The 72,089-nt window shown below is 41.0% G+C and overlaps 2 protein-coding genes across 2 annotated transcripts in view; both read left to right on the forward strand.

Moving 5' to 3' along the window:
* Positions 1-2,786: 2,786 nt before the first annotated feature.
* On the forward strand, positions 2,787-44,324 carry LOC137656697 (low-density lipoprotein receptor class A domain-containing protein 3-like). The gene is made up of 8 exons (XM_068390903.1): positions 2,787-2,881; positions 20,289-20,439; positions 29,373-29,524; positions 29,893-30,021; positions 31,568-31,711; positions 31,887-31,973; positions 32,126-32,529; positions 34,783-44,324. The coding sequence occupies exons 1-8, from the start codon at positions 2,824-2,826 to the stop codon at positions 35,029-35,031; spliced, it is 1,374 nt and encodes a 457-aa protein (XP_068247004.1). The 5' UTR covers positions 2,787-2,823; the 3' UTR covers positions 35,032-44,324.
* Positions 44,325-51,185: 6,861 nt separating this feature from the next.
* The window catches only part of Ype (yippee zinc finger protein), a 23,094-nt gene continuing 2,190 nt past the window's right edge, over positions 51,186-72,089 (forward strand). Inside the window, exons 1-3 of the mRNA XM_068390904.1 lie at positions 51,186-51,305; positions 59,356-59,536; positions 59,861-59,977. Coding sequence (XP_068247005.1) covers positions 59,376-59,536; positions 59,861-59,977 — 278 coding nt within the window. The 5' untranslated portion in view covers positions 51,186-51,305; positions 59,356-59,375. The remainder of the gene's footprint in view (positions 51,306-59,355; positions 59,537-59,860; positions 59,978-72,089) is intronic.

Raw genomic sequence — 72,089 nt, forward strand, 5'->3', positions numbered from 1 at the left:
CATTATTAAAACGATGGGTAAAATACAGAATACAGAAGAAGTGGTCTTATCAGTAAAAATAGAAAATAAAAATCATATTTAGCTTCGTTTTCTTCTCAGTGTTCTTTATAAACTGAAATCATTGAACTGTTAGATCAAAACAGCATCACCAAAACTGATTGTTGAATAGGCCTACTTGTAAAATTTTCACAACACTCAACTTCTTATTCTAACCTAACGTAATGAAGTGTATGTCTCTTAAGCAAACTATTGATTGACAAATGGGTTGTAATTTCATTTCCTGCGGTTGAAATAAAGTCATAGGTGTAGGCTTAATTGGTGATCAGCGTCAAAAGAAAAAAAAAGGGAAACGTCCAATTAGACTATAATGTATTGTCATGATAGGCTCAGTCCCCTAAAAAAAAAATAAAGACATTGTTCTGCTGGCTAGGACATTGCCCTGCAAGCTCGGACATTGCCCTGCTAGCTATAGGGCATTGTCCTGCTAGCTAGGGAATTGTCCTGCTAGCTAGGGCATTGTCCTGCTGGCTAGGGCAATGTTCACCGTCCCTTGCCTCTGCCATTCATGGGCTGCGTTTAAAACTTACATCTTAAATGAAGATATCAGGAGTCCGAAAAAAAAAAAAAACTAAGTGGGAAAGGATTTCTGGGCTTGGAAATTACAAGGAAAGAAAATAGCGCTTTGTTATATAACGGAAAGGGATTGTTTATAATCTCCTTCCGCACCTTGATGATTGTCGTGTGACGTCATTGGGACTAGCTATCCGCCTCAATGGAGTGCAACAGCCGGATCTGATAAAGTTGATAGATCGCGCAATTTTCTTGGTAATGTCTTCTTTTCCCAAAAAGCCACTCGTGCAGATAAGGTACATGGGCAGTTTCTAATTCTCGGTATTGTTATGTCACTGATTTTAGTCTTTGGCTGATTACTTGGGATTAAATTGAGTAGCTTATATCCTCGTGTTATGATATCATCATCATCATTATTATTATTATTATTATTATTATTATTATTATTATTATTATTATTATTATTATTATTATTATTAATATTATTATTATTACCTAGTTGGAAAAGCAGAATTCTACAAGCCCAAGGACTCCAACAAGGAAAAATAGCCCAGTGAGAAAAGGAAATAATGAAATAAATAAATTACAAGAGAAGTAATGAACAATCAAAATATTTTAAGAACAGTAACAACCTTAAACAGATCTTTCATAATAAAAACTACAAAAAAAGACTTATGACAGCCTATTCAACATAAAAACATTTGCTGGATGTTTGAACTTTAGAAGTAAATATAGAATTACAACCCTGTTTGCACAGTCTGGACTTTACATTGCAGAATTGATGCAACTTGCAATCAATGAACCAAGAAAATGAGGCAAATTCAAGTTATATTAATGAAGGATATATGATATTTAAGCCTAGGTTATTTTGAGCTGTATATAGTTAAAGAGACATTGTTAATGTAAACATCTGGATGTTGAGGAGCCACTGTACTTTGAGTCCAACTTCATCTGACGTAATTTGCACCGCACACTGATTTGACAGAATGTTTATCCAGATATATATTTACAAAAAAATAATATAAAAGCATACCTGCTGTCGTTTACGACTCATGACATAAAATTTTTAGGCTATTTTCTTAATTAAAAATATATGTTGTAAAAAGAAAAAAAATTCTAGGCGTAGAATGTGCCACGAATAGATTTGCGGATCTGAAGGCTAGAAGAGAATGTTTTAGGTAGAATGATAAATGTTTTTATCATGTTTAAAGTTGCATATTGTAATGTACCCATTCTACATCATCAGTGGGATTATCTTTTAAATGAAGATAGACCAGGTAGTCACTTGAAAACGGGTAAATAAAATCATGTAGAACACAGGAAAAAGGAGAATCCCACATTCTTGTGAGATCACAGACATGGGACTGGCAATTTTAGCCTGAAATCCTTGCTTAGGGACTATCCACAGGTCTTGACAGCTGTGGGTTACAGTGAGGCATGAAAAAAAAAAGTAAAAGAAAATACAAATAATTCTTGTATGAATAAATAAAGTATACATTTTAGGAGAAATGTTATAATATGGGATTATGATATGGATACTCTCGCTTCATTATAGTTTACTAAAATTCGGGAAAAAAATAAAAGAAAATACAAATAATTCTTGAAATTGGTATTCATATAAAAGAATAAATAGTATAAATTTTAGAAGAAATGAGTATGATTAGCATTATAATATGGATACTCAGATATACCAAGCTAAACCCATTGAACTTAGTGTTTTTTTTTTTTTTTTTTACTCTTCCCCAGACACAATTGATAAAAACATAAGATTATTAAAATTTGCCATGGCACCTGGCTAATCCTAGAAATTGCGTTGTACTCTTTTCAAAATGACAGACGATCGAAGGTTCATTAACTTATGAATACACCCCCAAGGTTTAGCTTGGTATATCTAATATGAGTATCCATATTATAATGCTAATCAGTAATTTCTTCTAAAATTTATACTGTATTTATTATTTTATATGAACACCAATTTTAAGAATTATTTGTATTTTCTTTTATTTTTTTCCCGAATGTCAGTAAATCATAATGAAGCGAGAGTCTAAATGTAAACAATAACTAATCTGATATGAGTATCCATATTATGATGTTAATCATACTAATTTCTTCTAAAGCTTATACTTTATTTATTCTTTTATATGAATACCAATTTTAAGAATTATTTTTATTCTTTTTATTTTCCCCCCGAATGTTAGTAAATTATAATGAAGCGAGAGTCTAAATGTAAACAATAACAATAATGACGAGAAAATGGCTTCCCATATTTTGACAAAAGTTTTGTCATTTTTCGTATATCTGAGCGTTATTGGTGAGTATTGTGTTGTTTTTTGTAATGCGTAGAATGTAATTTCACCCGTTTAAAATGGTGATTTATGGTGTCTACATGTTATGAAACCATAGACAAACGTAATTTCACATTACTCTATGCTATCGTAATGAATATATCCTCTCATAGGTTTGACAAACTTATTACCTTATTGGCCAATATTTCTACTGTTATTTACCGTTATCTTGAGTTTTAGCAAAAGATCTTAAGCCGTTTATCACTACAAGACCAAGGCTACGCTTACCATAGACTGCCCAAAGTAGCTTACGGCAGTGTAAGGGTGGTTGCAGGGGGCGGTAGCCCCCTATTATTTAAGTAGGTAAGGACACGGCTTGTAGGTTAAGTTACAGGGAAAGTTTAGGAGAGTTGGTGTTCATCTGTTATGCACGCTGGAGGCCGGCCGCTGATATACAAAGGCTCCATTGTCTGTCCTATTTAAGCTTAGGTTGTAATGAATGAATGATTTGAAGTTCTCTGGCATCCTGATATTGAAGGTCATTGACACCGTCCTAAACTGGGATTACAGTACTTGAAATGTGACTGCTGGGCTGGTACAAAAGGCTATTTGCAATCCGAGTGGCTTTTGACGAAGAAAATTTGGTAAATCTTTTAGTTTAAAACAATATCTTTTTCAATATTAAACTTACCCGATAATCATGTAGCTGTCAACTCCGTTGCCCGACAGAATTCTATGGAGGGATACGCCAGCTATCACAATACTAGAAGGGGGTGTATTTACCAGCGCCACCTGTGGCCAGGTACTCAAGTACTTCTTGTTGACACCTCCTCAATTATTCCTCTGTCGTGCTTCCGGCAAGACGTTCTGGGATACGCTTATGTTCTTGGAGTATTTTCACGACTTTGGTGAAGTATTTCTCTTTGATTTCGGCTGTCGCTTTACTGGAAAACTTCTATATTAGCTTAGTTAGCTTTTGGAATTAATTTGATTAATTTTGGTGACGAGAGAGTATGAACTCTCGTTCACCTTTCAATGGCCGACCCTTCCCTTAGACGGAAGTGTTGGTGTCTAAGAGAGTATAGACTCTCTTTCTTAATTTTGCTTAACAAAGTTATAGATTTATTTTATATCTCTCCGCCTCTTATAGGCCTCTTCGATTAACTTCCTTTTATTATAAACTCATTAAAATTAATTTTTATATTTGTTTATATTCGACCTTCCTAATAGTAGGCGGTCTTTTACCGAAGTTAATAAACTTTGAGCCCGTCATTTCGGTTTTACCTGTTAACATATTATGCTATTTCCGCCACAGAGTTTGAAAGATTTTCTTTGACAGTCTCGTACTGTTTTCAAAGCTGAACTAACGTTTTGTTTTGTCTCTGCAGTTGTTGACGTTCAGAACGTTCAACTTGCACTCTATCGTTACGATAGAGAAAGAATGTTCACGGTTTCACGTTGCAGTAAGAGTAACCGTGTCTAGCGTTTTGTTCATTCTTTCTTAACTTAATGGTTTTGATCCTAATAAAGGAACTTTTCAGTTTTTTCCTTTAACAATAATATGTTTTAACGATATATATGATTGGGCTCTTCTCTCAGGTTCTAAGTCAAGAGAGAGAGAGAGAGAGAGAGAGATAGAGACGGAGGGAGAAAGAGGATAAACGTTTCATTCAAGCCTGCCAGGCGTACGAGTAACGTCATTATCGATTTTTGCTCTTCTCCCTAGTCTCTTTAGGGGAAGAAACTAAACGTTTCTAGAGTGATCTAGTGTTTAGTCTCTTTCCAACCACTGATTTATCTTTCATTAGATTTTTCTGTTACATTGTAATTCTGTTTTCGCAATTACTAACTTTGAGAAAGGATAGAATTGCGTATTTCAGGTACAAACCACTTAAGTTTCGAGTTCAGTGAAATAAGTGCAAACAGAAATCAAAGTGATAAGTGATTAGTGCGTGAGGGTACTTTTGTGCGCGCCAGTCGTCCTCCCAGTCCGGGACCTCTTGCAAGCTCCCAAGCCCAGGGGAGAAGCAATGTCGAAGGGCATAAGGGTTCAGCAGGCCTTGATCGGCGCACAGAAGTATTCTCGGTGGTTGTGGGCGTGTCTTACCGAGACCGTCACTCCCACCCGCAGACGATTGAGCCCTTATTTTGCTCGTCTGCAGAAGAGATTAGGGGAGAAAATAAAGGCAGAGTAACGCTGGTCTCAGGTCTCAAGACTTCTTAAACGTTAAGTCCAGACCTATGCCAGACGTACGAAGTTAAAGTTCACAACCCGAATGCAGTCGTTGGGTTAGCTCTGACTCTCCTAAGTCATCAGTTGATTACACTCCGACTAAGAGGAGTAAGGTTCTGCCACAACAGATCTCTGCTGTTAAGGCTTTACCTCAGCAGAACTTAGTGTCTGCCGACCCCAAGTTAACTCTACTGCAGTCCATACAGTCACAACTTTCGGTCTTGATGCGTGAGTGTCGGGCTGAGAGTGTTGCACCGCCTGCACTCCCTCCACCTGTTCTCGCTGCACCTGTGCTCGCCCAGCCTGCACCTGCTCCGCCTGTGCTCGCCCAGCCTGCACCTGCTCCGCCTGGTCGCAGCACCATCTGCCAGGCGTACGATGTTGTGAACTCTACTACAGTCCATGCAAGCACAGCTTTCGGACTTGATGAGTGAGTGTCGGGCTGAGAGTGTTGCTCCACCGCCTCCGCCTACACTCCCTCCTCCTACACTCGCTCCGCCTGATCACAGTACCATCTGCCAGGCGTATGATGTTGTGGACTCTACTACAGTCCATGCAAGCACAGCTTTCGGACTTGATGCGTGAGTGTCGTGCTGAGAGTGTTGCACCTCCTGCACCTGTGGTGCACCAACCTCCTGCACCCGTTCAGCCTGTGCTGCACCCGCCTGCACCGGTGGTGCACCAACCTCCTGCACCCGTTCAGCCTGTGCTGCACCCGCCTGCACCGGTGGTGCACCAACCTCCTGCACCCGTTCAGCCTATGCTGCACCCGCCTGCACCGGTGGTGCACCAACCTCCTGCACCCGTTCAGCCTGTGCTGCACCCGCCTGCACTCGCTGCACCCAGTCGCAGCTCCATCTGCCAGGCGTACGAGGTTGAACCACTTTCGGAGTTTGCTGTTCACAGTGTTGTTCAGCCTCAGCCTTCTTTAGGGCAACCCTTGCTTTGGGATCAGGAGAGTTACACTCTTCCTCCTCCTCCCCTTGCTGCTCCTCCAGTGGTGCAACTCTCGGTTGGGGTACAACAACCTCTCCCCTCCGTGAGTCTGTCTGCTCAACCAGCGCTGCACCGAGTTCAACCCTCATCTAGGCAAGCTCATCTACACCATGCACTTGCGCCTCAGGAGCCTCAGCTTGCTAGAACTTTACCTTGTTCTGCGCAGCCTCAACCTTCTCATGCTCCACTCATCTCTCAGGAACAGGAACGGACTACTCCGCCTCCGTCCTCCGCTTAGCTGGTACAATCCTTGGGTGCAACTCTTGCTAGGAGTCAACCTCCTTCACCCTTGCACCTGCCTTCTGCTCCGTCTGTTGTTCAGCCTATGCAGTCTGAACCTCAGGTTTTCCCTCAAGTTGAGGAAACCTCTGTTGTTGTTCCAGCTCGTTCTGACTCTGCTGTTCAGCATACCATGGTTTAAACCCCATGCAAGCATGCATTAAGCACTCTAGCACTGGTCATGGAATTTCTGAGAAATGTTAAACGCCATGCACACGCTCTGCTTTCCTTTCAGCAGGCTCTGCTTACAGCAGGCTCTACTTCCTACATGCTCAGCATTCAGCATGCTCTGCATTCAGCATGTTCTGCATACAACATGCTCTGCATACAGCATGCTCTGCATTCAGCATGCTCTGCATACAGCATACTCTGCATACATCATGCTCTGCATACCTTACCGCATGCTTCTCAACACATCTTGGGTTGTTGCCAACTCACTAGACTGTCAAGCAGTTTCATAACGTTGCCTTCTAGTCTGCTGCTTTGCACCAGTGAACCCTCACTCAGAGAACTTAGCTTTTCTAGGATAAGGTCCCTGTAGATGAGAAAGTTCTTTTCTCCCTCCTTCTGATATTCCCTTGAGGACTCTGTCATTTGGAGGGAGCCTTTAGCTGCATAACCTCTTATGGACTTTTATTTAAGCATAACATGCTTACAGGGAAGGTAATGGTTACACTTCAGCCGCTAATCCCGTCTGTTACCACACCTGCTCCCATAGACCTTGAGCTGTGTTGCATGACATGCAGTCCAAGCTTAGTCCTTGTTAGAGGATTTTTTGTTTACGGAGTCAATGTGTCACGGGGAAGACGTTCAACAACCAACAGAAGGGACTTGTTGTGACGCAGTGGGCAACCTCAGCAACCCGTTAAGGAGTTGTCTGTACGACCCAGACAGTCTAGACAGATTCGGGTTGTCACTGTACTTCCTCGCTTGCCCATGATTGACAGTTTACAGACTGTGCAGCAGTATCATGATCTTGTGTCCGGCTCCGTCAGACGACTGGCTTTTAAGAGCTCCCTCAAGTCGTCGCTGTCTGGAGATTTTCAAATGGACTATGGATCTGACCAAGGAACTGGGCCTCCTGGTCAATTTTGAGGAGTCTCAGCTCGTTCCATCCCAGACCATTGTCTCCTTGGGTATGGATCTTCAGAGTCGAGCTTTTCGGACTTGTCCGTCGGCCCCAAGGATCTTCCAAGCCCTAGAATGCATCCAGAGCATGCTGAGAAGGAACCGATGCTTAGTCAGGCAGTGGATGAGTCTAACAGGGACACTTTCATCGCTGGCCCTGTTCATCGAGTTAGGGAGACTCCACCTCCGCCCCCTTCAGTATCATCTAGCTGCTCACTGGATAAAGGACATGACGCTAGAGACGGGCTCAGTTCCTGTTTCCGAAGAGATGAGGTCTACTCTAACGTGGTGGAAGAACAGCATTCTTCTCAAGGAAGGTCTACCATTGGCTGTTCAGTCCTCCGACCACCGTCTCTTCTCGGACGCATCGGACACGGGCTGGGGTGCGACACTGGACGGACAGGAATGCTCGGGAACATGGAATCAGGAGCAAAGGACACTTCACATCTATTGCAAGGAGTTGTTGGCAGTTCATTTGGCCTTGATAAACTTCAAGTCCCTCCAGCTTAACAAGGTGGTGGAGGTGAACTCCGACTACACCACAGCCTTGGCTTACATCTCCAAGCAGGGAGGGACTCATTCGAGGAAGTTGTTCGAGATCGCAAGGGACCTCCTCATTTGGTCAAAAGATCGTAAGCTCACGCTGGTAACGAGGCTCATTCAGGGCGATATGAATGTCATGGCAGATCGCCTCAGCCGGAAGGGTCAGGTCTTCCCCACAGAGTGGACCCTTCACAAGAATGTTTGCAGCAGACTTTGGGCCCTGTGGGATCAGCCAACCATAGATCTATTCGCTACCTCGATGACCAAGAGGCTCCTCTTGTATTGTTCTCCGATTCCAGACCCAGCAGCAGTTCGCGTGGATGCCTGTCTGCTGGATTGGTCCCATCTCAACCTGTATGCATTCCCGCCGTTCAAGATTGTCAACAGGGTACTTCAGAAGTTCGCCTCTCACAAAGGGACACGGCTGACGTTGGTTGCTCCCCTCTGGCCCGCGAGAGAATGTTTCACTGAGGTTCTGCAATGGCTGGTCGACGTTCCCAGGACTCTTCCTCCTAGAGTGGACCTTCTGCGTCAACCTCACGTAAAGAAGGTACTCCCAACCTCCACGCTCTTCGTCTGACTGCCTTCAGACTATCGAAAGACTCTCAAGAGCTAGAGGCTTTTCGAAGGAGGCAGCCAGAGCGATTGCCAGAGCAAGGACGACATCCACTCTCAGAGTCTATCAGTCTTTATGGGAAGTCTTCCGAAGCTGGTGCAAGGCCAATGCAGTTTTCCTCAACCAGTACCAATGTAACCCAGATTGCTGACTTCCTGTTACATCTAAGGAACGTAAGCTCCCTATCAGCTCCTACGATCAAGGGTTACAGAAGTTTGTTGGCAGCGGTTTTCCGCCACAGAGGCTTGGATCTTTCCTCCAACAAAGATCTACAGGACCTCCTTAGGTCTTTTGAGACCTCAAAGGAACGTCGGTTGTCCACTCCAGGCTGGAATCTAGACGTGGTCCTAAGGTTCCTAATGTCATCAGGATTTGAACCGCTCCAATCAGCCTCTTTTAAGGACCTCACATTAAAAAACTCTTTTCCTCGTGTGCTTAGCAACAGGTAAAAGAGTAAGTGAGATCCACGCCTTCAGCAGGAACATAGGTTTCACATCTGAAACGGCTACATGTTCCTTACAGCTCGGTTTTTTGGCTAAAAACGAGCTTCCTTCCCGTCCTTGGCCTAAGTCGTTCGAGATCCCAAGCCTGTCCAACATGGTGGGGAACGAACTGGAGAGAGTACTTTGCCCAGTTAGAGCTCTTAAGTACTATCTAAAGGTCAAAACCATTACGAGGACAATCAGAAGCCTTATGGTGTGCTATCAAGAAGCCTTCTCTACCAATGTCTAAGAACTCAGTTTCTTACTACATCAGGCTTCTGATTAGAGAGGCAAATTCTCATCTGAAGGAAGAAGACCTTGCTTTGCTGAAGGTAAGGACACATGAAGTGAGAGCTGTGGCTACTTCAGTGGCCTTCAAACAGAACCGTTCTCTGCAGAGTGTTATGGATGCAACCTATTGGAGAAACAAGTCAGTGTTCGCATCATTCTATCTCAAAGATGTCCAGTCTCTTTACGAGTACTGCTACACCCTGGGTCTATTCGTAGCAACGAATGCAGTAGTAGGCGAGGGCTCAGCCACTACATTCCCATAATCCCATAACTTTTTAACCTTTCTCTTGAATACTTTTTATGGGTTGTACGGTCGGCTAAGAAGCCTTCCACATCCTTGTTGATTTGGCGGGTGGTCAATTCTTTCTTGAGAAGCGCCAAGGTTAAAGGTTGTGATGAGGTCCTTTAGTATGGGTTGCAGCCCTGTATACTTTAGCACCTTTGAGTTGATTCAGCCTCCCAAGAGGAACGCTGCGCTCAGTAAGGAAGACGATCTTATTAAAGGCAGAGTAACGGTTCAAGTCGACTTCCTTACCAGGTACTTATTATTTCATTGTTATTGTGGATAACTGATTATATGAAATATGGGATACTTAGCTATCCTTTAATCTTGTACACTGGTTTTCACCCACCCCCCTGGGTGTGAATCAGCTACATGATTATCGGGTAAGTTTAATATTGAAAAATGTTATTTTTATTAATAAAATAAATTTTTGAATATACTTACCCGATAATCATGATTTAATCGACCCTCCCTTCCTCCCCATAGAGAACCAGTGGACCGAGGAATAATTGAGGAGGTGTCAACAAGAAGTACTTGAGTACCTGGCCACAGGTGGCGCTGGTAAATACACCCCCTTCTAGTATTGTGATAGCTGGCGTATCCCTCCATAGAATTCTGTCGGGCAACGGAGTTGACAGCTACATGATTATCGGGTAAGTATATTCAAAAATTTATTTTATTAATAAAAATAACATATTTATGTCTTTAAAAAAGGGTATACGGTGTAATTATAGGGATTCTTCACCTTCCGGGTCATCGAAGTCGAAGAGGGTCCGGGCGACTTCTTTCACCCCCGTTGCACCTTTTTGTCTGACTCTTCTCCATTGGCTTCCTCTGCAGGCCAATAAAGTAAGAGTGGTGGCCCTTTAACCTTTATGGCAAGCCTACGGCAGGGAGGTCCGTCCGTTTTTCTCAATGAAACGGTAGGTCCTCCTTCTTAGGGTGAGTCCTCTTTGTTTCAGAGGTCTCATGCTGTAACCCTTTTACCCCCAAAGGACGTACTGGTACGTTTCACAAAACTCATCCCTTTACCACCATGGACGTACTGGTACGTCCTTGCAAAAAACTGCTATTTACATTTTTTTTGCATATTTTTGATAATTTTTTGAGAAACTTCAGGCATTTTCCAAGAGAATGAGACCAACCTGACCTCTCTATGACGAAAATTAAGGCTGTTAGAGCAATTTAGAAAAAATATACTGCAAAATGTGCTTGAAAAAAAATAACCCCTGGGGGTTAAGGGTTGGAAAGTTCTAAATAGCCTGGGGGTAAAAGGGTTAATTATGCTGTGGCCCTCCTTAGATATCAGAAATTCCTCTTTGGAGGGGAAGCTTAAGCAATTCCTCACTTCCAGATGCCCTCCAGAGGTCATCACTCCGCTGGCACCTGCCCAGAAGTTTCTGGTGGTTGCCCGTCACCTCCAGAGGATGATTTTGGTCCTGTCTCTTTAGAGCCTCTGCCCCATTCTTCTAAGGATTTGCCATCTGTTCAATGAGTGGATTACCCTAGCCATTCCAGAAGCTTGCCTCCTGTAGAGCATTGCTCTTCAGAGCATGCTCGCTAGGATGCTGTACAACCTCTATGCAATCTTTCCTTTTGGAGGAGGATCCTAGACCTTCTCTGTAGAGGAGGTATCTTTCTTCCTCAAAGGATGACTCGCCACCCAGACAACCTTCTCCTAGGACCTCAGCTACCAGACCTTTGCCATCACAGTCATCTAGATAAAGAGTTTCTTCAATGAGCGCTTCCCTTTATCGTCTGTCTTGTCTTAGACTTTCCTCGCCACACAGTTCCAGACCCGTGTCTAGGCGAGCTTCGCCTTTGGTCTCGTGCAGACTAGGATCCAGCCATTTGCCCTTTGCACGCTCATTCCAGTGCTTCTCCTGATCCTGCACCTTGCAGGTGCAGAACTTCTCTATCATGAAGATATTTTAGGTGATCTTCCCCAGGGAGCTCTACCTCTCTTCTGCATGCATCATCTGAAAGCGCTTTGAGGCGGTCTTTATCTTCTTGCCAGCCTTCTTATCGTCGTGTTTTGTCTGGTTGAGCTTCACCTGCTGGATCTTCTCCTTCAAGTGCCTCGCTTTATCGCTTGCATCAAGCATCTTCCAAACATGCTCTGCTTCACTTTCCATCAGTTAGGCAAAGAACTTCCAGGTCTTCGCCTTTTCACAAGTGCTTGGCCTCGTGCGCTCACCGCCTAAGTGGTCTTTTGACCTTTTCTCATTAAAGACAACATCTGTTCACTTCATGAACGGTGACGTTTTCTGTCAGATTGCTACAAGAATTTGCCCGCAGAGCGAGGTGTTCTCATCTCTCCTGTTCATGCCAGGCACGAAGATTGCTACTGCCAGCGAACTCCAAAAACTTATAGTCACTCTTTGTCAGATCTTTACAAGCACTCGCCACCTGTTCGCTGCAAGGACTCTAAGACTGCTCCGAAAGGTTCCCGACCTAAGGATCCGAGACTCCCACCAACTGCAGATCATGAGGATCCCAGATCAGGACAATCAGCTGGCCAGAACTGAATTAGAGTAGGAAGACTCTGAGAGAGATCTTCTGTATCCAGCAGTTCTCAGGCCTTCAGAAGCAGAAGAGGGGGAGACAGTCTCTACTTTCCTAAAGGTGCTGAGATGTATTAGAAAGATTAACAGCCTTGGATGCGGTGACATACCCTCCAAAAATCAACACATTGGTCATAGATCTTCTTTGCTGTACTCCAATTAGTGTAAGACCCAGAATTAAACTTACCTGGTTGGTTTTAGCCAAGGAAGCACAGAGCAAGGTGGAGGCCCAGGTCTCTGATTCCAAGGACTCTGTTAGGGCGGGAAGATCCTCCCGTTTGATTCCGGCAGCCTTTACAATTCATCGGAAATACTACCGGGAAATACTACTGTATGCAGGAGGTTCTCCTCTCTCCTTTTCCACTTGATCCTGCTGTGACAACTCTAACACCAGGTTGCTCATCAGAACTTTTAGTAGCAGTTCCACTTTCCTTCTTGGCGACAGAGGCATTGGGCAAGGAAGTCACAGCCATGATGATAATGCAGGTGGCCTCAGATAGGCCACTGGTATGGTACCGTTCGACTTCTTGGTAGACATTGAAGATCTAACCTACCTTTGCAAGAAGCGGGCCCTTAAGGACATCATCCTAGTAGGAGCTAGGGCGGTAGAGTTTTGGATGCACCAGATAGCCAACCAGTGGGCCAATGGGGTGCTCAAGTGTCGTGAAGCCGTGACTTCAAGGTTTCATAAGCGTATCAATCATCGAGAAGGATTCCGGCTCAAGTACAACCATTTTATGGCCAGGACCATGAAACCCACTGGTGAAAGAAACCCTTACTTTTTTAAGCATCCAAGATGCTTGAGTTTCGAGTCCCCTGTTTTAAGTTTCCAACCAGTTGGAAAGGGGATATCCTCCCACCTGAGGATGAGTCTCCTAAGTAAAGGATGATGGTTTGTATTGACGCAGGAACAAATCGCAAATGTAAAAGTAATTTGTATTTTTCCTAACAATACAAACCCAAGTACTTTACTCAAACTTTCCTTCCATCACCAGCCTCTGGGAAACTCCCAGGCTTCCATCTAAGGGAGTTGTCCATTAGCCGCCGGGAGTTGGTCACCTCCACGCTGCCGATAGGTAAGTACCTGTCGGTTGTTTACACCACGTTATAATTTTAACTGGCGTGTTCCAGCTTTGCTGTTATCTATTCTCCTAAGTAAAGGACTCAGGTTTGTATAGTTAAAAAAAATACAAATTACTTTTAAAAAGAAATTCTAAATGGTAGCTCCTTATGACAGTTAGAATGGCCCTCCAGCTCCCAGCACGTGGCCTTATACTTGTATTTTTTTACGTTTCATTCCATTCCTTATTTTGTTGTGTTAACTTATAATAAATGAGTAATTACCGTAATATGTTTTTTTCAATATTAATCTTACCCGATGATCATGTAGCTGTCAACTCCGTTGCCCGACAGAAATCTACGGTCGGGATACGCCAGTGATCGCTTATACAGGTGGGGGTGTACTCACCAGCGCCATCTGTGGTCAGGTACTCCAGTACTTCTTGTCAACAAGACCTCAATTTTTCCTCTGTCGTGCCGCCGGCAAGACCTACATGGATACGCTGTTGATTTTGGAGTCTTTTGTTCACGGTTTTGGTGAAGTATTTGCTCTAAAATTTAGCCTTCGCTGTACAGGAAGCTTTTCCCTTAGCTTAGATAGCTTTTGGAATTAATTTGATTTATTGGTTAACGATCTTTGCTTTACTTTGGAATTCCCCCTTGACTGTTCCCTAAATTCAAGATGTCCGACCACTCTCAAGCTCCTAAATATAGGCGATGTAGTGTTAGGACTTGTAATAGGCGTCTTCCGAAGGCCTCTGTTGATCCTCACACCCTTTGTTCCGATTGTAGGGGAAAATCCTGTCAATTGGAAGATCGATGTGGGGAATGTGCGGGGCTTTCGGAATTCGAATTTAATGAATTCCTCAAATATACAACTAGGTTAGAGAAGGAGAGAGTTAGGAGGAGTTCTTCTCGCTCTTTGGTTTATTCCTCTCCCCATGTCCCTCAACCTTTTCCTTCCCCTGTGGTGGTGACCCCCGAACCTGCTACGAGTGCTCAGCCTGATATGACGGATATGTTGCGTGCCATTCAGGCTCTTGGTGATAAGGTGGAGTCGTTAGTTAGTGACCACAATCTTCTCTTGGCAGATGTCAAGGAGCTTAAAGTGAAGAGTGCAGTGGGAAGTGTTAGTGCCAGTGCTGTGCATAGTGTCAGTGTCAGTGTTGCGCATGAGGATACTTCTGTGCGTGCCAGTCGTCCTCCCAGTCCGGGACCTCTTGCAAGCTCCCAAGCCCAGGGGAGAAGCAACGTCGAAGGGCAAAAGGGTTCGGCAGGCCTTGATCGGCGCACAGTTGTATCCTCAGTGGTTGCGGGCGTATCTGATAGAGATCGTCACTTCCACTCCCAGACGAATGAGCCCTTAAATTCCTCGTCTGCGGAAGAGGTTTCCAGGAGGAAACGGTGGACCCAGGTCTCACGACCTATCAAACGTAAGGTCCCTTCCGAGCTAGTCCAACGGCCCAGGTGTAGCCACTGGGCCAGTTCGGACTCGCCGCAGTCAGTCATCTGATGACTGCACACCTCCCAAGAGAGGTAGAGTGGTGCCTCAACAGGCCTCTGCTCCAACCACTGTGGACCCCAAGTGGTCAATGCTGCAGACTATGCAGTCTCAGCTTGCGGCTTTGATGCAGGAGTATCAGGCAGAGAAGATTAGCACCCCTCCTCCTGCGAGCGCTCCTCCACCTTTACGCAGTCCTCCCTGTCAGATGCAGCCGCATCGGGAGTTGCCAGGTTCCAGCACTATGCGGCAACCTCCTCAACCCATGAGGCAGGAGCCTCATGCTATGCGACAACCTCCTCAACCCCTGAGGCAGGAGCCTCAGGCTATGCGGCAACCTCCTCCACCCTTGAGGCAGGAGCCTCATGCTATGCAGCAACCTCCTCAACCCTTGAGGCAGGAGCCTCATGCTATGAGGCATCCTCCTCAACCCATGCAGCACGAGCCTCATACCATGCAGCAGCCGCATTCTATGCAGCATGAGCCTCATCCCAGGCAGCTTGAGCCGCATGCCATGCAGCATGAGCCTCATGCCTTACAACCCGTTCTGCAGGATTCAGCCATTCAGCCTGCCACTCTGCCTTTACCTCTCGCTACTCAACTCTCAGGCGATGAGGTTTCTGAGGATGAAGCTGCCCATCTGGATGATCCTCCATCTGAGGTGGAAGGACACAAGTCTTCGCCGCCTTCCTTAGACTTTCGCAAGGTCCTGGCTCTGTTCAGAGAGTTGTACCCTGAACACTTCGTGTCTGCAACCCCTCGTTCTCCTCCCTCCGAGTTTTCTCTGGGCATGCAGTCTACTTCGCCTGCCTACACCAAGCTTGTCCTCGCCAGATCATCAAGGAGAGCTTTGAGGGTTTTGGGGGATTGGTTGCAGTCCAAGCAGCAACTGGGAAGGACCTCTTTTGTGTTTCCTCCTCCTAAGCTTGCTTCTAAGTCGGGCGTCTGGTATGCCACGGGAGAGGAACCTGGCTTGGGGGTTCCTGCCTCTGCCCAGGCCGACTTCTCAAGTTTGGTTGACTCTCCCCGCAGGTCGGCTATGAGACGCTCGAAGGTCTGCTGGTCCTTTTCAGATCTGGACCACTTGATGAAGGGAGTCTTTCGCGCCTTCGAAATTTTTAACTTCCTCGATTGGAGTCTAGGAGCCTTAAGCAGGAAGACTGCTCCTTCTGACAAAGACGCGGCCATGCTGATCATGTCCAGTATGGACAAAGCAATTCGCGATGGTTCTGGCGAACTTGCGGCTATTTTTGTCTCAGGAGTCCTCAAGAAAAGGGAACATCTATGCACCTACTTATCGACTGGTATCACCCCTTGCCAGAGGTCAGAGTTACTGTTTGCTCCTCTCTCCAAGTTCCTGTTTCCGGAGGAGTTAATCAAGGGGATGGCTGCGGCTCTTATCCAGAAGGATACACATGACCTCATGGCTTCTTCAGCACGTAAGGCGAAAACCTTACCTTCCGTGCCTAGATCTTACCGCACCCCTGTTGCTGATACACCTGCTACTAGGTTCATTCCGCCCTTTCGTGGTAGAGCCTCCAGTAGAGGAAGTACCCGTGCAGACAGTCAACGGGGCAAGTCAAAGAAGGGTGCCAAGTCCACGAAAAACAAGCTTTGACTTCCTTCCTCTCCAGACAGCTGTAGGAGCCAGACTCAAGACCTTCTGGCAAGCCTGGGAGAGCAGAGGTGCAGACGCTCAGTCTGTCAAGTGGCTAAGGGAGGGATACAGAATTCCGTTCTGCCGCAATCCCCCTCTGACCACTTCTCCCATCAACCTCTCTCCCAACTACAAGGAGAAGGACAAGAGGCTAGCGTTACAACAAGAGGTGTCGCTCCTGCTACAGAAGGAGGCAGTGGTGATAGTTCGGGACCATCAATCCCCGGGCTTTTACAACCGTCTCTTCCTGGTGGCCAAGAAGACAGGAGGTTGGAGACCGGTGCTGGACGTCAGTACGCTCAATGCTTATGTCACCAAGCAGACGTTCACAATGGAGACGACGAAGTCGGTCCTAGCAGCGGTCAGGCAGGAGGACTGGATGGTCTCGTTAGATCTGAAAGATGCCTACTTTCATGTTCCCATCCATCCAGACTCCCAACCTTTTCTGAGATTCGTCTTTGGAGAGGTTGTGTACCAGTTCCAAGCCCTGTGCTTTGGCCTGACCACGGCACCTCTTGTGTTTACGCGACTGATGAGGAATATTGCGAAATTCCTTCACTTGGCAGACATCAGAGCCTCCCTTTATTTAGACAACTGGCTTTTAAGAGCTCCCACAAGTCGTCGCTGTCTGGAGAGTCTCAGATGGACTATGGATCTGACCAAGGAACTGGGCCTCCTGGTCAATTTAGAGAAGTCCCAGCTCGTTCCTTCCCAGTCCATCGTTTACCTGGGTATGGAGATTCAGAGTCGAGCTTTTCGGGCTTTTCCGTCGGCCCCAAGAATCAACCAAGCCCTGGAGTGCATCCTGAGCATGCTGAGGAGGAACCGATGATCGGTGAGGCAGTGGATGAGTCTAACAGGGACTCTTTCATCGCTAGCCCTGTTCATCGAGTTAGGGAGACTCCACCTCCGCCCCCTTCAGTACCATCTGGCAGCTCACTGGAACAAGGATATGACGCTCGAGACGGTCTCAATTCCTGTTTCCAAAGAGATGAGGGCTACTCTAACGTGGTGGAAGAACAGCATTCTTCTCAAGGAAGGTCTTTCGTTAGCTGTTCAGACCCCCGACCATCATCTCTTCTCGGACGCATCAGACTCGGGCTGGGGCGCGACTTTGGACGGACAGGAATGCTCAGGGATATGGAATCAGGAACAGAAAACGCTTCATATCAATTGCAAGGAGTTGTTGGCGGTTCATCTGGCCTTAATGAACTTCAAGTCCCTCCAGCTAAACAAGGTGGTGGAGGTGAACTCCGACAACACCACAGCCTTGGCGTACATCTCCAAGCAGGGAGGGACTCATTCGAGGAAGCTGTTCGAGATCGCAAGGGACCTCCTCATTTGGTCAAAAAGTCGAAAGCTCACGCTGGCAACGAGGTTCATTCAGGGCGATATGAATGTCATGGCAGATCGCCTCAGCCGGAAGGGTCAAGTCATCCCCACAGAGTGGACCCTTCACAAGAACGTTTGCAACAGACTTTGGGCCCTGTGGGGTCAGCCAACACTAGATCTGTTCGCTACCTCGATGACCAAGAGGCTCCCATTGTACTGTTCCCCGATTCCAGACCCGGCAGCAGTTCACGTGGATGCCTTTCTGCTGGATTGGTCCCATCTCGACCTGTATGCATTCCCGCCGTTCAAGATCATCAACAGGGTTCTTCAGAAGTTCGTCTCTCACAAAGGGACACGGCTGACGTTGGTTGCTCCCCTCTGGCCCGCAAGAGAATGGTTCACAGAGGTACTGCAATGGCTGGTCGACGTTCCCAGGACTCTCCCTCTAAGAGTGGACCTTCTGCGTCAACCTCACGTCAAGAAGGTACACCCAAGCCTCCACGCTCTTCGTCTGACTGCCTTCAGACTATCGAAAGACTCTCAAGAGCTAGAGGCTTTTCGAAGGAGGCAGCCAGAGCGATTGCCAGAGCAAGGAGGATATCCACTCGCAGAGTCTATCAATCTAAGTGGGAAGTCTTCCGAAGCTGGTGCAGGGCCAATGCAGTTTCCTCTACCAGTACCACTGTAACCCAAATTGCTGACTTCCTGTTACATCTAAGGAACGTTAGATCCCTATCAGCTCCTACGATCAAGGGTTATAGAAGTATGTTGGCAGCGGTTTTCCGCTACAGAGGCTTGGATCTTTCCTCCAACAAAGATCTGCAGGACATCCTTAGGTCTTTTGAGACCTCTAAGGAACGTCGGTTGTCCACTCCAGGCTGGAATCTAGACGTGGTCCTAAGGTTCCTGATGTCATCTAGATTTGAACTGCTACAATCAGCCTCTTTCAAGGACCTCACATTAAAAACTCTTTTCCTAGTATGCCTAGCAACAGCTAAGAGAGTAAGTGAGATCCACGCCTTCAGCAGGAACATAGGTTTCACATCGGAAACGGCTACATGTTCCTTGCAGCTCGGTTTTTTGGCTAAAAACGAGCTTCCTTCACGTCCTTGGCCTAAATCGTTCGAGATCCCTAGCCTATCTAACTTGGTGGGTAATGAGCTGGAGAGAGTACTTTGCCCAGTCAGAGCTCTTAGGTACTATCTGAAAAGGTCAAAACCTTTACGAGGACAATCAGAAGCCTTATGGTGTGCGGTTAAGAAGCCTTCGCTACCAATGTCTAAGAACGCAGTTTCTTACTACATCAGGCTTCTGATTAGAGAAGCTCATTCTCATATGAAGGAAGAAGACCTTGCTTTACTGAAGGTAAGGACACATGAAGTGAGAGCTGTGGCTACTTCAGTGGCCTTCAAACAGAACCGTTCTCTGCAGAGTGTTATGGATGCAACCTATTGGAGAAGCAAGTCAGTATTCGCATCATTCTATCTCAAAGATGTCCAGTCTCTTTACGAGAACTGCTACACCCTGGGACCATTCGTAGCAGCGAGTGCAGTAGTAGGTGAGGGCTCAGCCACTACATTCCCATAATCCCATAACCTTTTTTAACCTTTCTCTTGATTGCTTTTATTGTTGTTTTTGGGTTGTACGGTCGGCTAAGAAGCCTTCCGCATCCTGGTTGATTTGGCGGGTGGTCAATTCTTTCTTGAGAAGCGCCTAGGTTAGAGGTTATGATGAGGTCCTTTAGTATGGGTTGCAGCCCTTTATACTTTAGCCACCTAAGAGTCGTTCAGCATCCTAAGAGGACCGCTACGCTCAGTAAGGAAGACGTACTTATTAAAGGCAGAGTAATGGTTCAAGTCGACTTCCTTACCAGGTACTTATTTGTTTTTTATTGTTATTTTGAATAACTAATAAAAATGAAATACGGGATACTTAGCTTCTTTGTTAACATGTATACTGGTCTCCACCCACCACCCTGGGTGTGAATCAGCTACATGATCATCGGGTAAGATTAATATTGAAAAATGTTATTTTTATTACTAAAATAAATTTTTGAATATACTTACCCGATGATCATGATTTAAATGACCCGCCCTTCCTCCCCATAGAGAACCAGTGGACCGAGGAGAAAATTGAGGTCTTGTTGACAAGAAGTACTGGAGTACCTGACCACAGATGGCGCTGGTGAGTACACCCCCACCTGTATAAGCGATCGCTGGCGTATCCCGACCGTAGATTTCTGTCGGGCAACGGAGTTGACAGCTACATGATCATCGGGTAAGTATATTCAAAAATTTATTTTAGTAATAAAAATAACATATTTACATCTCTTTTAATTGTTGATATTGCTTTTAGAAGTGATTCATTATTAGTGCAGATGAAGCACTGTACTGTATTCATTATTAGATATAGTTTTGATATTTGCCTTAAAACTATTGGTGTTCCTAACCTGTTTTCCATTCTTTACAGGATTGTCACTGAACCTCCAAGTGAAAATTGACCCAAATGCAATCAGACTTCAGAAATTTGCTGGGGATAACCTTACCCTTACCTGTGTAGCTAAACACCGGCAGCAGGAAGTTGCCAAACTTGAGATGAGTTGGGTCTTACCTACAAATGCGTAAGTTGCATTTATTTGTTTTTCATTTTTATTTTGATTGGGAATTGAAGAGCCTTATTTGTGCCTACACAAATACAAACCTATCCTTTAATTGGAGTATTATTTTAGCGTAGCTCGTAGCAGCCGTTAAAATTTATGATGAAGTGGTAGAACCTTGTAGGTGGCGGGTAATCCCCACCCATCCGACTGGCCACTGAACAGCTACTTTGATTTCAAGTGTCGAGCAGTACAGATGTACTTCTCTGCATCCTCATATTTGGCTGTTAAAAGTCTTTTCTTCCGTATTGTGTGTTTTCTGTGATGGAGACTCCACGTGCACGCACCGACATGCCGGTCTGTTGGGCAGGTTTATGAGCAGGCTGTCTATTGATCCATATATACTCTGTATTTTTTACAGGGGCATGACTGTTCTGCTAGCTGTGCTTAGTCTTGTAGAACAAGCACACATGCCATCGGTCGGGATGAAGAGTGTCACCTTCTTCCCCCTCCGTTTTCCAAGAGTTCCACAGAGCTGACAAGATCATCGCCTAAAATGTCGACAGCCTAGCAGAAGGATCATGGTGAATTGTACGAATGACGAGCTCTTCTTTCACACGAGCAGCATGATGGTGCAAGCAGACCGTCTCACTACTGTCTCAGACCTTTCAGTGACAGTGGTGTCCTTGCAGTCTCTCAACACACACAAATACTGCTGAAATGATTTCCACACGATCAAAAGCTTCATTATTTGACACCACATGATCAAACTCCTTGTTCCTACTCGTCAAGTGATTGTGACGTTCGAGTCACTGGACTCATGTCACCGGCTTTTTCTCATTGCTCTAGGACAATTTATTACGATCCCTTCACGGACCAAGATCATCCTACGCACTGAGTCTGGTCCTCTTCACAAGATCATCCTATGTGCAGAGACCTTCCAATACGTCCACGCAATGAGTAATAGCAGGTAACGTCACAGGGACACTTATAAAAATATTGACAAGCCACGTTTCCTATGCATTATCTTTGGCAAAGCTCCTCTCCACCCATCAACAGGCTTTCACGCAATGCATCACTCGGTCCCACGCTCTCATTCGTGTTTTAGAGGTTAAAGCACCTAGTGCTTTTCAAGCACGAATGCTAGGGGCATCCATATGAGCCTCTGAGGATTCAGACCTGCAGGCTTTTGTCCCCTCTTCTTAAGGAATACCAGGCCAGTTATGTTGTCAGTCCAGTGTGCAAGTACTCTTAAGAACAATTCCAAGACAAACTCTATTGTCATCAAGGTATTGGCACTCATTCATAAGTAAAATGACCATGGGGAGCCAACGGTGGCTGTCATTGAGGGAAGAATGACGTCTATAGATTGGAGCTTCGGCAATCCTCAAAAAGCATAGTCTGCCCTTGAGTTGCCATAGTTTGAACATGTTCACCCAGCTTTAGGTAGCGTCAATTTCCAGATCTCTGGTTCCCAGAATTCACTGTGCTCGAGCTGATCAAATAAGTTCTTGCTTCTCTTGCTCTCTTGACAACGCTCATTCTATGGACCGTAAGATGCAGACCTTTCTCTATCAATCTCCAGCAGTGAGCCAGTGACTACACTGACATTAGAGACTTCAGTCGACATTCTTTACTCTTAACTCTGCTGCCATGTAAGTTGCTTCTATGGCCAGCCTCCAAGTACATGGATTGACCACTGACCAGGTGCAGGCATGTACTTTGCCACAGTCCAGGACTTGGCCAACCCTAAAAAGAGGAAGAATTGCATGAACTTGATCCTGTCAGTTGCCAAGAATGGGACGTTCTTGGCACATCATTCAGCTTACCAGGGGGCCAAGTGGGTCCTTAGGAGAACGTTTTCTGTAGTCTTATGCTTCGCCAGGAAGGTAGGACAGGAAGAGACACTTCCCTTACAAAATGTACTGGTTATGTGGAAAGAGCTTTGTTTCCACTGAAGGAAGTACAATAGATGTCATGATGAAGTGGAGGAAAACAAGTCTGGACTCCCTAATCCATTGAACAGTTAACTTTAAGGGCCACGGTTCTTCAAAGGCAACTGCGTCAAGAATGGTGAACTCTGTCACCCCCTTGAAGTTGGCATTGAAAAACTCTTGCGACTTCCAAGGCCAAATTTTTGCCTCCAGTACCTTTCTTCTATAAGAAAGACGTAGACAACGCTCCACCCATCGCCCCTATCCTGGCCAGTCCAGAAATGTGAGTAGAGAAAGGAAGGGTTGCTGAAATTGGCAGTCTACTCCTACAGTTTCTGCAAGTGAGGGATGCTTGTCAAGCCTTTGAGGTATGTGGTTGCAGCACAGTGTGGGGTGCTGGAAAGTAGAAGTTCTCGAAGGTGAATACCGCCTGTCTTTCATCAATTCTCGTCCTCCCCTTGCACGGATACCATTGAAGTTCAAGGTCAACCATCCATGATTACCGAAATCCTTAGCCCTAAAGGCAGAAGTGAAAGTGATGGAAAGGACGAATGCTCTAGAATGGTTCTCCAGACTTTCACAGTTGTCTTTTCTTGATGGAGAAGTCAACTGGGGCCTGGAAACCAGTCATCGATCTCTCTCCTCTGAAAGAGTTTTCTTCAAACGCCCCTCAGGATGGAGATGACAAGCACCGTAATGGCTGCCATCAGGGAAGAAGACATCATACTTTTTGTAGATCTGAAAGACCCTTACTTTCAGATTCCCATCCGTTAGGCCTGCAGAAAGTACTGTACTTCTGCTTCATCTTCAGGGGAGTAATGTACCAATTCAAAGCCTTGTGCTTCGGACTGTCTAGGCGTTTCTCAAATGTTCACGCTGATGCCATCTTGGGCTCTCTCGAACGAGATTAATCTACTGAGATATTTTAACGACTGGCTGATTCCGTCTTCTTCCCGGAAACAGTTACTTCAGGATCAAGACAGACTTCTTTCCTTTTTCAATGATATGGGTATTGTGGTCAATCGAGAAAAGTCCAGTCACATGTCCAAGCAGGGGATCGAGTATATAGATATGCTGATAGACAAGGCAGCATCAAGAGCTTTTCCATGACAACCCAATAAAGACTCTGGGAGATAACATAACTCTCCACGAATAAGAACTTACGGTTCGACAGTGGGAACAGTCTTCTTGGACATCTCTCGTCATTGCAGAAACTCATCCCTTATGGTTTCCTCTACCAGCAATTGCTCCATTGGTGTATCAAGTCTCACTGGTCAGCAACGAGCAATCCCCCTTACCATCTTACAGGACAACCTAGTTTGGTGCTGAACAAAGGGAACCTCATCAGGGGAACTCCACTCGATTGCTCACCCGAAGGAGGGATATGGCACACCTGAGGAACCAGACTGCCTCAGGAAGATGGTCCAAGGAATAAAAATGCCTGCATATCAACCTGCTGGTTGTTGGAAGCTTTCCAACAGTTTTATAAGGCCCTCAGTATCATTGTTGATTGACAGCACTTATAGTGGCCTTTTTCGATAAACAAGGAGGTGTTGTTTCACTGACACTTTGCAGTTTGGCAAAACAGGCATGAACTTGGACATTCAACAATGCAGTAGACCTGCCTGGGATGTTCACTCCAGGTAAGAGGAATCTACTAGCAGGCACACTCAATAAGTAGGGACAGGTGATGGGATTTGAATAGTCTCTGCATCCTCACATAGCGGAAAGGCTTCTTGCTCTCGGGTGTTTGCTATAGATATACCTGTTTGCTACGCAGCTGAACAAAAAACTCCCGGTTTTTTACTCGGTATTCCCAGACCCTTTAATGGCCTTGGAGGTCTCCTTCCAAGTTACCTGGAACAACATGGACGCATACGTTCACCTTACTGCCAGATTTGACGACATCAGTAGATTGTTGGCAACATGTCAGAATGACCTGAGTGGCTCCTAATTGGCCACATGCCCAGTGGTATCCAGAACTACCCTCTCTGAGCCCCACCTGTAGAGGTACCACAGCTCAATATCATCCCTTGCTCTTCACAGTCGGTCACTCTGCAGCATCTCCTCTTAGTGAAAACCTTATAATGAGGCACTTCATAGAAATAAAGTGAGAGGTATCTGATCGACCCTATCTTTCAGGAAAAATCTGTAAGTGGCATGATTCTTGAAGGCAAGACTTTAAAAATGTCAGACAATCTTCACCGCCCACTGCCTTCGGCAGTACAGTATACCCATAGGTCCCTGTATACCATCACCCTTGTCCGGTGGTAATTACTTAACAGGTTGTGTTGCTAACCTACTTCCCTCAAGGGTCAAGAAGCATCTCATCTGAGGTAGCAGTCACAATGTAATTCTAGAATGAGAGGAAAGAATTTCTGACCTTTTCCTCGCCTTTCTTTCTCTCCTCCCTCTTGGGGTGCAGTAGTCATGGCGTTATTTGCTTGACCGCAGGCCAGATGCAGGGAGCCCCCATAATCGAGCAACTTTTCTTTACAGTTTTGTTTAGAATTATCTCCCCCATTCCTCCTAAACGAAGGGGAGGATGGATACAGATGTATGCAAACCCATTTCTCATAAATGAGCATACATTCATACACCACGTCCCCAACATAGATATACTGTAGATTCTTCCATGAACGTCTACCATTCACTTGATAAGAACCTATCTCAATATCTATGAAATCTCCATCGCCAGGCCATAAGAAAGTTTGCAGATTCTTCACTTCGTCACCTCTTACAGGTCCAAGTGCCTTGATATCTCCAGATTTAAACCAGCCAGTTTCTTTCAAGGGATTTTCTCCCTCTTAAGGATGAGTTGTTCCGTAACCGAAATACAAACCACGCTATTTACATTGGGTTTACTTTTCGGCATTGCTGAAACGAGCCAATAGTTTTTAACGAGGGTTAACTACCCCCGTGCTAGTTAGCGGGTGTAGGGGAAGGGGTAGCTTGCTACCCATCCTCCCCACACACCGGTGATTTGCTTCATTCACTTTTGGCTCCGGCGATGAACAGACGTGTCTGTCCATCGTCCTCGTTGACAGCCTTAATCTTTTTTTGCTTTTTCTTCCAGTTTGTGTGTGTGTGTTTGAAGTTGGCCTCACCCTTAGTTGTTCACCATGCGCAAGTGCCCTGGTATTGCCGGTCGCCCTTGCGGTACATTCATGTCTGCGGTGGACACAGATCCTCACGCCCTTTGCCCGCAGTGTCGAGGCCGACGGTGTGACAGAGAGAATACTTGTAGTGAGTGCAGGGAGTGGTCTGCCTCCCAGTGGGAGAGGTTTGGCCGCCGGCGTAAGAAGAAGGCCAAGAGAGACCGTTCTCCTTCTGGGGTTGCCTTGAAGGAGGAAGGCTCTCGGGACTTTTCTTTCACCGCCCGATGAGATTATGGGTTTGTGTAGGAACAAATCCCTAATTTCAAAGGTAATTTATACTTTTCGTAGCTATGCAAATCTGAGTCCTTCAGGTTACACTTCCTGGCTTACCTTGCTTGCAAGTCCTAGGTTAAGATCAAAGTGGCTGCTCAGTGACCTATCTAGTGGGTGGAGTTAACGTGCCACCTGCCAGCTATTACCACCACCTTGTTATAAATTTTAACAACTGTTTTCAGCTTTGCTAAAATCCTACTCCTATTAAAGGATATGTTTGTATTGTTAAGAAAAATACAAATTACTTTTAAAATTGGGGATTTTAGTGTTAGGATACTGAAAAATAACTCTGATTTACATATAAAATTTCCAACAAACTTTAAAGATAGAGACTTCATATTGCTGTTGGAAATAGTAGAAAATTGTCACTGTGTCAGATTGACATACACTGTACAGTGGTACCTCTACATACGATCTTAATTCATTCCAGAAACTGCTTCGTATGTTGGAGCAAATATTCCCATAATACACTGTAATTTGTATAATTCGTTCCACACCCCAAAAACCTATATCAAATCCTTAATAAATTACTACATATAATTACACATAACAATAACATAACTGCATAAAATGAAAGAAGCATGTAAAAAAGATAATTATAAAGAAATAATAAAAAAAAAATGTGTTTTATTGTCACTTTACCTTAGAGACAGGCCAACGCAGGTGTAGGATTTGCTACGCCAGGAAGAGACGGACGATCGGCGAGAAGGTAGACATGGTGTTAACATGTTCTTTAAATAAATACTCTCTCTCTCTCTCTCTCTCTCTCTCTCTCTCTCTCTCTCTCATGTTCTTCTTCACTGTTAGTGTTAGAGACGTCTATTAATTTTTTCTGAGAGAGAGAGAGAGAGAGAGAGAGAGAGAGAGAGAGAGAGAGAGAGATATTAAACAAAAATGTGTTGTGTACGTATGATTTTTAACAGCGTCAGCGAGTTTAAAGACAATTAAATGTAACTAAATGAACAATATCAGCGAATCTGAATTCCTGTATTAACTAAAACTAATATTGATACAAACACACTCGTGTGCGTATGCGCAAACTCACACACGCACGAGGAGACACGATCGGCGAGGAGGTAGAGATGGTGACTGTGATAACATACCGTAACTTACACTACGGAAACTTTAATCTAACTTAGCTTATTTTTTTTTTTTTTTTCATATTTCATATTTTTCACATTTTTTTTCTTTTGATTTTCAATTTTCATTACTTTCAGTGACGAGTTACGGTACGTTATCGCAGTCACCATCTCTACCTCCTCTCCTACCGTCTGTTTCTTACTGCGTAGAAATTCTTGCACCTGTGTGTATGTTTGTGCATACACACACGAGTTTGTTTGTATCAATATTTGTTTTAGTTAATAAAGGAATTCAGATTAGCTGTTATTACTTTCTTAGTTACATTTAATTGTTTTTCAACTCGTTGACGCTGTTAAAAATCATATGTACTGTAAACATATTTTTGTTTAATCTCTCTCTCTCTCTCTCTCTCTCTCTCTCTCTCTCTCTCTCTCTCTCGGAAAAAAAATAATAGACGTCTCTAACACTATAACAGTGAAGAAGAACAGAGAGAGAGAGAGAGAGAGAGAGAGAGAGAGAGAGAGATTTTATTTAAAGAACATGTTAATGCTATGTTTAGAGAGAAACATAAAAAGAGAGAAGTCTTTTTTAAAAGAGCTTGTTGATGCTATCTTGGTTTTCTTTGCTTCACTTTTTCTTTTCTTTCTGTTCATCACGCTGGCCCTTCTCACAAATGATCGTTGCCAACAATCTCTTTGTCCTTTATCCCTATCAACAAAAGGTGTTTTATCTCTTCCAGGGTATTGCTAGGATGTCTTGTAATAATGGTGATCCCCTTCGATGGTTTATTTGCTTTAATGGCTGCCTTCTGCTTGATGATCGTCGAGATCATAGGCCTATTCCGGCCATATTGTTTAGCCATATCACTCACATGCACACTGCTCTCATGTTTTTCTATAATTTCTTGCTTCAATTCTAATGAAAGAATTGCCTTCTTCCTTTTCTCACCATTACCTGTACTGAAACTTAGCTTCTTAGGCACCATGATTATAGGTAAACTCAAAAAGGAAATGTGAGAAAAGGAAGAAAATAAGCACTGTTAATAACAGACCAAACAGACGACAACCACACGATACACACAAGAACAGAGAACTGAGCACTCCACGTTCAATGGCGTCCCTCTTACGTGCTGCCATCTACCGTTGTAAACAAGATCTACATCGTATGTTGGAGCATTACTTCGGGTGTCGAGACAGAAATTTGGTCGAATTTTACTTCGTATGTTGGAAAATTCGTATGTTAGGACAATCGTATGTAGAGGTTCCACTGTACTCTATATGAGATTAACTGCCAAGCTGCTTTCAGAAATGTTGTTTAGAATTCTATACAGTGCATGTTAATCACAGACCCCATACAATATTTTTGAGTAATATTACCAGTAGTTTTAGTACTTGATTGCAGTATACCATCTAGAATATTGATACTTGCTTGAGGGTACACTCAGGCACACTATTCTATTTTATTTCTCTTCCTCTTGTTTTGTTAAATATTTATTTTAATGTTGTTACTGTTCTTAAAATATTTTAGTTTTCCTTGTTTCGTTTCCTCACTGGGCTATTTTCTCTGTCGAAGCCCCTGGGCTTATAGCATCTTGCTTTTCCAATTGGGGTTGTAGCTTAGTAAGTAATAATAATACTGTATTACTTTTATGTAACTTCATTCAGTATCCTGTATGATACTATTTGCGCTCTTTTGTCTTATTTTATTGATATTCACTTACATTTGAAAATACTAAACATACTTTGATTTGTCATATTTTTACCTTTTTGCAATGCATTCCAAAAATTTTAATGTCATAGGGTCATTGATGATCCATTACATCTTACACAATTGGAAAAATTCTGCCTTGTAATTAATATACAGTACTCTACTCTTTAATTCAGAACTGAAATTTCTATTTCGAGAAGACTAAAAAACTTTATAGTATTCCTCTTAAAGCTTAATGTGTAAAGTACTTTTTTTATTACTGTTGGTAGTGGAAGCGATTGTTGATATCAGACCAGTCAGTATCCTGGAATCAACGTGGTGACAAACATTAATACATACATACATACATATACCAAGGCATTTCCCCCAATTTTGGGGGGTAGCCGACATCAACAAAAGAAACAAAACAAAAAAACAAAAACAAACATTAATAGGACAAGGGATTTTTCGTCGTGTAAAAATTCTTGGAATTCTTTAAAGTGTTTCTTTTGTTGTCTAACAGACAGAAACTTTACTTTTTACTTGTAATCTGTTGTCCTGCGTCATAAAATGAATTTACTAGTAATAAACATGAATTGTCTTCCAATTTTGAAAACTTAATTATGCTTCTTGCAATAATTTTTTCATGCCATTGTACTTCTAGCATTTATTTTATGTTAAGTTGGAAGGGTTACTTGGCAAAATTTTTAAGATATAATGTTCAAGTGAAATAAAAATTTCTTTGATTGGAATAATTAAAGCTTAGAAAATTATAAAATGTTGATTGATCTTAATTACTTTACGCTTGTTTGAAAATCTTCCCCAGTGTGGCACGTGTTATTTTAAATGAGACAGTGGGAATGGTTCAAGTTACTGTCAGGAACTTGAAAGAAAGTGATGCAGGCAACTACACTTGTCAAGTGAGTGGTGAAATAGATCATCCAGTAAAGTCGTCAATCTATGTTGAAATCCTGCCACGTAAGTATTAAGCTACTTTTCTCATTTCATGCCGGAAGTTGAACTTAGTCCTTCTGTTAATGCTTAGTATTATCTATTGTAATTTAAACAATACAGAAATAATATAAACCTAATACGGTATAGAATGTCTTCATAGGTTTGCTGTTGGATTATGTAGTGTATGATAAATTTTCAATTATTTGAATTATTTGAATCTATTCTTCTGTATACAGTATTGTACTATATTACTTTTGCAAGACTCATGGAAGGTGTCATTGGGAGGCTATTATTAGTCCTTAATCCACTTGATTTTCAAACTGATTATACTGTTGAATTAGAAAAATGGGTCTGAATGTGTATTGAACCTTAATCTAAATAATTCCTTTCAGGTGGCCAAGTATCTTTGTGCTCATCTGATTCTTTCTACTGTAGAACTGGACATTGCATTTCCAAGCGTTACGAATGTGATGGTGTTCCAGATTGTCCCGATGGTTCGGACGAAAGTCGAATGCACTGTGGTAAGTTTCAAAGGCATTACTGTATTGTAGCAACTTGATTGCTCATTTCATTATTTTCTTCATTATCATTTTACTCTTGCATTCATCACCTTCAAATGGCTGTCTGCTAAAGAAGGTGATGAATGCAAGAGTTGATGGGAGAAGTACAAGAGGAAGGCCAAGGTTTGGGTGGATGGATGGAGTGAAGGAAGCTCTGGGTGATAGGAGGATAGATGTGAGAGAGGCAAGAGAGCGTGCTAGAAATAGGAATGAATGGCGAGCGATTGTGACGCAGTTCCGGTAGGCCCTGCTGCTGCCTCCGATGCCTTAGATGACCGCGGAGGTAGCAGCAGTAGGGGACTCAGCATTATGAAGCTTCATCTGTGGTGGATAATGTGGGAGGGTGGGCTGTGGCACCCTAGCAGTACCAGCTGAACTCGGTTGAGTCCCTTGTTAGGCTGGAGGAACGTAGAGAGTAGAGGTCCCCTTTTTTTGTTTTGTTTCATTTGTTGATGTCGGCTACCCCCCAAAATTGGGGGAAGTGCCTTGGTATATGTATGTATGTATCATTTTACACCAGTGAAAGGTTACTAAACGTGATGTAGAATTGACAGTCAGGAACATTTGGGGTGTTCTGAATAGAACAGCCTTTGCAATGGGAAGTGGCATTTGTAGGAAATTTTTTGGTGGAGTTGGTCATAATAAAAAAGCAGATGCAGCTGCTAAATCAGCTATGAATTCACCACAACTTGACAGTAAACTCACTGTTAAAGATGATTTACCCACAGTAAATAATTTTATAGCAACTAAATTTAACTGGCAAACTATCTCCACTCTTCCACCTTATAATCACATCCAGGACTTTTTTTTTTTTCTTTTTTTACTTCTGTCATCTGCATACAGTAGTTTTCATAGTCCCGCTTTTATTATTTCTTCGTAACTTCTTTCATTACTAAGTTAAACAGCAAAAGTCTCATTACAAATCCTTAGTGGACACCATATTTGTCTTAGGTTCTTCTAATGCTGTACACCTGCTGCTATCTTCACTGTAGATTTAGTGTTATGGTAGAGTAACATTACTAGTTTAATGAGTTTTTCTTGCAATTTCTGTCTTTCTAATCCCCGCCTTCTTACATGAATCAGTGCTTCTTTTTTAGGTCCAGAAATATGTAGTAAAATCTCTCCCTCTTTGCATGGTACCTATAGTCCATTTCTTTTATCGAGGCAGATTTGCACCGACTTGCAGCGGTGCCCTTTTAGCTCGGAAAAGTTTCCTGGTCGCTGATTGGTTAGAGTTATCTCGTCCAACCAATCAGCGATCAGGAAACTTTTCCGAGCTAAAAGGGCACCGCTGCGAGTCGGTGCAAATCTGCATCGCTAAAAGAAATTGACTATAGTTACCTCTTTATTGAGACTATTGCTGCTATTAATCTCTTAGGAATGAAACCTAAAAGATAATTTTTGTTCCGACACAAATATTTTAAAAGGAACGAATTTCTAAAAGTAGAAATATATTCAGGTCTTCATATGTATTTTTTTAAGGCTTGATATTTTATGCTTGTTTTAGGCATCAATCGATGTTCTGACAAGCTGATGTGTCAAGATGGGCGCTGTCTTTCGCACAACCGTTGTTGTACAGAACGGGATCTCTCTCCTCCTAACTGCACACTCACATCCAGTATACAGTGTTGTCGGCAGCTTATTCACCCTTGTAAGTGGGTTTTTTAGTATTGTTTTTGTTTCAAATTTATTCAACTTATCAATCATTGTTCCACTCCTTGAAATAGAGACAAACAAAAATTAACCACATGTTGTACTTACATTACTGTGGGACTACCATTCACGAATTTACAATGATTTCTGAAGTGTACGTCTTGTCTTTGCAGCTATTCTTGACCAGGACCTTTATTACATGGAAGCTCGTCGTCACCAGCAGCAATGGAAGCCACAGACAGATTCAACGCTTATTATGGGTAAAGATTTCTTCTGTTGTAAATCATTGGTTAGGTCTCTGTAACTGCTATGTTTATGTAATACTGTACTACACATTGATAATACTGTACACACTTAATATGATAAAAACTGATGTAATTGTTTCTTTTTTACCCATATTTTTCTTTTCTAGGCTGCATTGTGGCTGTAGCTAACATAGTAACTGTCGGAATTATTGTGGGAGTGCGATACCACCTCTGGCGTTCTAGTGGATCAACTTCTCGCGCTCAATACCACCTGACCAGCTTAAGGTCCGCTACTCTCCGTCCATTTGGTTTGGGATCCTCGGTGCCTCCCCCGTCTAACACAGACCAGTACCAGCTCAGGTCAGCCGACAATCTCTACACGAGACGTATTCCAGGACTGCGATCTGATTTGCTCTCTCCGGAGATCGTGAGGGAGCAACGTCAACATGGCTCTCTCCCTTCACGTCAGTTTAGTGGAGGTGTTGTGTTGTGCCCTCCTAGAGGCTCACAGCCACCTCACTACTCTCAGCTACCCTCGAATCCGACTGGCCCTCCTCCTGCCTATCATCAGGTTTGTTTTATTAATAAGCCTTTGTTTTTGTTTATTGTTTGATTATTTATCTTTCATTTTTATTTCTGCATATACAGCAGGACACAACTAGATACTTGTGATGTTGTTTTAGATCTAACTAGTTGAACCTAAAACTGTCTTTGCTATTTAGCCTCTTAAGTGATTCAGCATATTTTATTGGAACTCTCCTGCAATAAAGATTCCAATTTTCAAATATATCTCTTCAGTAGTAGAAATTCCATTTGGAAATTTTTGTGAAGAACTTAAGCTCAAATATTTAGAAATGTGTGAATTTCCACCTTGTAAATCTGGACTGGGTCTCCCCCAAATTTGACCTGGTGTCATGAAGATTCTATAATTCCAGCTCTGTGAAATTGAACAAACTTGGGGTAAGATCATACTGCATACTGTTACGAGTGCTAGCGAGTGTTCCTGCCACTTCCCCATCAACAGGGTTGTGCTTTCTGTCATTGCTACCCTTGTATTTTGTAGTCTTGGTTGTCTGAGTGGAAGGTTGGTAGGAGGAAGAAGCGAGTACACTCTTCCTCCTCATCCTCCTCCTCTTTTGATTCTGATACTGATGCTTGGGTGTCCTGACTAAACATAAGTTGGTCCAGAGGTAGCTCTGATGCTCTGAAACACATCAGTGTGAGCAGCCATGTCTCCCTTCAAGGAATCACTGCAGGCAGTGGTGGAGAAGTGAACTACTTCACATGACTCCCTGATGCAATTCGAAGTCACCTTCTGGGGGGCAGGTGGTGGGTAACACCCAGGTGGTTCCCAGCCCCATGCCAGGTCTCCTAGGTTCCCTTTGCTACCCTTGTAGCCGGATGGGACAGGGTGCATGGCTCCATGTGTGCCAATATACACCCTGTCGGCCATGTGTTGGAACAACTTTTGTACCCTCTTTCACATTTCCTACTTAAACAGTTTACTGCTGCTTTCCTGAACGCAGTACTGCTGTATTCCATGTTGAGATGACACCTCTCGAGGTCTTCACAGCAAACTGCCATGGGAAGGTGATAGAGGTGCCATGGCCCCATACATGCAAGCATGGGGTTGACACTCCCTCTTCCCCTCAATTAAGAGAGGAACAGTACGTGGCACTTTTTCTATCTCTGCCTTGATCAGTGCTAGAGATCTTTCTCTCTTTGATGATTGCTGGCCTGATCCATCGTCAGCCTCGAATATTTTTCAGGTTCTGTCGATGGGTAAGAACGCTCGTTTTTGCCTCACAGGTATTGGACCAAGGCCTGGTACCAACAGAAGCAGAGAGCCCTGAGTCTGAGTGTTCTTTTAGAAATTTTTGCACTTAATCGTGAGTGTAATGAACTTGGTGAAGCAAACTTGGTGTTGCCTTCAGTTAGGACCAAGGTCATCAATCAGCACTTTGATGCTCTTTAAGGGTTGAGGGCTTCTCTTGAGCTGCTATAGTTAGACCGTTCTGGGAATAAAAAAAACAACCATTTTGGTTCTAGGGGGACTCCCTACTCACCAATATTTGAGTTAAACAATTTTAAAGGACAAGAGGTTTCTATATGTGTAGGAGCCTGTAACACGTTTAAAACTTCATACCTCAACCACCCCTCTCAGTCCTGAGCCATAGGTCAAAAGTAAAGTGTCTTTGACAGGATAGTGGACGGAGCTACTTTCCCTTGCTCACCACTTGTTGCTAATTACTTCGTTAACAATTTTAACTGGTGTACCAGCTCTGCTGGAGTCATTCTCTATTTTAAAGGATTCTAATTTCTATAGCTAGGAAAAGTACAAATTACTTTTTCAATTTTTCATTGCGTAAAGTGAGTAAAAAAAATATTTTTATAACTTACAAGTACAGTATAGGAAATCTTCAGAATTTTCAGTGTACAGTACTGAGCAGTGACTACTTTTATGTAAGTTTTTAGCTAACACATGTAAGTGTGATACATGTACAGTACTTTAAACTTCTTGTCGAGTTTTGATACTAAAATGTTTTTTCCGCAGTATGTGACAGGAAGGGAATACTTTCCTGTTCAAAAATTCTTAGATTGGTGAATTTTAGTTTATAGCAAAATATTAATTCATCTTTGTACTTAGGTCGAAAATGTTTTCAAATTTTTACTTTATAGGTGTTTGTTATATAATTTAAGCTATTATAAAGTGATTACTTTGAAGTTGGAATAAATTGGAATTTTCTTATAAGATATCTCCTGTTGGTTTGAAATCTATGTATTACTGTTCTCATTTTTAACTAAATGAGCATTGTTTTTCTAGGTTGTAGGCGCACCACCACCTCCTTATTCTTCTCGGGATGACTTAGCAGCTGGTTCTTCCAACGATGGTTCCTCATTGTCCCTCCTGTCGCCACTTTTAAACAATGGTAACATCAACAACAATGGAGACATAAACGGCAACAGCACATCTCACGTCTCAGTGCTGTATGATCGCAACCTCGCCCATGCCGCCGCGGCCTCCTCATCGTCACATCAGTGTTCAGTTTCCCAAAATCGAATGAATAAGTAGGGTTAGTGCTTATATTGATGCTATTAGTAAGTATTTCATAAGACAACTTTTTTGTATTATTATGAAGCAGCATATGTGCTCATACAGTTGGACTGGGATTTGAGGAAACTTTGCTTTCAGAAATTGCTTTGTAAAGAAAAATAGAGGTTTTAAAAATTCCAAGAGGGAAGTGTAAGTATGTTTGTATGAGCAGAATGTGAATTCCTAAACTGTCTTCACTGAGGATTGAAAAAAAAAAACTTTTAAATACTGTTGTTTCCTAAATTGACATTTATCTCATGTATCATGACAGATAATGCACTTTTCAGAGAAATGCATAATCCAAATAACAAAGCACATATGCAGGTTAAAGTTTGCTAGACAATTGCTCATGGAATTTACATATTTTATGTTGAGGTTGAATCTTGGTTGATTTTATTTTTACGGTACAGTGATATTCTTTGTGGCATTTTCACTATACAGGTACAAGAATTTTTTCCAGTGTTGAATATTTATTGGGTCTCATCCATTAAGGTATTCTCACCCTTTTTCTGGTGTTGATTTACTTCTGGGGTCAACTTCAAATTATTAAAGCAGCTCTTTGTACAGACCTTGACTTTGATAGCTGTAAAATTGCCATTTATTCAGGAAATTTTTACTTGCCTATATTTTTTTCGACAGCTATCATGGTAAGTGAAGACCACAAAGGATACTGTATTGTTTGTTGTATAATACTGAACTGGGGAGGAAACTTTTACACAAATTTAAGGTGAACAAGGTAGCTGTCAAAAGTGTGTGATGGCTGCTAGTAGGTAAGTGATACAATTTCTTGAGATGCAATAGGATTGTATGTTTTTTTTATTATAAGAACCCAAGTTTATTATTTTTTTTGATTCATTAACAAAGAAAATTAACTTAAGAAATAAACCAGGTGCTTAGGATTAATTGATTTTGAATGAAACAAACTCTAATACTCTTGATTATGATGGACTTTATATCATCTGTCTTAGAGTTCCCTTGAAAAGTTTGGTATAACTAAAGGGCTTCCTCAACTTATCCTTATTTTTGTCTGCAATAACAATCTTGACTATATAAAGAACAATCCCATTCTTAAAGATGAGGATAGATAAGACCTTTTTCTACTGCACAGCTAATCTTGGTATTTTGTTGGAAATGCAGACCACTTGAAATACCCTTGATTTAATCTTTGCGAGGATTACCGTGTGTGTCAGAGGGATTGAAACTGGATTCGGTTTCATTCTCTTTGACGATGGAGACATTCTCATAAAGGTCGAGGGATTCAAGTGCAACATCACTCGTTACTATGGCACAAATTGGGGAAAGTGTTGCTGGATATACTCGCATACAGGATTGATGAAATTTAGGCTAGTAAGAATAGGCTACACACTAATACAAGTAATTTAGAATGAAAATTTACACTTTGACAGTATATGAAAGAAAGCTAGCATAGCATAAATTGATGCACAATAAACTTAGCTTAGGCCAGGTGAGTTAAGTACCATGGATTGTAACCTATGGAAATTTATGTTACTACTCTTTTATTTAGTTTATGTATGCTACGCTATTAAATATTCATTAATGGAAGAATTATTTGATAAACAAATTACTAGTCTACTAGATATCTATGCCAAATATTCATAGACTATGCTACTAAGAATATTCAATAATGGAAACTTATAATGAATTTTTACTTAGTCGCTGTGTCATAATTAATAATCATGTTCAACGTAGCTATAACTTACAAACAATTGAAAAACATGATTAATATGTTATTGTAAACAGATTGTTCAACTACTAAGTTACAGCAATTTATCAGAATATCTGCAGTTGTCATGACAACATATGGCATTGTTTGATTTCGGTATAGACAAATATAACAAGACTTTTATATATTACTGGCTATAGGTTTGGTATTTTTGATAGGTATGAAGTTATTTTAAATTATCTTTACAGATCCTCTTAAATTTGGAGAGTTGTTTAAAAAACTCCTTTCAACTTTTAAGAGTGAATTGATGAAAATATTTTCAACTTTTACAGGTGAAATTTCTTATCGGGGGATTTTGAGGAGGGAGAAGTCTAATTGGAAAGGGATCTCTGGTACTGATATCACTTGCCTCAGTTTTAATACCGACACCCTTTAGGGGTGAGCGAACTGGATATATTCCTAGCATTCCATGCAACTTTTTTCTCTGGTATATTTAGCAGTATTTATACCTTTGAAATGGTGCTTTAAGGAGCATTTCACCGGGCGACACAGGTCCCTCGCCCAGAAATAGATTTTTCCTTCGTCAAAATCCCTTATTTATCATAAAAAATCTGTATAAAACTAAAACTTTCTTTTTATTGTTTTATTGCAAATGACATTGTTTTATACATAGTGTACTACCCATTAGTACTGAACTCTTTTAGTCCATTAGACTATAAAGTTATTTTTACTCTAATGTTCGTGTGCAAAGTTTTTGCTAGTTGTTATAAACCCATCTTTTGATAGAAAAGTATGTACCTGATTATCTAATTTTCCAGCTCAAAATACTCTAGATAAGCAACGATAGTGCATAGTCAGAATTTCTATTAAGATTTAATACACATGAAAAAGGGTCTGCATTTATCCTCTATTATGATCTTGTTAAAACCTCCTGAAAAAAATGAAACAGTTTAGGAAGCCCTTGCTAGGATGAGGGTAAATTGTACTCAAAACTTTGCTGGTGAAATTGGAGGAATATTTTTATTTTTAAGGAAAGTCTGAGATTTCATAGGAGTGTATATTAAGAAAGGCCAAGGTTTCAGCAAGATATTTTGAGGTAGGATGTGGTTGGGTGTGTACATAGACAGCAAATTGTATGTTGACCATATGTACTGGAAGCTCTGTCTTCTCAATCTTACTCTGGGGTTAAAGGTGTCATTACTAAGAAATGTTAAAAGTAATATACTGTAACTGGCATTAACGCACACTACAATCACTCGAGTTGCATAATAGGTTGTGAAATATATAGTTAGTGTACAGTCGTTATAGTACTGTAATTGAAATTCATTTGGTGCTGAAAGGTTGAAATTTAAAAACCAGTGGATGTGAATGATGAGATAGTTGGTATAAGATTTACTTCATGTACTCAGGTTGGTTGCTATATTTTAGGTAATTGCTATTTAAGGTATATAAATGCCAAGTTTATGAATGAATATCAAGCTGAGTTTTCTGTTCTAAATTGTAAGGGCATTTAGATTAAATGTTCCCTTTATGGGGATACATGTGAAATGAACTCTCTCTACTCTCCTCTGCCCCTTGTAATTTTTGCTGATCTGCTTCCATTCATTCCTAATTCCCTCTCTTTACATGTCCACACCATCTGTTTTAGATATTATACTTTGTTATTTGCAAAGGGTTGATCAGTCTTTGTATTTCTTGTTTTAGACTTATTTTACATCAATTTATTTAAAGTTTTGTGATGAACACTTGAAAGTAAAAAGATGAAATGATTTGTGTTTAAAAAGGCATGTTTTCAGTTGCTATGTAATTAATGACACACTGCGAGTATCAGTGATTAAGTAGCTTCCCAAATAATGTACATTATTTGCAAATCTACTGTAGATCTTACAGTTAATTTTGCAATTCATTTCATTATCAGGAGGCAGAGTTATTCTTTTTGTTATGAGGGTGTTATACTCGTAGTTTTAAGGATTTTTCAACTGATACGCATCGCTTAATTCATTCAGCCGTTCCATCTTTGCTAATGATATGGTAATTGTTATTAAAATGCTATTATAAGGTTGATGAAACTCCTGCTTATGCTTTGTTATATACCCTTTCAGATAGCATTACAATTGTCATTTGTGTCCTTACAGACATTCTTGGAGAGTGGAGGGAAATTTTTTCATGTTTTCAACTGAATGTTTCTTCAGTTTAATCAAGGATAGAAAAGTATAACGTTTAATGTATTTTAAAAAGCAAATATGAGGAATCTGTGTTCAGAATAGTAGTAGTTACTTAGGGTAAACTGTATATGAGTATTGTCATACATGTGCTACAAAGAATATTGCTAACATTTACTGTCAAGAATTGTTATTAATGGTGTATAGCCATCATACACCACCATCTTCTGAATGAGATATCATTTTATGTATGTGTATGTCTCAAAGTACTTGTGTCATAAATATAAACAGTGTGGTTTTTATGTAAACCATAATGTAAGTTTAGCCATGCAAAGAAAAAATACCCCAAAAAATGCTATGAAACAACACAGTTGCTGTAATCATTCATGTACCATAGCTGCTTGGAGGGTCATTGACTCCATAGATCTCTTAGGCTCCCTTTCCTGCTTGTATACCAGTGAGTGAGTAATCTGTCAAGTATGGTAGCAGTCCATCTGAATGTTAACCCTTTTACCCCCAGGCTCTTTGGAAATTTCCAACCCTTAACCCCCAAGGGGTTATTTTTTTCCCAGCACATTTTGCAGTATATTTTTTTTTAAATCGCTCTAACAGCCTTAAATTTTGTCATAGAGAGGTCAGGTTGGTCTCATTCTCTTGGAAAATGCCTGAATTTTTTCAAAAAATTATCAAAAAATTTTTATAGCATTTTTTTGCAAGGACGTACTGGTATGTCCATGGGGGTAAAGGGATGGGTTTTGTGAAACGTACCAGTACGTCCTTAGGGGGTAAAAGGGTTAACACTGAGTATGAACTTCAGCTCTGAGGCATTGCTTTAGCTAAGAAATATGCACAGGAAACTAAGTATACAACCCCCGTATGTTGGACATGTCACGGAAAGTATATTTTGTAAAAAACTGAGTAGGATTTTGTGGGCATTCTGTGCATGGAATGTTGTGCTGATTTATGTATTCATATTATGAGATTGTGGTAAAACTAATTCATGTATCTTATAGGTTAAGCATCCAATTTGACGTGAGGATCCTATCGTCTAAAGGAGTCTCATAACATATTTTGTGATGTTCTGATGAAGCATCTTTGCATTTGAGGAAATTTTGTAATACTGTGCTCTAAGCTGTGTATATTATGTGTATTAAGGTAGCCTGATGCTTCATTTTGAGTCAGCCAGGCCTTCCTAAAGAGGGGTTTACCAACACCTAACAAACGTTTTGTTATTGAGGATTTATTGAGACTAGGAAGTGCTTCAGGTTTACAGAACAGTTAAAGCATCTTTGTTCATTGATGTGCCAAGCATACTTGATTGTCATTTGTGTGCCGTAGAAGAGGCAGTGTAGTAGCCTACCAAAGTCCATCCAATGTTGCAGCTAGATTTCATCCGTATGATTGGGTTGCGGAAGTCGTATTAGCCATCAGTATCTGTGTGGCTTTATGATAGATATATTCCTTGTATGTTTGAGATTTTTTATTGGTCGTCAAATGTACAGAAATTTTCTGCTGTGAGCAGCCATGTTTGTATCATCAAAATGAACGATACAAATTTTTCCAAGTCGGTATTTTGGAGCCCCCATACTTCAAGTGCTGTTTTTGCTCCAGTAAAAAAAAAAATACCTTTTTTGACAAGTAAAATATAGAAATATTTGAAGTATTTTACTCATCTTCATCATTATGTCACTATCTAGTGGTTACTAAGCCACTGTCTCTACCAGATTGATAATTATCTGTTGTTAAAGGTTATTGAGGAAGGTGCATAGCATCAGTCGAGTATCAGTTTCGACTTTATTACCCAACCCTTAAAATTTGAATGAGGATTATGAACTTACTTATTCTGTACAGTATGTAACGTTTGAGTTCTTATTTTCATAGGTTTCAGAATTAGAAGTTGATAGCAATTTGTAGGATATGCTTATAAAAGAATGAATTAAAACCAAGAAACTATAAATGAAAAAGCAACTTTTTTGTTATAACTGTTGAACCTGACCTAAGTAGCATAGTTCTTAACCTTTATCTATTACTATATTCCATATTGATTATGTTAATTATTTTTAACCTTCCCTGATGTACATATTGCTTCTCTTAAAGCTGGCTAAACATTGACGTCTACTCTATAACCGAAAAATCTCCCATTTTCTTTCTTTGTAATAACCCTTTCCCTCAATAGGGGTATTGAAATTGTATGACGTATGGGCAGTACTCGCTTATGGATAAGCCATATCTCCTTTGTCTTCCAGTCGTCTTGTCGATGCATGCAAAAGTAGTCGCTCTACCCTCGCTCCAGATTGTGATTTTGTGATTTAGAAAGTTATTTATAAACAACTCATTAATTAAGTAAAGTTGAATCTCTTCTGATTAAGGTACATATTTAAACTAGCTGTTTAGATTTCCTATATCTTTACATCTCCATCTACCCCTCATCATGATCTCATGGAGATGGTTTGGGCATGCTCTTCACACTCTCCAAGAGAGATTAGTTCACCAAACATTCAGCTGGGCTCCACAAGGCACTAGAAGAGTGGGAAGACCCAGGCCTACATGGCTGAGGGTTATGAAGTGCAAAGTAGGAGATGATGAATGGAGAAGTATAGAATTAAAAGCTCAAGATAGAGATGACTGGCGAAATCTAACCGAGGCCCTTTGCGTCAATAGGCGTAGGAGGAGATGAGGATACTTTACATCACTGTCCCATCTCCATCGAAGTGTGGGGAGGTTCATAGAGCTAAATGTACATACATACATACATATACCAAAGGCACTTCCCCCAATTTTGGGGGGTAGCTGACATCAACAATGAAACAAAACAAAAAAGGGGACCTCTACTCTCTACGTTCCTTCAGCTTAACCAGGGACTCAGCCAAGTTCAGCTGGTACTGCTAGGGTGCCACAGCCCAACCTCCCACATTATCCACCACAGATGAAGCTTCATAATGCTGAATCCCCTACTGCTGCTATCTCCTCGGTCATCTAAGGCACCGGAGGAAGCAGCAGGGCCTACCGGAACTGCGTCACAATCGCTCGCCATTCATTCCTATTTCTAGCACGCTCTCTTGCCTCTCTCACATCTATCCTCCTATCACCCAGAGCTTTCTTCACACCATCCATCCACCCTAAATGTAATTTTCATAATAAGATCATCTACATGCCTACCCCCTCCCATTGACTTGTTATGTCATGAGACTATTGAACTACTGTAGTTCCGACTTTGAGACTGAAAGACAAAGAGGATGCGGCTCAGTACCCACCTAGAGGGGCAGAGCTTGTAATTACAATTAAAGAAAACAAGATTTTTAAAATTTTAGGATAGACATCAACATGTAGTTAGCTTAGAGAGAAGCCATAATGACATCAGGTGAGTACAGAAACAAATTTTATCAAAATTCGAATTTTGATTATTTTACTGGTCAGGCAGGAATAGTTCAAAAGTTTTAATTTGGTAAAATAAATTTACTTTTATAATTTTGTTGAAGGACAGTTAGATATGTTTGACCCTCCTTAAAGATTTGTGCACTTCCTGGGAGCCATGGACTTTATTCTTTTAGAATAATAGACATGAAATATCTTGAAGTTCAACTATTTTTACTATGAAACTGAAAGGATTTTCTTTATTTATTCTCTTGGAGGTACACTTAATTTTCACATATATTTCTTAACTGTATGAGTTAATAAATTATATTTATCATTATACTGTAAATCATTTTCAGGTTAAAGGTTCAAATATTCAAAACTGTTCATCAGAAGTTATAGCAATTTATACACTTATAGATAATGAATGCCCATAGAAAATCTGTTTTCCTTTACCAATTGTTAGGTAAATGTTAAGAAATCATTTCAAAGCAGACATTACAATTTGGTTCCATTTTTACATGGTGGAAATGTCATATTTACATGAATTTTTTTTTTTTTTGGCAATTGTGTTTTGTTTCCTTAAGGTTGCAAAGGTGTCCAGAAATTGCTTTCCTAGCCATCTGAGGGGCAGCTGCAAATTACTCTGCAAATTACTGACAATTCTGTAAAATATTTATTGCACAAGAGAAGTTTTGAAAATTACTGGAAAATTAATACTGTGCTTATGAAAATTAGATGTGTGTAACTTCTCATATTTTCTCTTTTAATTCCCGTGCTTGTGATTTAAACATTGGGACAGTTGTGATCAATCCTAATAATGGTTTTATTTTCGTTTCATATTCTTTGTAAGAAAAGCTGAGAATTTTGTATATTCAAGATACTGTAACTCAATTATTATGTTAACCATTGAGAAATAATGTCATTGTTACTATTAACTTGAACTTATGTTAGCCTTCAACTATAGTTTCGTTAACCTGAATGCTTTTTAATTTACAAATTGATCTTTTCATTCAAATCAGTATTGTCAGTGTTCTGCCTAACACTGTATTGAGCACTTTTCATTCCATAAAATTGCTCAAAATTAGCCATCAATTGTTCAAAGTTCTCCAATATATCCCAAGGTGAAATACCTGGAAAGTATGACTCCTTTACATCCTTCTTATGAGAGTAATAGATTATTCAGTGAAACTTCAGTAGATTTACAAATAAATAACTGTTCTCATGGAAATTTGTGAAGTCATAATATCTGTATAAAATAACATACCACAACGTGACTGTCTCAAAGACAAACTTGTTTTTCAATCAAGGGACTCTCAAATTATTAATTTGTTGATACTCATATGAATATACAATAGATATCTTTTATGTTAAATTATAAATAACTAGGATTTTCATAACTTGGAGGTATGAATTTAATTACTATGACAAACCATTTGCCAACACTGATTTAAAAACAAAGTCTTTAGTTTTATTTAAGAGATATACCATGAAGTAAATTTTGAAGGAAATAGAAATATATTTTAGCCATTTCCTTGTGCACTTTCACCTTCATCTTGTACTGTCTTGTCTTTCTGGTACTTTTTTTAATGCTGTCTTTCATAATAGAGCTACTTATTATTTCCCCGTAGGTTTGTACGCTTTCTGAAATTAGTAAAATGCTAGCAAATGGGCATTAAAATGCTTTAGGAAAAATATATTCTGGTAAATGGGCATTAAAGTGTAAGTGAAAACTATTTTCCATTATCCCTTTGTGTATTTTTATGATTTTATAAAAATTAAGATAAGTAGAAATCCTAAGACCACCATTAAAGTTGCAGGATTTATTGATAGATTAGAATAAAGTACAGCGTTATTTAATTTACTCTGACATGTAAAATCTTTATTCTTTTTTTAAGTTTCATATGAAATCATTATTGATTAACATTTATTTATACCAGCCTGGTGCTTGGTTAACCCATAACAAATATGGTTGTGCTAATGACAGGAATATAATCTGTAAAGTTTCCAGTCATTGAAAGTCTTCCCTATTCTTATGTAAATAACAGGTCCTTTAAATTACCTTTTTTTTTTTTAGTAAAAGGCAACATTACTGAAGCAAAATTATCCAGTGCTTAACTATTAATCCAAGGAAGTATTCTAGTGCAGGTATGTTTTTGAAGTGCTTCTAGAGGTTGTTTGAATGTAATATTGTGCACTGGCTTCCTTCTTTAATGTGGTGGGCTCTTATTTTTTTTGCCAAATTAGTGGTTGTGTGCAGAACAGAACTTCTGCTCATTTCAATTAGATATTCAAGTTTGGAGATCTTGTGTCACAAACATAAAAAATGTGTGGTATTTTCGATTTGACTGTGGAGAGGAAGGAACTTCGATTATGGCAGGATTTTATCTTGAACAGTGGAGATTTTGAATGCAATATTCAAAAACTCCTTACAACCTGTAACATCATACCCTTCCATCAATATCCAAATCTAGAACTTCTCTTTGAAAGTCATTTACATGTCATCTCCAGAAGATGTGAACATTCCAGTTAGCTGATGATCATAACTTATATTGGAAAAGAAATCTGACTATGTTTATTTAGCTTCTCAACCTTGGATTTGGTTATGGACCAAAGGTAATTATTTTACCTTTTGCATTACAAGAACTATACTGTATAACTATATATTCAAAGTACTGTAGAACATAAGGTATTGTGCACAAGTGTGCGTTCGCATAAACAAGGGTTATATTTTATTAGCAAGTAAGGACTTTGTTGAAATTTTTCATTAGGTTTTTATATGTTTTCAGGAGTTACTAAGAAGTACAGTATTATATATTTAGCAGCCTTGTGCCAAATTATTGACAAATTGCAACTACATGGCATTAGAATACGTGTTGTATGTAAATAAATCATTCTGTTGTTTTGTGATAATTGTCCATTTTGTTTTACTAATATTGAAATACATATATGATTTAGTATTTGGTATCTTTAGTCCATGATTTTAGCTATTCCAGAGATTTAGATGTTTGTAACTTGAGGATAGTTCTTTACCTTTGAAATGGAACTATTTTTAAAATCTTGTTTAAAAAGAATGGCAATATGTGAATTTAGAACTAGAATTTAATTTTGTAAACTAGGAAAAATAGAAATAATAAAGAATTCCAAAGCTTGTCTGTAAAGAAGAGAAATCACCAAATTATGCAGTTTAATGACTACTAATTTTGCAGTGAAAATATGCAGCGCTAGGTCCATTCTGCATTTACACATGAAAGTGAATACTTGGAAAGATGACATTAATATTCAAGATTTTTACAATTGATATTTGTCCAAAGTTCTTCTTTTTTTACATGAAACTCTAAGGGATTTAATATTTATTGAGAAATAAAAAAAAAATAAGTGAATCTAATCCCATAGATAATAGATGCATCTTGTAAAAGAGGAAAGGTTATTTGTAGATTCCAGGAATCCACTAATGAAATTATTCATGTGCATTTTACACGTCATATGGGATCCTGTTGGTAGTTTGAGCATAATGTGCAGTCTACTGTACTGTACACACTGCTAAAACTTTTCAGGTAGCATCCCCTTGGATCCTTGGTTTGCCTTCTGCCTTTTAGTTCATGTCCTTTTTCACTTTCTATCCAACTTGCTAGAAATAGGAATGAATGGCGAGCGATTGTGACGCAGTTCCGGTAGGCCCTGCTGCTTCCTCCGGTGCCTTAGATGACTGCGGAGGTAGCAGCAGTAGGGGATTCAGCATTATGAAGCTTCATCTGTGGTGGATAATGTGGGAGGTTGGGCTGTGGCACCCTAGCAGTACCAGCTGAACTCGGTTGAGTCCCTGGTCAGGCTGAAGGAACGTAGAGAGTAGAGGTCCCCTTTTTGTTTTGTTTCATTGTTGGTGTCGGCTACCCCCCAAAATTGGGGGAAGTGCCTTGGTATATGGATGGATGGATCCAACTTGTTTAGCTTTGTATTGGCCTAGCTTTTTAATCTCCTTAAGATATGTTCTTTAGGCTAGTTCTCTAAGAAGAAAAATAGAGTAAGAATCAATGATAAAAACTCTTCTACTGGGGGATTACTAGAATAATTTCTTCTTCGGGGTTTGCTTGAGATTCTCTACGTAAATTATATGAATCTCATTACTCTTATCTTTTGCTTTCCCTTATATTTCATTATATCTCTTAATTAAATTCAGATTACTGTACCTATATATCTAGTTATAAAGGTAAATCTCCTGTTCATAACCATGTAATATTCATTCCTTTTAGCTCTATTAGTAAAACTTGGTACATTACACTATAGTCCATTTTTTTTAGCTATGCATATTTGCACCGACTCGCAGCGGTGCCCTTTTAGCTCGGAAAAGTTTCCGGATCGCTGATTTGTTGGACAAGATAATTATAACCAATCAGCGATCAGGAAACTTTTCCGAGCTAAAAGGGCATCGCTGCGAGTCGGTGCAAATATGCATCGCTGAAAGAAATGGACTATAGATAGTACAGCGCAGGATTGTGTCAGACATGTAGAACAGATGTGGATTGTCAGTAACCAGCTCTAGATTGACATATTTCATTGGTAAACATGACTTCGTGACTGTGAGCTAGGAATGTAGCTATGTTATTTCTGTAGGTCTGCCTACAAAATCTTTTGTAGCCTATGCCAAGTCTCCTTTGATCCTGGCTTAGGCAATGATCACATACTGTATGTACTGTATATTCAATATTTTTTTTTTTTGTGATATTGTGTGACTACAATAATGTCGAAAGTTCTGTAAATTTATTAGTTTTCTAACAAATATTGGCAAGTGCCAAAGAATAGTAATACAAGGGCAATACAGTATTTGAGAACCAATATTTTGTAGAATCAAATTAATTTTGATTAATGTAGGAAATAGCTGTATCATCAGTTGAACTTTTTGTATTTAAAGCCTCTGTGATGCACTTTAGTTCTTACTAGAGTGTCTATCAGCCTCCCTTCTGTCCCTAGTTGCACTCTCTCTTAGCCTTCTACCAAATCTCTGTTTCCAATTCCTGTCTTCCATCTTAGCAAACTTGCCCATTCATATTGGGGAACAAATCTTCCAACCTTTAGACAAACAGCTCTGGGATTCAACTACTCCAATGCCAAATACTGCTCACTAGTCTTAAAAAGGTCTTGTAATTTCCATAAAGTTGGCACTGAACTCAATCAAGCATGTTGCATAATTACTGGTGCCATAAGACCAACACCCCATCCAGTATTCTATAGATTGGCTTGCATTGCATCTCCAAACAGCCCATTCAAAGACCCCAAAATATAAGGCACCCACCTCTATGATCACTGGGTGGTTAGACAAAGACTGAAATCCTGCAAGAGCTTCATAACTACCACCACCTTCAACACCACAGAACAACTTACAACTTTCCCATGGGACAAACCTCTTTAGAATGGGTTACTCTTAATCAAACAAGAGCTTTAGTTGGAAGGACTGAAGGTCTCCCTCTCTGCTGACACATGTGAGTATCAAATCCAAACAATGAACCAAATACTTCGCGAGTGTAAACAGGAGCCAATCTGTACATATTTGGACCTCTACAAATGTAATCAGACTGCTATGCAGCGGATACAATGTTGGCACAATAAATTATGATGATGATCGTACTGTCCAACTTCTAATATTTACTTAAGGTTGCAAATGGTGCCTTTTCCGACAGTTGTGATTGGGCACTGAGCGGACTCAGGCCTCAACGTCAGGTAATTTATCCCTAATTCATTTGTACAATCTCTGGATATGGACTAATAATTGTGCCAATCATGCTACAAGTCTTAAGACCCAAATTGGGTAACCAGGCCAATACATAAAAAGAGAGAAGTGAAAATAAACTAAAAGAAATGAACATTATTATAAACAAAGAGAAGGACAATGGTCATGGTTTTGAGATAAAGCTAAAAGGAAAACAGAAACCTATTACTAAAACACAAGGCAAGAGGAGATATATTGACAGTAAAGTGTGCAAAGAAATAATCCAATGATGTTTGTGGCCTTGATGGTACAAATATGGTAAGGCCTGATTTAGGGTGAGTTAAAAGCTTCTTAACCAAAGAGAAAGGCTCTCTTCTGCCTTTACCATGTGGGCAAATATTGTTAACAATGACTTATCCATGTGAGTGTGTAAGAGCAGTATTAGTGTCAGATGTGTAATTAATTGACCAGACTATTAAGTGTATTTATAGTCATAGCCTGACTCTTACTGAGAAGGATATATTATCAAACAGTCGGGCCAGTCATTAAAGGTTTGAAGGCTGTTCATGAATGGCAGAGGCAAGGGACAGTGACATTGCCCTTTCAAGCAGAGCAATGCCCTAGAGACTGACCATATTACATATGATCAGCCCCCAAGCCCCCTCTCCACCCAAGCTAGGACGAAGGAGGGCCAGGCAATGGCTGCTGACAACTCAACAGGTAGACCTATATGCTCTCCCAAACTCCCCATCCTTATCTCACAAGGATGGAGAGGTTGCAGTGACCAAAAAGACCAATGAGGAGTGGGATTCAAACCCCAGTCTGGGGGTTCACCACTTGGGAACGTTACCACATCGGCCATCATAATCCATTAGTGGTGCTACAAATCTGTAATGGTAATATTTCAACAGATAGTTCAAACAGTCTGGCCAGTTATTAAGTGATACTAAGGCTCTTTAATAGTAATATTTTACGAGATGCTTCAAACAGTCTGTCCAATCATTAAGTGATACCTCGGCTCTCTAATAATAGTATTTTACCAAATGGCTCAAACAGTCTGGCCTCCTTCAGTGATACTACAACTCTCCAATTGTTATATGTAATATTTCTGTAGATGGATCAGTGGCCAGTCCTGAGTAACACTACAACTTTCAATGTTAATATTTCAGCATGGTTCAAACAGTCTGGTCTCCTTAAGTGATACTACAACTCTTTAATTGTAATATTTCAACAGCTGGATCAAACAGTGTGGCCAGTCCTTAAATAACACTACAACTCTCCAATGGTAATATTTCAAGAAATGATTCACTATGGTCAGTCCTTTAATGACACTACAACTCTCCAAAGGTATTATTTCTATACAGGATTGACTACTGCAACTCTATCTATTACAATTTACCAAAAGTGCAACTTAAGAAATTACAAAACATAATAAACAGAGGAGCAAGACTGATGAAAGGTGTCCCACCTAGAGAAAGGATCACCCCTATACTAATCGATTTACACTGACTGCCGATTAAAATGAGAATTGAATTTAAAATATGTACAATAACCCACCAAGTTATCAGAACCGGGCGTCCAAAATACTTAAGAGAACTGCTACATATTGCGCAGCCAACAAATCGTGGCGACACGAGAATAGTTACAGATGGCTTCAAACTGTTGGAACCTAGATTTACAACATGTAGGCTCCAGAGCCTTTAAATGTGCATCCCCGAGACTATATAAGCTCCCTCGAAACATTCGAATGATTGAAGACATTAAGGCTTTCAAAAGGAAACTGAAGACTTTCTTATTTCATGAGTCCTTTGACAGTGACGATTTAACAGTAAATGAACAATACGCGATATGAAACGTTAAATACTCTGAACCAACAAGGTAAAACGACAGTGTAGGTCCTGTAGAGAGTGGGGTTCCCCTGCTGTATGGGACTGGAAAAGCAGCCATCAAAGTAAAGTATAGTTTAAACAGACCAGCCAGTCCTTAAATAATACTACAACTCCAATTGTTATATTTCAAAAGATGGATCAAACAGTCTGGCCAGTCCTTAAGTGACACTACAACTCTTCAATGGTATTAGTCAACAGATGGTTCAAACAGTCTGACAATTCATTAAGTGATACTACAACTTTCATTGGTAATATTTCAACAGATGGTTCACACAGCCTGGCCAGTCCTTAAATAACACTATAACTCTACAATGGCAATATTTCAAGAAATGACTCAGTGTGGCCAGTCCTTTAATGACACCACAACTATCCGATGGTATTATTTCTACAATTACCGTTAGTTCATACAGACTGGCCAGTCCATAAATAATACTACAACTCCAGTTATAATATTTCAACAGATGGATCAAACCGTCTGGCTAGTCTGTAAGTGAACACTACAACTCTTCAATGTCTGGTCAAGTTCTTGCTACATATATATATATATATATATATATATATATATATATATATATATATATATATATATATATATATATATATATATATATATATATATATATATATATATACATGTATGTATGTATGTATGTATGTATGTATGTATGTATGTATGTATGTATGTATGTATGTATGTATATATATATATATATATATATATATATATATATATATATATATATATGTGTGTGTGTGTGTGTGTGTTTTCAGCATATATACTGTACATGAATAGTGGAGAGTCATTAAACACTAGGAAATATACATGGTAGGCGTACCTATACGAAGTTCCCCCTAAGGTCGTACATAGCATACAACTTTAACTTTTTTCTTTATTTATAAAGAAATTTTTCTTTTCAAAACGTTAAGATAATCATTGTCAGTGTTTGGTTAACACACAAAATTTGATACATTAACTTAGAAATTGTGATAATTAGTCTACCATGGCTCCATGAGGTGATTTGTAATTTCTATAAATACAGTATAGTTCAAACATATCCCCAAACTACATTGGAATAATTTATATAAATTTGATATGTCTTTAAATGTTAATATATTTCAAAAGTAATATCACAAATATCAACTCCGAAAGAATGAAAATAATTTTTTTTATCCCAGTATCTATAATAACCTAATTTCCTAACCTTGTTTAAGAAGAATAAAAATAGAATCATGTACTTGTCTCTACTTATATAATTTCTTAACCATATTTAAGAAGAATAAAAATAGAAATTTGTAATTATCTATGATTACCAATTTCTTGAAATTAAAGACGTTCATTTGATTCCTTTGTTTACATCTGAGAGACCCGTAATTTTTATTAACATTCTCCCCCAGACTACAGCTGTCAACAACAAAACAGAGAAAAGTTAGTGAACAAAGACGTAAAAGATATAGTGGTAAGTAAACCGAGCTATTTTAGTTGATTTATATTGGAGTAATGGTGTATTAATGTGGAATATAATTGCAATTGTGTTGTTTATAGATTAATATAAGCTTGGGGCTGCAAATACGTTATAGCTTGGGCCAATTGTGTTGCGTCTTTCAGCGTTATTTCAGTGTATGTGAATAATTTGATCGCCAGAGCCAAATAAAATTATCAGTTATTTTTTCCAATTAAGTATTGTTGGTTTATCCATTCCAAGCCATGAATATCAGGGCAAGCCAACTGTTGGTTTTACTTTACTGTAGTACACTATTGTAATGGTTAAGCGTCGGAAATGAAGAGTTTAAACAACGCAATACGTCTTTAAGACCAAGTTTCGGAAATTAGGCCGTTTGGAAAGCAAACCCGGTTTAGGATAAGCTAAAGGTGCAAGCTATAGTCTAAGGGTGGCTGTAGGGTCCCCCCCCCAATATGTAAGGATTTGCCTTGGAGCCTTTGTATATCAGAGGCCAGTTCCTCAAGTGTTCATTAAAAATGGCCATCAACTAACCTAAACTTTCCCCCCTAACCTAACCTACAAGCTGTGTCCTTACCTACTAACCTAACGCCCCCTGCGACCCTCCTTACACTGCCGTATTCTAAGCTAGACATAATAATACATACTGGTGGTTGCTATCATACATACATCCCTTTGCCTTCTAGGTTAGGTTAGGTGGAAAACTTGGTGCCCATGGGTATATTTCCCTTGTAAAATGTGGGGATGTATGTATGATAGCAGCCATCTGTATGTATGATTATGGCTGACTAAGAAATGGCAGTGTAAGTGGGTTTGCTAGTCCCCCCCCCCCCCCCCCCCCGTTAGGTAAGTAGGTAAGGACACGACTTGTAGGTTAGGTTACGGGTGAGAGATTGATTTATTGATTGATTTGAAATTTTCTGGCATCCTGACATATATAGTCATTGACGCCGAATTTTAGGGGGGGGGGTTAGTTTAGGTTAGTTAGTATCCATTTTTTTATGCCCGTGGAGGAATTGGTCGCCGATAAACAAAGGTTCTTAAATGAGTTTTTTCAGCCAGGAATTAAAGAATTTTAAAGTGTCCATAATTTGATAAATATGAGATTCCCCAAATATTGCCATCAGAGTTGTTAAAATTATCTTTAAATATATTGTGGAGCTCTTATTTTCTATATAGGAATTTTGTACTGCAGTAGATGTTTACTCATCCATTTATGAGTGTTCCTAACCCCATATAAAACAAATATGAGGGCTCCCAGTGGGTAATTGGGGAATCGACAAAAACAATGGATTTGGAGCAATAGTAATTGTCAGAAATGCATAGAAAACAGTAGATAACAGGCTTGAAAAATATATGGTTGTTGCAATTTGTTCATCAACTTTTGAATGAAAGACAATTGAGCACTGTGACATTGAGTGCCATATATTCAAAAGGCGGTTATTATAGTTGTTTGATTAAAACCCATCTCTCTCTCTCTCTCCTCTTTTTTTCATTCTTTTTCTTTCTACCTTTCTTTTTCTACCTTTCTTTCTCCCTTTCTTTTTCTTTCTTTCTCCCTTTCTTTTTCTTTCTTTCTCCCTTTCTTTTTCTTTCTTTCTCCCTTTCTTTTTCTTTCTTTCTCCCTTTCTTTTTCTTTCTTTCTCCCTTTCTTTTTCTTTCTTTCTCCCTTTCTTTTTCTTTCTCCCTTTCTTTTTCTTTCTATCTTTCTCTCTCCCTTTCTTTTTCTTTCTATCTTTCTCTCTCCCTTTCTTTCTTTCTTCCTTTCTGTCTTTCTCTCATCCTTTCTTTCTTCCTCTTTCTCTCTGCCTCTCCCTCTCTTTTTTTCTCACTTCCTCTCTTTCGCTTTTTATTTTTTTCTTTCTCTATATATCTTCCTCTCTCATTTTCTTTTTTTTTCTCTCTCTCTCTCTCTCTCTCTCATTTTCTTTTCTCTCTCTCTCTCTCTCTCTCTCTCTCTCTCTCTCTCTCTCTCTCTCTCTCTCTCTCTCTCTCTCTCTCTCTCTCGTATGCTTATTACAATAGTTGGATGGGGTTGGATTCCTTTTGGGGCAGAAGTATTGTCTGCGCAAATCCGAGAGTCCATTATGCTCTCCTGATGGTTGAAAAGTTTGTTTGGTAGGGAGTAGAGTTACAACTCCAGCAGAGTTGTTATGCCCCCCCCCCCCCCTTAAAGGAGAGGCCCTTGCAATGGACTATGCACTTCACCATACAAGCTATATCCTTGGGTGCGCTGACTTCTTTATAGCCGCGGACTATAAACCACTCCTCGGGATTCTTAATGACTCCACACTCACTGAAGTCAGTTACAGGAGAGTTCTTAGCCTGAAAGAGAAAACATTAGCATACCGGTTCGCCTTAGTGCATGTCTCGGGTTTGAAGATTAGAGGACTTGATGCTATGTCATGATATCCCCTCCACAACTAAGGAATAGGAAATTTACCAGTACAACTTGCCTTCTGCTCTCAACCCTCTGTCTTCGATGTCATTAATATCGTGGACTTGGCAGAATACAACCCTAAACATGCTGCAGTATTCCTCACATTACACTCAATCTCCAACATGATCACATGGTAAGTTATCAGCGACATATTCAGATGAAATCCTATCCAAAATTGCAGTCATTTGGTAAAAGGGTATACAGTTGCTGACAAGAACTCCTCAGAGTAACTTGTCGGGTAACCCTTTGAGATAAACCCAGAAACGAGCTGGATGTTGACCTTCAACTTAAGCTTAGGTCATTGACGGGAACCAGAGAGTACTGTCCGGAGGTTTGCCTCCAGGTGTAGGATAAATTTCCCTTTCGAAGGAGTGTTAATCTCCGCCAGGTGTTGAACAACTTTATCTTCCAAGGGAGAGTTCCTCCACCAGCCACTGTCCAACAATCTCCTCACTTGCAGGGATAATTGCTGACAGAGGCAACAGAGGCTGGTCTTTTTTTATCCCTGGGAGACGCTACCGTCATCCTTATAGTTTCTTCTTCAGGCCATTCCTCCTGCGGGAATTGAATTCATCCATGCCCCGTCCTTGCTCTTCAGAGCTTGTTGACAAATGAGCTAGGTGATTGCTTACAATTCCTACTCATCGTCTCCGTACCCTCAGCGTATGAAACAAGTTTCGTTGCAACTTCCCTTTGGTATATTTGCCGCAGATGGAGACGACTGCTGGCCGCTTGCGGATGCCTCCTCTCCCATCAGCCAGTCTCGTAGGCCTTAACTCTTTGGGGTTATTGCCACATTGTACCTTTGGGCACAACAAAGCTCCGCTTTGTGAGGCTAAGCCCTGTGGGACATGAACCTCAAAGTTTCTAACTCTTAACGAGGAAGAAATAGCTGGTCGTCAAGTCCGCCATAGCCTTTTTGGTTCCTTTACAAGGTGATGACTTAAGGCTACTCACCACCCCCTTTTTTGTGGGTAGGATAAGCAGGAGTACTAAGAGGACCTTAGTTTTGCAGAGAAGTCATACTTAGTGTTGCACACCTGCGCACTAAGCTCTAGGGAGATGGGTGGGCATCGCCCTAGTCGCCTACGCGTCGACGATCTCTAACGCGTCGTCCTGCACCGACGCGCCCAAGTTCGCCAACTCGTCAGCGCTCACCGAGTCTGTGCTCGCCATTGCGCAAACGTGCGCCTACTCCCCTGAGCTTTCCTCATCAACCGTCAACGGTTAGACAACGTTCGCCAACGTGTAGGCGCTCACCAACGCTCAGGAATGCACCACAACCTCGGTAGGCACAGACAGAGGTTGATATCCATCATCCTCCTCTGATTTCCAGGAAGTCTCGCCATCAGACGAAAGAACAGGTAGGTGTTCACAAGGGTAAGGATCAGGAACAGAAAGGTAGGTATTTGCTTTCCAGACCATCAGTCCTCTCACCTAGGAAGGGCAGAATCTTTTCCCACAGGTCTCCGTCGCCCCATCCCCCCCCCCCAACGAACGCATTACAGCGCGACTGCCGGGGAAAGAGGGAATGGGCACTTTTGGGGAATTAAAGATTCCGGCGCCTAAAGCAGACCCACGGTATTCAACAGTTCCCTCCCCTTCGGGGGTATCTATCCAACAGCAGCAATGTCAGCAAGTAGCCCTGGTTTAGCACCAGCATCAGGGTAGTAGTGCAAGCTTTCTGGCCTGCCCTCTAAGCTTGCTCTGCGGGAACCTCTGCTAGCAGCCTTCAACACCCTTTGGCACTAGCGGATGTATGGTTAAGAACCTCGGCTGAATCTCCCTTGAAGAGGAAAAGAGGAGTCCCAGATACCATCTCGTCCTCTAGGGTGAAACAGACTCCTGTGAGATTATCGGCAACAAGGCCAACCCTCCCCGGTTCTCCTTTCACGCGCTCTCCTTGCTTACCGCCACCTCGGTCAAGGGAACCTCATGAGGAATATGTCTTGGTCTCCTCCCTTCCACCTTCAAAAGAAGATTCCCCTTGTGACGAGAGCACTCCACCTCCGGAAGAAATCCGGAAGGACAGACCATCCAGGCCTTCCATATTGAAAACGTACCTTCCACCTCGCAAGGAGTTGAAGGATTCCAAGACGTTGCCAAAGTCCTGCTCGAGTTCTGCCAGACCCGCAGGAATTGTCAGTCGCCGTAGAGATGACAGAACTCACCCCGGAAGGAGCTCTTGGGGGTGGACGAAGGAGACTTCGCTGTCAGTCCCACATCAGAGGGAAACATAAGAGTCAGAACATGCATTCTGGCAGGTTCTGGCTCTGATGAGGATTCTCAATGGTTTTGTCGATCCAGAGATAACCCCCCCCCCCCCCCCCCAGGAGGGGAAAGACACAGTCCTAGGCAGTGTCTTCGTCACTCGAAAGCCCACGAAGTCCAATGCAGCTTTGCCCTGGTCTCAGGGGCTGAAGACTGGCCAGCTAAGATTGCCTTACAGCTCTCCGAATTCTCCTCCCTTCGTTCGGGCTCCTTTACTAGATCCTCCCACTTCCTCGCTTCCAGCAAAGGAGGTATTATGAGGTCTTTGGCAAACCTCGACCAGCTCTTCCACTCCACCACTCACTGGAAGTGCTGACCAAGGGGATCTCTCTAGAGAAACTCTCCAGTCGTCAGGTTGCGTTCTCGCCGACAGAGATCCTCAATCAATTGAAAGTTGCGAAGTATGCCATGCAGGCTACTTCATGGCTAGATCTATGGTTGGGGTCCTTTGGAATCATGGTATGGACCGAGCATTTCTCTAAGGAAAGTACTGTACCTAGAAAGCTATGGAAACCTTCCTTCTGTCGGGTAACCGCACCATCGAGTTCCTAGCTCACCAAGTTTCAAACTTCTGGAATAATTCCATCCTCAAGCGTAGGGACTCTGTATCCAAGAGATTCCATCAGCAGGTCCCTAACGCCGAGATCGCTGGGCTCAGGAACTCCTCTCTTGAGGTTTCTTCATTGTTTGAGTTAAGGGATGTTGAGCAGGCTGCAGAGAGGTACAGGAAGTTCCACCAGGACTCTCTCCTCCATTGGACCTTGACATCCAGGCCCTACAGACCACCAGCTCCTCCGCAGCCTAACCTGCCCAAAACCTCGGAGTAAAACAGCAGCGAGAAAGTGGTATCTAGAGAGCCCTTTCCTACCTAAGACAAGAAAGGCTCAAAGTCCTCCAGGGGAGGAAATATCCTAGAGGGAGTGGTCGCGGCCACAAACACTAAGATAGGCACTCTCCCTGCGTGTCCACCAGTGGGGGTATGCCTACAAAGTTGCTGAAACAGGTGAAAGCAACTCGAGGCCGATCCCTGGACAGTCTCTGTGATTCGTTCAGGGTATCGCACATTCATGTCATCTCTCCCTTCCCTGATCAAGGATCCAGTGTCGATAGACTCCTTTGCGATGGGATCAGCAAAGGGGCTAGCCCTTCAGGCAGAAGTCCAGACCATGTTGGAGAAGGACGCTCTCCAAGAGATCTTCGACGACTCCCCAGGCTTCTTCAGTCGATTCTTTCTTGTGGGAAAGGCCTCTGTAGGCTGTAGACCAGTCATCGACCTCTTAGCTCTGGTTCAGCATGGAGACGGCAGACACGGTCAGACAAGCGGTAAGACCACAGGACTTCATGTGTACACTGGACCTAAAGGACGCATACTTCCAGATCCCAATCCATCCATCTTCAAGGAAGTATCATAAGATTCAGCCTAAACAACAGGAAATACCAGTTCAGGGTACTGTGCTTCGGTCTTTCCACAGCACCCAAAGTCTTCACCAGCGTGTTGCGAACAGGATGTCTGGATACCTGTGGAAATCATCAGCAGCAGTCTACCAGGCAAAGTAGAATGTCTAATGTGATTGGTGTCATGGAAGGGGTAACTTTCCACTCGATGCCACTATTCCAGCAATAGCGGAGTTCTTCGTGTATTTGCTTGAAGAAATGCGCCTTTCAGTTTCGGCGGTAAAAGGCTATCGCTCAGTCTTGAGCCTCGCCCTCAGACTGAATGGAATGGACATTTCCTCATTGCTAGAAATTTCCTTACTCATACGGAGTTACAAACTTGCCTGTCCTCAGTGGGAAGTGAGACCTCCCTCGTGGAACATGGTTCGAGTTCTCCTCTCTCCAAAGAGACCCCCCTACGAACCATTACACCAGGCAACAGATCGTCACCTTGCTCTAGCTTCGGCCAAATGAGTCTGCGAACTATATGGTCTCTCATACGACGTCGCCCATTCAAGGAAATGGGGAGAGATAACATTCAGCTTCGTCCCTGAGTTTGTTGCCAAGACTCCGTATCCAGGGGTGTCAGATCCTAGATTTGAGTCCTGGATAAAGTGTGTCTGCTCTGTAACAGACGACCCAAACCATCTCCTACTCTACCCAGTGAGAAGTTTGAGAGACTACCTTGAGAGAAGAGCAGCAGCCCACTTCCGAGTGCCTGCACTGTTCGTCAGCACAGGGAGGAACGAGGATTTTCACAAGGAACACCATTTCTGCTTGGATTCACAGTGTCATAGACCATGCTCTGAATCCAGATCCTCCTCCATCACGTTGTCCCAGAGCCAACAATGTCAGGCATAGCTACATCCCTGGCCTTCAAAACAAACTAATCTGTGATGCAGGTTCTACAGGCTGCAGTGTGGAAATGCCAGATAACTTTCACAGCCTATGACCTGTAAGATATGACCGACTGGAGGCTAGATACGTTTTCTATCGGCCCTGTGTTGGCTGCACAACAGCTGGTGTAATACCTCGAGCTCCTTATTGGACAAGTAGCAGAAGGTTGGGGGCACTGTTACCCGGTTTTAGTCTGCGTGAATGAAAAGGTATGACTGGCTTTTATTCTTTTATTCATCCTCCCCTCTCTTTGGGAAAGCAGCAGCCTACACAAGCTGACCTCAAACCACTCCAGGTAAACCATCCCCCCTTGTGTACCTAGTATTGTGTCAATACTGTTGCGTCCCCATACCCTGGCGAGGTGGTATTGGGAGAGTCTTGGTTACAACAGTTTCTCCTACAAAGACTCGGAATAACTTTCACCTTGACAGTCTCACTGCTTATCTCGACACACAGCTTACGTAGGGCGCAGACCTAGCGTAGCAAGGTTTAGCTAGGTGTTAGGGACTCCTTATATTTAGTACCAACATACTCAAGTTATGGAGCCTCCGGGTTAAAGTCAAAAGCCAGATTGGCAGGGACATCCATCCTCCTATCCACCCTCCTAATAGGTGAGTCACCCCTAATAAATAGCATAGGTTTGTATTCCAGTTATGGAACAAATGACAAATTTGGAGGTAATTTGTATTTTTCCTAACTATACAAACCTTTAGCTATTTATAAAAACTTACCCGCCAACCCTATCCCCCTTGAAATCCTACCTCCAAGCAAAGTGAGCTCAATTACAGGTGTGCGAATAGAATGGGTAGCGAGCTAACCCCCCCCCCCCCCCCCCATTAGCTCGATGGGTACTTATTCCTCTCTAAATTTTAATGGCTTGTCCTTTCAGCTTTGCCAAAAGTAATACCCCTAATGAATAGCTAAAGGTTTGTCTCATTAGGAAAAATACAAATTATCTCTGAATTTGTTATATTTGTTGACATTTTTTTAATTTTTCCTCTATAGAGTTCGCATTAATTCAAAAGATGGGTCGAATCTTCTTGGAACACATTGGAGGGACAAGGTTGTTTTCATGTGCCCGTTGTTACACAATTCTGACAAACCGCACAGAACTGATCTCAACACGGTTTACAGGAGCCACTGGCAGAGCTTTCTTGTTCAAGAGAGTTGTCAATCTTACTTACAGGTAAGGAATCTACTCCATTGAGTTTATTTTGCGACTTTTAAGGGTTTAAGTTTATTCATCATTAGTGGAAAAGGAACGGTCCAGTATAATGTCCTTTAGACTGGTCATGTGTACATAAAATCAGTGCTCAAGCTGGATGGTGTTCATTATTGTTTTTCATTACAATATGCTTCTCTCATCTGTTTTTATATGATATTCTGCAATGAAAAATTCTCCCTTTTGTAGGTTCTTATTTTATATATTAATAGCTAATAGTGGATTATCCTTACTCCTACTTTGTGGTTGATAAATGATACAAAGAAAGTGATTGCCTTTCCTTTCCAGTGAAGTACAAGACCGTGTTATGTTGACTGGACGACACATGGTGCGTGATGTGTCTTGTAAAAACTGCACTACTAAATTGGGATGGATATATGAATTTGCTACAGAGGAAAATCAAAGGTAAGTTCTATTTGTTGAAATATCATGTCTCTATTAATGCTGTACACTTTTATCATCTCTTCAACCACAACTATAGTACCATTATTTTAATGACCTTTCTTGTAACTACAATAACTTGTATTTCATGGATGTTTTTCTTTTTTTTCAGTAAATTACATAGCTTTCTATTTACAGTAAAGGCCAAGAGAATTAGCTTTGTTAAAGTTGTCAAATGAAAATAGTTCTTATGCTTATCTCTGTCATATTCTCTGTCAATAAGTATTTATAGAAAATTTAATAGAGGCAGGACCAAAGTCCTAGGGCACTTTTTAAATATTAAACTTACCCGGTGAATATATGATAGCTGACATCTCCGACGGCTCGACAGATTCCAAAAATTCGCGAGCGATCGCCGTGAAGGTTGCGGGTGTGACCACCAGCGCCGACTATCGGCCAGATACCGCATATACTTGTCAATTTCTCCAGTTCTTCTCTGTCGGTCTTGTCGACAAGTTGGTTCCGCTCGCTTTATGACCTCGAGTTTTCGACCGAATTGGTGAAGTACTTGGTTTTGGTTTTATTGCTTTCGCCGTGTTGGATTATTCAATACTATCTTCAAAAGAAATGCTTTTGAAAGGAGAGGAAAAGTGTTTTGCCCTTGCCTTTTTTTTTTTTTTAATCTCTGGTTTTTTCCATAGAGAAAAGATGGCCGACCCTTCCCTCAGTGTACGGAAGTGTGTTAAAGGCTTTTAGTAATTATTTTATCACTTTATAAATTATTGTTGATATTTATAGATTTACCTCTATATATTTTATATCTCACCCGCCTTTATTAGGCCTCTTCGATTAGCTTTCCATTTATACTAAACATCAAGATAGATTTAATGTTTTTGTTTATATGCGGCCTTTACCTATTCCTTGTAGGCGGTCCTAACTTGGAAAACGAAGTTAAACAACGTTGAGCCCATTCAACTTTTATTTTTGTTTAGTTTAAAACAGTCGCTCTGTAAGAGTGATGAAATGAATATTTTTTAGAAAATATTTTAAGAAATATATTCTTTGAATAGTCTTCGTGCTGTTTTTTCAAAGATGAACTAACGTTTGGTTTATTTATGCTACGCAGTTTGCGCTCTATCGTTACGATAGAGAAAGAGAGAATCACGGTTTCACTTTGCAGAAAGAGTAAATCGATTTTGACGTTTTGTTCATTCTTCTTTCAAACTGAAGTGCTTTAGATACTAATTTAAAGGAACTTGTTAATTTTCAATTTCTTAGTCCTTTCAGTTTTTTCCTTTAGTCAAATAACCTGTTATTGAGGAAGGGTGAGTGGGCCATTCTCTTGTGAGTGACAAGAGAGAGAGAGAGAGAGAGAGAGAACGATCCGATCTTTATTCTCGTCCCAAGTCTGTACAAGGAGTTTGGGAGCGAGTAACGTTGTTCTCGATTCAATTTTTTTTTTACTCTCGTCCCAAGTCTCTGTACGGGGAGAGAGGATAAAACGTTTTAGTTTTTATTCTCGTCCCAAGGCACTGTACGGTGAGAGATTGAAAACGTAGTCCTTAGTGAACTAGTGTTTAGTCTCCTCCCCAGTCACTGATCTTTTTAACTTTATATATTTCCGTTTTATTCGATAGATATGTATATGTTTATTTATTTTTGCATGTGTTTCATTTTGTACTAATGTGCTTACATTATACGACTCATTTCGCAATTCTAACCTTTTGATGTACAGTAAGGGAGAATTGCGTGCTTCAGGTAGAAATCAGTTTTATTCATGTCTAATGTAAAATTATTGTAAAATACGATATCAGTGAAGTAAGTGCAAAAAACATGTTCTGTGTTGCGGAGGGTTCGTTTGTTCGTGCTTGTCACTTGCCTAGTCCGAGACCTCTTTCAGGCTCCCCTGCACCAGGGAGAAGGAATGTCGTAGGACCTAAGGGAGTGAGGAGTGTAAACCAACGAACAGACGTTCCCTCAAAGGTATCAGACGTTGCTCGGCAAGCACGTCCTTGCCATAAGACAGGAGAGACGAAGTTTCTCCTCGTCTTCCGATGATTCGTCTCTTTAAAAGCCTGGGCGTAAAGTTTCGAGACGGTTGAAACGTTTATTAGTTCCTTCAGAACAAGTTCAACGTCCTAGCTGTAGTCATAATAAGAGCCCTGTTCATAGCGATGACGTTCATGTACAGACGTTTCTGCCACAGACTCGACGTGACGTTGAGCGGTAGACACCGTAGACGCAACGTGACATCGAGTGTCAGTCACCGTAGTCTCGATATAGCATCGATCAGCAGTCACTGCTGTTTACTACGTGACGTTTGAACGTCAGCCACTGCAGTCACAGGTTGATCCGAAGTTAGATATGCTATTAAAGCTTTCTTCTTCAATAGAAGCTTTCGATCCTGTTCCTGTGCGAAAGGATCCTTTGCTTTTTGTACGTCACGGTTCTGGGATACGTGATTCGGGTCTTCAACCTTCTAGACGAGCTTTGTTACGCCACGCTGACGTTATCTCTAGTGACAGCTTTGCGGAGCATAAATCTCGATGTAACTTTGATCGCTTTGAACGTCAGCCACCGCAGTCACAGCGTGATGTTGAGATGCAGACACCGCAGACACGACGTGACGTTGAGCGGTAGACACCGTAGACATGACGTGACGTCGAGGGTCAGTCATCGTAGTCACGATATAGCATCGAACAGCAGTCACCGCTGTTACTATGGGACGTTTGAACGTCAGTTACTTCTGTCACGACGTGTAGTAGAATAACATTCTCTGCAGTCACAACGTGACATCGACCCTCCAACTTTAACTTCGTTCATATACAAGTTGATGTAGCCTGTCAGGCTTTTCCTTCACGTCATTCTGAATATAAATCTCCTTCTCGCAAGACTTTAGGTTTATCAGATGATGTGCCTTCTGAAGAAGTTGATGACCCCCTTTCAACTAATGTACCTTTGGGGAGTCATTCAGAAGAGGAGTAACCTAGGGTGGTCCAACAATCCCTTGTATTTTAATTATGAATTTCTTTAGTGAAATTTTATCCTAGACTTTCTTCGACGCCTACTTTTACGAAGTCAGTTCTCTCTTGTTCTTCCAAGAGGGCCATGCTCTTACTGGGAGACTGGTTGGAATCCAGGAGAAGTTTAGGAAAGTCTGCTTTTGCTTTTCCTCCTTATTAATTAGCTTCTCGCTCGGGCATCTGGTGTGACACAGGAGAAGCTCGAGGAGAAGTTCTCGGCTTGGGAGTACCTGCCTCTGCCCAGAGAGACTTCTTAAGCCTTGTGGACTCTCCTCGTCGTCTAGCCATGAGACGCTCCAAGATTTTATGGTCGGCTTCATAGCTAGACCATCTCCTGTTAGGAGTTTTTTCGAGCGTTTGAAGTTTTTATTTGTTGGATTGGTCCCTGGGAGCCTTAAGTAAGAAGGTCTCTCCAGCTGTCAATGTATTGCTGTACAATTATGTCATGCATGAACAAGGCTATCAGGGATGGCTCCAATGATCTGGCAGCCACGTTCACTGCAGGAACAAGGCTATCAGGGATGGCTCCAATGATCTGGCAGCCACGTTCACTGCAGGAGTACTTAAGATGTAAGTGCGCTCAATGTGTTCATTGTCAAGACAAACTTCACGATGAAGACTACCAAATCTGTCTTGGCAGCAGTAAGGGAAGGCGACTGGATGGTCTCTCTCGACCTTCAGGATGCATACTTCCACATCCCGATTCATCCAAACTTTCAACAACATCTGAGGTTTGTGGACGGGAAAGTAATGTACCAATTTCGAGCACTGTACTTCGGCCTCATTCCTGCTCCTCTTGTTTTTACAAGGCCCTTGCAAAATGTAGCAAGCTTTCTACATTTTTTGAGGATTCAGAGCCTCCCTTTATTTTGACGACTGGCTAATCAGGGCGTCGTCATTATATCGCTGTCTGGAGAGCCTCTAATGGACATTAGACCTAACCAAGGAGCTAGTTCTCATAGTGAACGTAGAGAAGTCGTAACTTACAGTACCCCATCCCAGACTATTCTTTATTTGGGAATGGAGATACAGTGTCTGATTTTTCGGGCCTTTTCGTCTCCCACAAGAATGGAACAAGCTCTGTTAAAAGTCCTTCACTTGCAAGAGAAAAACAGTTGCTCTGTAAGAGTTTGAACTAGCCTCGTGGGAACTCTTTCATCGCTGGAGTAGTTTATCTCTCTGGGGAGACTCAACCTTTGCCCTCTCCAATTTCACCTAAACCATTGGAACAAGGAGAAGGGCTTAGAGAGTATCTCTTTCCCAATCTCAAACTCAGTCTAGACATGTCTGACTTGGTGGGACAGCAACATCAGACTTCGAGAAGGTCTTTCTCTTGCGATCAAGAACCCAAACCATGTGTTGTATTCAGATGCATCGGATTTGGGTTAGGGAGCTCCACTGGACAGTCTGGAATGCTCGGGTCTTTGGTCCACGGATCAGAAGGAACTCCATTTAAGGCAAGTAACATCCCTCCTTTGGCGAGATTTGTGCAAGGAAAAATGAATGTCTTGGCGGACTGCCTCAGCAGAAGAGGACAAGTCATCTCCATGGAGTGGACGTTGCACAAGACTGTGTGCGAGAAGCTATGGATGACATGGGGTCAACCCACCATAGATCTTTTTGCGACTTCACTGACAAAGAGGCTCTCGACTTACTGCTTTCCAGTTCCGGATCCAGAGGCAGCCCACATAGACGCTTTCCTGCTGGACTGGTCTCACCTGGACGTTTATGCCTTTCCACCTTTCAAGATCCTAAACAAGGTGCTGCAGAAGTTCACCTCTCACGAAGGGACCAGGTTGATGTTGGTTGCTCCACGCTGGCCCGCGAGAGAGTGGTTCACAGAGGTACTTCTATGGCTGGTAGACGTTCCAAGAAGTCTGCCGTTGCGGATGGATCTCTTGCGACAGCCTCACATAAAGAGATTTCATCAAAGCCTCCCCACGCTTCGTCTAACTGCCTTCAGACTATCGAAAGACTCTCTTGAGCTCGAGGGTTTTCGAAGGAGGCAGCTAGAGCGATCGCGAGGGCTAGAAGATCCTCTACCATCAGGATCTATCAGTCGAAATGGGAGGTATTTAGAGACTGGTGCAAGTCCTCCTCTATTTCCTCTTCCAAGTGCCTCTGTAGCGCAGATTGCAGATTTTCTGCTTTATCTGAGAAACGGTCGCTCCCTCTCTGCATCCACCATTAAAGGCTACAGAAGCATGTTAGCTTCTGTTTTCAGGCATAGGGGTTTGGATCTTTCTAATAACAAAGATCTCCAAGACCTGCTTAAGTCTTTCGAGACTTCCAAGGAACGTCATATTTCGACTCCTGCTTGGAACTTGGACGTGGTCCTACGGTTCCTTATGTCAAACAGGTTTGAACCATTAAATTCAGCCTCCCTGAAGGATCTTACCCTCAAGACACTTTTTTTTGGTGTGCTTGGCTTCGGCTAAAAGGGTTAGTGAGATACATGCTTTTAGCAAGAACATCGGCTTCTCCACTAATAAAGCAGTATGCGCTCTTCAACTTGGTTTTTTTGGCCAAGAATGGACTTCCGTCTCGTCCTTGGCCTAAATCATTTGATATCCCCAGTCTTTCCGAGATTGTGGGGAATGAAGTTGAAAGAGTGCTGTGCCCCGTTAGAGCTCTTAAGTTTTATTCATCCAGAGCTAAACCGCTGCGAGGTTGTTCAGAGGCTTTATGGTGCTCCGTTAAAAAGCCCTCTTTGCCCATGTCTAAGAATGCGTGGTCTTATTTTATTAGACTTTTGATTCGGGAGGCACACACTCATTTAAGTGAGAAGGATCGTAATTTACTTAAAGTCAAGGCTCATGAAGTCAGAGCGATAGCAACTTCAGTAGCGTTTAAGCAAAATAGATCCATTAAAAGTATTGTGGACGCGACCTTTTGGAGAGGCAAGTCTGTATTCGCTTCATATTTCTTGAAAGATGTCCAGACTCTTTATGAGGACTGCTACACACTGGGACCATTCGTAGCAGCGAGTGCAGTAGTGGGTGAAGGCTCTACCACTACATTCCCTTAATCCCAATATCCTTTAATCTACTCTAGAAATTTTTATTCTTATTTTGGGTTGTACGGGAGACTAAGAAGTCTTTCGCAATCTTTTTGATTTGGCGGGTGGTCAAAATGTTGTTTCTTGAGAGCGCCCAGATTAAGGGTATTGATGAGGTCCTGTTATAGGGGTGTTCGCCCTGGATATAACAGCTCCTGGGAGTCTTTCAGCATCCTGAGAGGATGGCTGGGCTTCGTGAGGAAAGCAGACTAATGAGGCAAAGTAATCATCAGAGTCAGCTTCCTTACCAGGTACCTATACTTAAGTTGGTTTTTTATGAAATATTGTCAAAAAACTCTTGAGCATATACGCCTTTATTGTATTAATACTGGTCTCTACCCACCACCATGGGTGTGAATCAGCTATTATATATTCACCGGCTAAGTTTAATATTTAAAAATGATATTTTGATTATAAAATAAATTTTTGAATATACTTACCCGGTGAATATATAAATTAAAGGCCCTCCCTTCCTCCCCGATAGAGACCCAGCGGACTGAGAAGAACTGGAGAAATTGACAAGTATATGCGGTATCTGGCCGATAGTCAGCGCTGGTGGTCACACCCGCAACCTTCACGGCGATCGCTCGCAAGTTTTTGGAATCTGTCGAGCCGTCGGAGACGTCAGCTATTATATATTCACCGGGTAAGTATATTCAAAAATTTATTTTATAATCAAATCATATTTTCAAGTAAATCATTTGTTGAATAACAATTATTTTTAGCAAAATTTTGTTTGTTCCTATATGTAATACAAACCATCGAGCTTCCAAATGAGATGACATTCTGAGAAGCTTGAATAGCTGTTAAGCTTTTTTGAAGAGGTAAACATGGCTGACTGTCAGGTTGGAGGTAGGCCCTACCCTCCCAACAGGTAGCACTACCTTCACTTTGACCTCAGCTGCCGGACAGTACAGACGTACATCTTGGCGTACTTGTCTACTTTTGTGATCTTTTGCTTTTGCTCCGAGTTTGAATAAATGGTCTGACAGAAAGTCATGTTCGAGAGATGTTGTTGAAAGAAGCCAAGGTTCAGTTTTCTGATAACTTTACTTGTTACAGTTTTCTGTTCTACCTGCTGTTATCCAACATATTTGTTCCTATCTGATGGCATAGCTTCTGCTGTTCTACCTCTTGTGTGTGTGTGGCAACAACGACAATTTAAACTTAAGGATATTGCTGGTGCTTTGTCAGAAGAAAAGTTCCTCCACTGTCCAGTGCAAAGGGGAGGGGTACCCCCTTCTTCTTTCCTTCTGCCGATTCCAGAAGGCACGAAGTACATTCGCCTGGTTGTGCTATTTTGGCCTCTTCCCTGTTAGTTGTCATCAACCTGCCTCATCTTTACTGAGTTTTCTCCGCTACATCTGAAGAAAAAAGAGTAGAAGACATACGATCAGTAGGTGGAATCAGGAACCATGCAATAGGCAATTATGTGATTGGTAGAAATGATTGTGAACCACGGTGCTGTATCATGAACATGATCAGATCTTGAGCTCATTCTTCAGGTGATCTTTACTTTTTGAGTCACCAGGTAACTAGTCCTCTTCAATGCTTATACTACCACTAAATAGAAGGAAGAAAAGGTCACCCAAGCCCGTGAAGACTGACCTGGCAGTCTTTCAAGACTTCAAACAATTCTTCTCTCTCTCTCTCTCCCCCTCCTTATAGGGAGAAGTCTAGGACCAAGCAAACACTCCCTACAGATAAGGATGAGAGAAGCAGTGCGTGCCTAAGATTGTCTCATATCAGGAATAATTATCACCACATGCAACTCTCCTCCCAAATGAGGGGGAGAATGGACGAAATGCATGCAAGCCCATTTTTAATGACCATGCTGTACATTCAAACTATATTTCCTTATGGCTATAGGGTCTTCCATGACTTCTACTAGTCAACTGGTAGAGACCTAGCCTAACACCTGTGACATCTTCACGCTCCAGTTGTTAGGAGGTTGACGTGAGTCATCTCTTTCGCTCCTGTACGGAACCAAAGTGCCTCGACATATCTCTTGTTAGTAAAGTAGCCAGTTTGTATAGGGACTTCCTTGCTCCTAAGGATGTCTCCTATTTAAGGGCAATGGTCTGTATTCGTTTAGGAACTGATCACAAATTTTAAAGTTATTTTTATTTTTCCTAGTCATACAAACCTGATCTCCTAAGTTACACTGCCTGCCTCAACCACCCCGTAATACCTAGGTTAAAGTCAAAATGAAGGTTGATCTGCCACCATCTGGCAGTTGGATGGGACCCATACCCTCCACCTGTCAGCGGCTACAACCACCTCACTAAAAGTTTAAATGGCCATTTCCAACTTTGCTGAAATCACACTCCTATTGAAGGACTCAAATTTGTAGTTATTTAAAATAAAAATTACTTTAAATTTTGTATTTTTTTCAAAAGTCCTTTTAGAAACCTTTGGAGAATCATTCTATTAAAGATCTTGCTGTTAAAACATTTTCTTTTTGCATTATCATCAGCTAAAAGCTCTTTCTTGTGAAAAAAAGGCTCTTGTTGCTTTTACCTGCTTTCGTAGCTAAGAATGATCTTAGGCAGAAGGTTTACCTCAAATTATTCAAATTCCATCTTTGGAAAAGAAAGTTACAAATGCATCAGAGCATAGATATCTTGGTCAGGGTAGGGCTGGTAAATATTATTTGGGTCAAACTGCAGATATTTGGGGTAATGTTCCCAATATGTGTTGTGGGGTTAGGTTGTCAATTCATCCTTTGTCCAATTGCGATATCTTTTCTGGTTAAAAGATTGGCATTCTGCTCACAAAAGAGTTGCATCCAAGTCAGAAAAAAACTTAATGGTTAGAGTGCATAACAAGTCCAGCTACGTCAATGAAATTTTTGTATAATCTTTCTTTGGAAAGAGTTTTAGTTGCAATTGAGGGCGTACCAGCCAGTATTCGCTAAACATTACACTAATTACAATAGTTCCATGGCTTATGAGTTTTAATTTGTTCTGGGAGCTCACTATTAACCTAAATTGCTTGTATCCTAGAACTATTTTGCCCATAAGAAACAAATTAAATTTACTGTACTTGATTTGTTTCACATGTCCGTAATTGCACATACAGTATACAGTATTGTATAGTACTGTACACTAAAATTTAAAGGTTCAGTAATGGTAATTATTGTGCAAATTATAATCCCTATCATCAGAAATGAATACAAATTAATAATTCACGAAAATAGAAACAATTGACATTAACCGCCACATTACCTTTAATTAAGGAAAGTCGTGGCTGGTATGAGGGAGAAGAGATGAGGAAGGGGAGATTACTGTTAGGGAAGGAGAATCTCCCTCTATGAGTAGTTCTGGTAAAATAGTTCTCTCTCTTAAGTGATGTTCACTGTTACTAACTGATTCACTTGATTTATACTTTCTGGACATTTAGTACAGGTAGTGTGTGTGTGTGTGTTTTTTTTTTTTTTTTTTTTTTTTTTTTTTTTTTTTTTTTAGTAACAATTGCCTTTGCCTTTTCTGCAGAATGGCATGAAAATGAGACTTTGCATTGTCTGTAAATAGATTAGCTGCTTTCCCTATGGAAGTCTTATCAGGGTATGGTAATATTTCCACAAAATTTTGTATGATTTCCCACATTTTTGACATTTCCCTAATGATTTGTTACTCTATCTCGATGTTGTACCTTATGCAACTACAACAGCTTCTCGGACATGAGCTGCTCGCTATGCTCCTCAAGAAGATTGTTAATGTCACCCTTGCTCATCTGTCTTAGATTATAGTTCTCTTGCTCAGGGTACACTCAGGCACGCTGTTCAATCTTGTTTATCTTCCTCTTATTTTTTTTAAGTTTTTATAGTTTATATATGAAAGTTCTAATTTAATGCTGCTTACTCTTCTTAGAATATTTTATTTTGATTGTATTAATTCTCTTTTAATGTTTCATTTCCTAGTTTCCTTTCCGTACTGGGTTATTTTTCCCTGTTGGAGCCCTTGGGCTTATAGCATCTTGCTTTTCCAATGAGGGTTGTAGCTTATCTTTTAATAGTAATAATAATAATAGTACTTTTTCCACAAAAACTGCACATAACGGCACAATATTGGTAACATCTTTCAAATTTGTATGCTCGTATCCTGGTTATCTTGTATTTAAAGCTGACTCGTAACCCAAGGTATTTCTGTACAGTACAGTATCTTGAAGAATATTAGTTTTCTTGTCAAGATTACTGGGCTTTAGGTGCCTTAGAGCTGCTGGCAATGTGGTTTAATACAAGTTTGGTTTCCTTTTGTTTTATTAATGGAGGAATTTAAATACTCCTTGGGTATTTAGAAACTATGTGGACCATCAAGTTATAACCTCAGTTGTAACAACTAAGTACTAAGGCACTAGCCCATAAATTAGTATTTTTTTTAGGACTAAATTACCTATCTCTTTCCTTTATGACTCTCCTCCATCAGGATGTTTGAGTCGGCAATATGTACATTGGGGAGGTTCATATAAATACACAAAATGGAATTTTGATAAAAAATATTCTATTTCTATGCTCACCTACATTCATATACAGTACATGGCCACCCTTCTCCCCACTGACTAATGAATATTAGTTGCGACTTGGAGACTGATTAGTGTAGGTAAGGTATAGCCCCATTGGTCACGAGAAGTTGACTCTTGAAGAAAGAAGGGAAAATTTTTTAGTTATTTGTTTTCGGTAACATTGGTGTTAAGTTGGTGAGTTATAACGCAATATGATCATCAGGGAAGTATGGCAAAAAATATTTTATGTTGAACAGGTTGACATAAGTATCTCTTCATGGTTTATAAAAGATTGATCTATTTTAACATGTTACTAATCTCGGGGGTATTGGCAGCCTAGAAAATAGCCATAGGTATTCTGCCACATACAGCCATTTTCTGATTTCGTTATCTTTATGCTATAAAAGGTCTGTTTCAAAGACTAAAAATTGTCCGTTAGTAGCTTCCTTGTATGGTAAAAAGGCCATTTTTTTTTGCACATATACACCCAGTATTTCCTTGTCTTAGCCATAGCGGTCATTGACATCGTTAATTTGTGAGAAAATTCTTCCATAATCATGTTTATATTAATTTTCTATTTTTTTCTGTACAGTATGCTAGGCAAAAATATTGTTTTTGAGCTACACATGGTCCAATCAGTGACCAACCTATGTCTAAAAATTTTGTGCGTGAAATGGTTTTGTGATTTTTGTATTATGTTGAGTTTTTCCTGAGCATCATTGTTATTCTCACTTTTTTTTTGGTTTGTCCTTTTTGTCATTTTTACTACTTCAGTCTTGTCGAATAAAAAGGATTCTATTAAGTTTGCATTTATTTCAAAGTCAATTAAAAGCTTTCGTGCAAGAAAAGTGATGGAGTGTTCTGAAGAAACGTATAGTGAATTCATGTGATCATGAGCCTATTAATACAGTACATTACTAAGAAACATTTATTCATTTTAGCATATCATAAGAGGGGATGATATATCTTACGTAAGATAGGGGACTAAGAGCTTAGTAGCTATTACCTGAGAGCTTTATCAAAAGGCAAGTAGAAAAAAAATCTTTAAAAAAGTTTTTTCAAAATATTATTTTGAAAAACCTAAAAAAAAGTATACAAAAATTCATTTAAATGTTTTATTTGAGTAAAATTTGGGGAAATAGTTTGTTATGAACAGAATCAAACTGTGTATTAATCCCAAAACTTTATCTCGAAAATAACTTCTGACAACGCCGATACCCGCAAGTTATTTTATAATTTTTACTCATTACTTCTCTTAAATAGCCCTTGGGTCTCATATAGCGTCGTGCTTTTCCAACTATGATTGTAGCTTGGCGAGTAATATGATGAAAATTTCATTCATTTCTGATAGCTCCAGCCCTCGGTTGTCCTTTGATTAATATTTTTGGATACGTTTTCTGCTGAAAACATTTATTTGAAATGGTTCCACAGTTGCAAGAATAGTGATGGCATGGATGTTGAGCTCTTAAATTTCTATCCTACCAACAACAGTTCAAAAACTAGCATAGAGAAATTTAATTTTAGATTTTTAATATGAGAAGTAGCGAAAAAT

This window comes from Palaemon carinicauda, chromosome 17 (genome assembly GCF_036898095.1).
Source record: "Palaemon carinicauda isolate YSFRI2023 chromosome 17, ASM3689809v2, whole genome shotgun sequence".
NCBI lineage: Eukaryota > Metazoa > Arthropoda > Malacostraca > Decapoda > Palaemonidae > Palaemon > Palaemon carinicauda.

Bases quoted from the DNA above. Each gene is read 5' to 3' on its own strand.
- LOC137656697 (XM_068390903.1), top strand. From the start codon at position 2,824: ATGGCTTCCCATATTTTGACAAAAGTTTTGTCATTTTTCGTATATCTG. The intron at 2,882-20,288 runs GTGAGTATTGTG...CATTCTTTACAG, and splicing joins CGTATATCTGAGCGTTATTG to GATTGTCACTGAACCTCCAA. The intron at 32,530-34,782 runs GTTTGTTTTATT...TTGTTTTTCTAG, and splicing joins CTCCTCCTGCCTATCATCAG to GTTGTAGGCGCACCACCACC.